Source organism: Hylaeus anthracinus, unplaced genomic scaffold (genome assembly GCF_026225885.1).
Source record: "Hylaeus anthracinus isolate JK02 unplaced genomic scaffold, UHH_iyHylAnth1.0_haploid 12002, whole genome shotgun sequence".
Taxonomy (NCBI): domain Eukaryota; kingdom Metazoa; phylum Arthropoda; class Insecta; order Hymenoptera; family Colletidae; genus Hylaeus; species Hylaeus anthracinus.
In genome coordinates, this window is record NW_026534349.1 from 11,727,588 (window position 1) to 11,797,201 (window position 69,614).

The following is a 69,614-nucleotide window of genomic DNA, read 5'->3' on the forward strand; positions in this document are numbered from 1 at the left end:
GGAGTAAAAATCCGACATTTCCCATCACAATATTGAGCGGGGCAATTTGCAACATTGTTGAACTTGCAACTTTGTTGAATTCTGCGGGGAGCGATTTGCAACATTGTTGAACTTGCAACTTTGTTGAATTCTGCGGGGAGTGATTTGCAACATTGTTGAACTTGCAACTTTGTCGAATTCTGCGGGGAGTGATTTGCAACATTGTTGAACTTGCAACTTTGTTGAATTCTGCGGGGAGTGATTTGCAACATTGTTGAACTTGCAACTTTGTTGAATTCTGCGGGGAGTGATTTGCAACATTGTTGAACTTGCAACTTTGTTGAATTCTACGGAAAGCGATTTGCAACAATGTTGCAAATTTTGGAAAATGCACCGCTCAAAATTACAACAAAGTTGCAGGGATCAAAAGTACAACAAAGTGGCAACTCAGAAGTTCGGAAAAATGTGACAATATCCGAGAAATCGAGTCAACTTTGCAACATTGTTGTACTTTTGAGCGTAGCAATTTGCAACATTGTTAAACCAGGAAATATCACAGATATGAGGCGAAATTAAAGGGAAATATACCAGGAAATGGGGTGGGGAGGATTTAAAGGGAAATGTGTAAGGAAATGAAGGGAAAGTAATAGGAAATATACCAGGAAATGGGGGGAAATTAAAGGGAAGTATACCAGGAAATTGAGGGAAATTAAAGGGAAGTATACCAGGAATGGAGAGAAATTAACGGAGAATATACCAGGAAATGGAGGGAAATTAAAGGGAAATGTGTAAGGAAATGAAGAGAAATTAAAGAGAAATGTGCAAGGAAATGAAGGGAAATTAAAGGGAAGTGTGCCAGGAAATGATGGGAACAACTTATACTTACAGATTTGTCGGGCCGGTTGTCTGCTCGTAGGCGCAAACGTGCCACCTCTTCGCAGATCATGTTCTCCTGATACCAGGAGTAAAATTCGGTATAGATTCAGATACCTACCAGAATTTGATTCGTGCCACCTCCTTGCCTATCATGGGATCCTGATACCAGGAGTAAAATTGCGGAGAGAATTTGATATGTCCCAGATTTTGATTCGCGCCTCTTCGTCATTTCTTGTGTGATCCTGATAACAGGAGTAAAATTCGGGATCGTAGTGTCACCACTGTGGCGAGGCTGACGAGCGTGCCCGGGAACGGACCCGTACTCGAACAACGGAACTGGTAACTGGTGGTGGGGATATTAATGGTATCTGGGTGTTGGGGCTGTTAGGGGATGTCAGCGGCTATCAGGTGCTATTTGTATAATGCAACTTTACGATTATTTGAATGAGGCAACGTAAATACAATTATATGTATGAATATAACGCATCTTGGGTACAATTATATTTAAGTGTTCAATCTTAATTTTGTATAAATAATGTATGTTTTACCTTACATACATATTGTGCAATTCAACTTAGGTATTTTTGAATCTTTTGAACCCCTGGTTTATACCTGTGTATAATTCCTCCTCTGATCCATATACACACTCTGGCGTCCTTCCCGTTGTTATGGAGAAATTATGCGAGTTCTTGGAAATAACACGTCTTCCGCAGGTGGAGTGTTTCACCAGAAAAAATGTGGGATTGGATCACTTTGTATTTACAAAGCTGTTTTATTTAAATCAAAGGTACACGTTCATGCTTGAATATAAATTTTTGTTCAATCTAAGAACAATCCAGCAGGATCTCAATAAACCTACAATTGACATGATTCTTTAAGATGATACTGAAGAGTATCATTCGTTACCATATCATATAAAATATGAATATTTTCCTAATATTTCAGATATTGAAAATGGCTTAATTGTGCTAAAAATCCTATAAAATATAATAAGCTACCGATGATCTAGAATAACGTTAGAAGCATATTTTTTACTTTTCAAACAATATTCTACAACTGCATATATAGTAAGTAATCTTCTATCCATGGCACTTAAATGAGAATCTGTAATTAGATGCTCGACATCGGCCATCATCGACTCATGTGCAACAAGCTTTTCAAGTGCAATACTCAGAGAACCACCGCTAAGCAATTTCAAACGATCCCAAGTAGTTTTGTGAATCCTAAAAGGAAAACATCAGGGTTTGCCATTTTAAACAAAATACTGTTATATTATACTGAAGAGAACCTGAATCATTGGTTGAAACGTTTATTAATAAATTGTACTTGATGATATAAAAATTAGTACTTGCTCATATACGTACATGCAGCATTGATACAATGGAGCTAAAATATCAAAATGATCAACATCAGGATTCCCAAGGCTCTTTCCATTGTCAATCAACAAAACAGCAGGATTATGAAAATTATTCTGTGTCAATTCGTAATGATGACGATCGCCATTGTCCATTAAAAAATCGAAGATTGCAGTGTCTATCAAATCTAAAAGTCTGCTCGACGATTGCGGAGAATACGCCTTAGACTCTTTTACCTGAAAAAATTTTATTTTAATATTAATTTTTGATTGGAAGAATAAAATTGTTACATACACTTGTATAGTGTAAACATACTTTTTCACAGTAATTATCATCTGTCTCCCATGCTGCAAGTTTGTTCTTTTTATAAGTTCTTTGCCATGGATGACGATGCTTCACAAGTTTCAAATATCGCGGTAACCAGGAAATTAGAGCACCCTCCAGAATATCTCCAATCCCACAAACTGGATCTGCTGGAGAACAATAATGACAAACCCCATACAGGCAGGTATCATTACCATCTTGATACATAGTCGCGTAGAGTTCAGGAGTTGCGAATGGCCGAACTTCGTTCCTTAAATCAACTGCAAAAACATTATACTCAAATATAATTATTGTAATTCGTTGGAAGTGGCCAGATATGTAGAATGATCGCATGGAGTAAATGTAGTAGCAATAGATATGCATGTAAGAATAAAAACTCTATACACTAACAAAGAATTAGCTTGAGGTATATTAATATTATATTAGTTATCGCATAGTATAATATAATTACTATGTTATGTTCGCTATATAATATACAATGTCTGTTTGGTACCAATTTTAATACCTAGTTTCTTTGAATAGTATGGTTTCCATATTGAAAATTACATTTATTTCAACTGCTGATAAAATATGCCAATAAGATGTGCCTCGAAGGGATTCAATGTTCTGTTTAAATTTTATATACCTTAGGTACCCTTCAGATTTCATTAGCATACTTCATCACGTATTTTAAAATGTTCTCGATGAAACTAAAATATACAAGTTTTCTTTTGTACCCAGGAATAAAACATACGTTTTCTTACAACGGTAACTGGTACTCTCCTCAAGGCCAGTAAGGAAGATAAATGAAATGCGACCGCTTCAGCATTGTGGCGATCTTTTCCGTGATAAACGGGCCCTCGAATAATTGCATCTCTAGAATACCACTGGGGTTTGAACATTGCTTTCATCCCATGTTCCAGAGTTAACATCAATTTCAATTGTGTACCAAGTGCTGCATTATCCGCACGCGTCACTTTGGATTTACGCAAAGTGTCTAAAATTGTTCCTAATTCGGGCGCTACAGGTGGAATTAACTGATGAGCATCAGGCCACTGAAAAAAAAAGAAAAATACTTGTCAATAAAGAAAAATTCGTTATTACTCTGATTTTTATATTTGGATGAAGTACTAACATTATTATTAGGAATACTCCATATATTTTCACGAACATTAGGCGTTATTCTTAACTCGGTCAACAGTCGTTCCAAGACTATCGAGTAGCTAGCATTTTGCTTAAAATATCTCGACGGTAGTATTCCAATCTCTGCTTTAATTTTTATCGCCATGTCTTTGGCAACCGATTTCTGTGGTATCTGCAAATTTTGTTCTGCGCGCGAGATTAACTGTTCCTGTTCGAGCTTGAATTGCGAAATAGGCATGGCTTTGGAGGAAGTCTTTTGAGATAAGCTCTCGACGATCATTCGAATAAAGTATACATTGACGCTGAGCATGAGAATCAAAAGTCCGCCCAAAGCGACGAGAGCGCAGCGTCGGCCAATCATCTGCGAACAAAATTTTAAGTTTGAATCGATTAAGCGACAGGTAGAGGGCGCTCGATTGTTTTCTTTGAGAAATATAACATTGAAAGATCATAGACACGCTGGTGTAATGTTTGTCCCACTTTTTTTCATTTTTGACGCGTGTTTGTTAAAATGTTATACAATGATTACTTTACTGTGTACTATAACAATGACCTCTGATAAAAGCAGACACTCCACGAAACAAATGTCAACATCGTAAGCATACAACATGGCAGCATAGTGTCACGTTGAAAATTTTTATGTAAATCGTTGAGCGAACTTAAGGAATATCGAAGAATTGTTTTTGTAAAAAGACACATCTATTGCTATCACCTTGAAAAAATTGGCCACGCGGGTACTGTCACCTGGTAACGAATATTTCCTTCATGTTTCGATGAAACTACAGTTCAGCCGCGTCCGACGGTGATCAAACCGGATCAGACGACATGTATCCGTCGCCATTTTTAACTTCAATCCAAAGTACTTGCGCGCCGTATTTGGTTGAATCAGTGCAGCGAATTCTAGCATGGATTAACGAAAGTTTTCGCCAAAATTAAATTAGTATTATAATTCTGAAGAATAGAAAAATATACATGTATAGATATATGTCTGTATAATCACATACACGCATAGAGAATGGTTGCTTTTTATTAAGCAGGAGCACTATAAATTAACATATATTCTTATCACATCCTTTAATTGACTTTGCTTATGGTAATAAAGTCCTATTATAAAGATTATATTTATTTATGATGAAATTCCTTGTGTATACAGAGTAAATAGTAGAACACGATAATTATAATCATGGATTTATTTTATAAAAACATGTAAACTACAAGGTGAATATAGTAGAATTAAATTTAGGCTATCACTTCCAAACGAAGTAAGTTTTCTCTTAAAACGCGGTGGTGTTCGGATGGCTCGGCTCTAAATCGTTTTTATCTCCATAGTTACACTCGTACAAACATTTATATTGATATATACATGTCAGCATACATTTTCATTCTCTTCGTTGTCTCTCTCTTTCCCGTGCAAGCTCTGTGGCGTAGTCATAAGGCGAACTTCTTCTATAATTGACAAAAGTTTAAGAAATTGTTAACAATGTTGGCAAAAATAATGTGTTACCTATCTCGATGACGATCCTTATCACGATAACGATCTCTACTCCGATCTCTGTGTGATCTGTCCCTACTACGACTCCTATATTCTCGCTGCCTACGACTTCGATCGCGACTAGACGACCGTCTCACATGCCTATCCCTTTCTCGATCCCTTTCTCGTGCTCGATCGCGTTCTCTTTCTCTAGTTCGATCCCGTTCACGCTCACGATCCCTGTACTTATCCTTGCGGTCTTCGTCAAATCTAGAAAAAAAATCGTTCGAAGGGAAGTACTGCTGATTTATGAATAATCTTTCGAAAATATAAATCTATGCAAGATGCATAGTACGATGGATTTATGTTTAATGCAAGATACCAAGAAAATTTGTTATAAACGTCACGATATTACACGTTTATATAATTCGTACTAATCGTAACTATCTAACCCTCTATTGTATACTATACTCGATCGATTGAAGAGAAAAAATCTCTGTAAAGTTAACTGAGAAAATTTCAGAAAAACTGTGCAGGAGATTTTTGCATCGAGGACATCAAATGTCTCTGCAAGCTAAATAATCATAGAATACTTCCTTCTTCAGAAATAAAATAAAATGGCAATAGAGAGTTATCAATTACGTACTTCTTGATATCTAATGGATAAAGTTAGAGATCAGTGTACAGTTATCAAAAATATTTAGACGACTTTTCCAAAAATGTAGAACGATTTTTGACCTGTAACTTTATGGCTGCAAAACATTCAATAAATTCGATGCAATTTAAAATAGACAAGAGCAAATCTAAAAGAATATACAAGAGAATTCAAAAAAACCAGTTAAGCTATATCTTTTTTCTTAACGAAGATACAAGAAATTGATACAGAAAAATGTCAAATTTTGCAATGTAAATCTTTTAATAATAATACTTTTTTTTGTGCAATGGTGGAAGTACAATAGCAATATAAAAATATTAGGTTATTAAGAATTATTATATTGAGATATAATATATAATAAAAATTTAATTTCTTTTTGTATCAAATTTTGGTATCTTCGTTTAGAAGAGAGGAATTACTTGTTCCAGTGTCTAGAATCACCCTTGTATATAAAAAGATAGATTTATTGCACTAAGTTTGTAAAGCAAGCAAATAACTGTACAAGAATCAAGTAAGAACATACACGTGTACTAAAGAAAAGTGAACGATGATACACTGAGATCAAGAGTTTCCTGGAGATGGTACGTCTTTAATCTTCACCCCATTTCCCTAACAAGTTCAATGAATATTATTAACCTTATATAAATTAGTAACGTGATTGTACTCATACCACGTAGACGCACCTGGCTCGCCAGTGGCTTGTTCTCTCAGCCTCGCCCCACTGAGCTTCGCTATCTGGGATATGTCGCGGTTGATTTCGTGGCATGACGTTACCATTGTCTTTTCTGTTACTACTGTTACTATATTTTCCATGATTATTTAACGTGATAGGTGGTTTTGCATTTCGAGCATTCATCGATTGCTGAGGAAACCTTTCTGCTAATCGATGTTCGAGTTCTTTTTGTATAGGCACTGGTATTCTTGGAAACAGAGTCGAGAACCACTCTAACTTAGTAAGAAATTGTTTGAGAATATCACCCATTTTCATCACTTGACCTCCTCCTGCTTTTACATCTAATTCTTCTTCATCTTCTAAATAATCGCTATACCAGCTGAATAAATCAGCTGGTGGTTGTGTGTATCTATTAATATCAATAATAATTAGTATAAATTATATCAAATTAAAGAATCTTTTTAGAAACATTGTCGTTATTCTCACCTAATATACATAAACCCTAATGCCCGAATGTATGGTGAATCAGGATGATTGATGAGACCATTCAATTGTTTTCGTGTTAACCTCAATGTGAAGAGTTTATACAGCAGACAATAAGCCGTCGAAACAATTCCTCCAGCACCAACACCACGAACCTGCATGAACCGCTAAATTTACACCCCCCTATGTCAATTATTCATATTCGTATTATATTAAAATATATTGACCGAGAACATGCTACTCTGCAATAAGTAAATATGGTGTTACGCGAGACTGCCTGCTCAGTGTCTGATTCAGACTACCACAGGTTAATAAATTTCTATTCATCTCCGATAGTACGTCACTACAGTCAGACCTCTATACTTCAATCCACTTTAAGTCCAAACTTAATTTATTCCTTCTTATAAATCCTTGATAACTCAAAAGATAAAAAATAACAGAAATTATATGAATTGATTTCTATAATTTAAAACACAATTCACAAATTCTTAACATGTGTACTAACAGTTTGTGGAATTTTAATGATCCAAACATCAATGGACTGCAATCTGTTTCTGTTTCTTTAAATTGTATTACCTTAAACTACAAAGTACATTGCTTTCATTATGAATTGTTACTAATAATCACGTTTATGTAAATGAGATCATTCGAAATTAATTATTGATCCTCTCCAAATCAAAATCTGCATAACTCAAAATATTTTTAATGTCCCTTTAACTCCGATTTATCGAGGTCTGACTGTACTGAAAGTTTATAATGCTTAAAACATTATAAATGTTTAATTTTGTTGAATTTATTTTAAACGATTTCACCTTCTCTATGTTTATTGGCAGTTCTCATTTTGGCAAACTGCCTGGTCCTTTAAAGCTCTAGAAATTTAGAGTCTTTTCTGTGCACATGGTAATAACTCTGCGACCGCCTTACTTTTAAATCAATAAATAAATTAACAGTTAAAAAGTAACAAATGTATTAGAAAACATACTCACGCCTCCACACATGCCCGTTTGACCCGCCGTTTTCCTGCTTCCCTTTTCCCATGGTTCCAGATGAGATACTTTATAATAGATTTCATCGATAACCTCATGGTATGTTTTCAGTTCATATAAATTCACTTTAAAATAATGTGATGACTGTATATTTGTCAAAATTAGTGGGTTTAAATTCATAGTCCTTTCATTTCCCCATAGAGGTAGTATATTTGATTTTTTACCCTCCTTTTGAGCTGGCCGACGCTCTTCTTCGCAACCACTGGAATTGTTCCATGGTGAACCTACGCACAAATATTTAATCTATTGTTATTACGAGTATATATTTATTGTAATTAAATCGTAAACAATTCCTAGAGAGGAATAATATTTTCACTTTGTACACATCCACATCAAATAATCTATCTCTTCTTTTCATATTTTTTTATTAGATGATGCAAAGAATTAAATTTCCTGTATTATAGCAAGTTCAAAAATCAACGACCTCTATTCCATATGCAAATTTGTAAGGAGTTAAAATGTGATATAATTTAATCAACAATTAATAAATTACATATAAAATATCTAATTGATTGGGGAAGACAAACATGTGACTTTGATAGCTATTACCTTAGATAGGTTATTCGCACATGTGAGTAGTCAATCTCTACACTTTTAACTGACAAAGGATTCAATGCAGTGTATTTTATCGAACTCATCTTTTGCCTATTACTTCAATACAGGTCAAAGAATATTTAATAATGTTGTTCCAGTTTTTGTGTATCTGCCTATTCCTTTCAGTCACCAAGACTGACTACTCACATGTATAAGTAATTTTCTTAAAACTTGCACCATTGAAATTGGTATAAACAATGAATAGGGGTTCCAGAAATTGAAATAAGTTGAAATTAATAAATTTACAAGATCCATCCTAGGACATACAAATGTTATGCAAAGTCTGCAGTCAATAGATTACGAGTAATTAATGCAAATAACTATCTAATTGCTACGTAACACCAATCACGTATATGATTGTAGTAGAGGTTAAGTGTGTTACAAAAATTATACTGATTCTACAATGTTTCATCCAATCGACATTATATGATATGAAGATAAAGAATAAAATATGCATAACAAGCAAAATGTACGTTTACCTACCGTCAGCTCCTTCTGCTTCTTGTACTTGCATATTTATGTGTTAAATTCGCGAGTCTCGCGACAGAGTTCAACAGATCAGTCGCTACATACAAGTTACAATATTTCACTATAGATACGTAGTTTCACTAATGTAACACAAAATAATCATATTTATGTATTCAAAATAATTAGATACCAATGTTTAAGAACTCGTGTAACACTTTTTTTTTATATAAGTATATAGAAAAATGACGTCAACGGAAAGTGAAAAAAAGACACAATACGGTTAGTACGCATGCCTATAAAATGTATACATCCGGTTACGTTCACATCTCTACTATTTTCATTTGTGTCTACATTGTACTATGTAAATAAACGCATTATCACAGCTTCTCGTAACGCGTATCGACCGATATTCAACAAATTATGAGAATGATTACGTATAACAAGCCTACGAAATCGTCGGAACGAAAAAAATTAAGCACGCACGTATTATAACTGTAACTGATACTATAGCACCTCGATCCAAACGCGAAATCACACAAATGGATACAGGCAAATTTGTAAACACACTGTTCACAAAAGTAATTTACGATAGCTGTTTATCAGATAGGAAAGCCTAATATACTGCAACGGCTGTACAAATACTCGCATCTTTCGAGTTTCAAGGCTAAATATAAATGTGTAGTACAAGTACAAACGTCGCGTTCTACTACTTCTCAGGTGGAATAACAAAAGCGTCGTACGTTTCCCCTAGGACGATTGAAGGGAAACACATGGTATTACTAGAATGCGGGAAATTAAAAAGAAAGGTACACTTATGAATTTTGGAGTTTGTGCTATGATATGTAGCTTTGTGAAATAGTACTAATCACAAAAATACAGTAATCAGAGCATAATTTCGATAACAACAAAATTATATCACTAGCAAGGTACTATGAACTTGAACGTTACAGAATTAAACGTTCTATACTGAAATGTAATGGAACTAGAAATATAATGTTAGAATAAATAATAAAGTGATGCTGTGATATGCGAATTAAATAATTTCTTATGCTAGTATAGACAAATTTTGCAATTTAACAAGCCTATACACCAACAATGTTTTAAAAAATGATTCCATGTCATAATTTGTTAAAACTTTTGCATATGTATGTGTATAAAAACTAAGATAATAATAGATAATATATTTGAACTAAAGATAACATTGTTATAAAATGCATGTTCCTATTTTGTTATACAACTTTTGAAATTTATATTTTACTAAGCAAAAATTTATAACTACTAATCTTTGTATATACATGCATATTACGATGGCGATCATCGTAATCGAGATCAGGTCGAGAACCTAGGAGGTTTGTAATTTAACATATAACAACAAAACGACGATTAATTAATTAATTATATTTAAATTAAAGGTTTAAATGATCGAATATAAAGGCACAGAATTAATTTTTACACCTAGTAACAATTATATTGTTTGTGCAAATACGCATAGGACTCTTGCAGTGCCTGTACTTGTATTCTAATAAAATCCGGTTGTGTTTGCGACCACGAATCGAGGGTTTCAAACAACTTGTCTGCTTCAATTTGGTTCATACGCGGTTTTTTTTTTAGGACATAATTCGTCATTCTCGCGCTGGAGAAAGTTCTGTAAAAATTCCTGTGCCGTGTTTGCGCACGCACTCTCGTCGTGCAGCTCAAACAAACGGATTCCATGACGACGTTTAAACCTCCATATCAAACCTTTGGAGGCCGTGAATGAGGAAGGACCGCCAAATTCTTTATTCAATTCTGTCGCTTTGTCTTGCAGTGATTGGTCACTGATACTATCATCTATCTATCGTTGTTGTAGGAACCAAGCGTACAACCGAGCATCCAATTCAATCAATAGGGGCGTCTGCAATTTCCTCAGACCTTGGATTTCCGGTATCTGCGATTGCTTCCGTATCTGTGCTTCGTTCAACTTGATACGACGAATAGTTTTTACGTTGGTGTTATATTCTTTGGCCAATTGGGACCATCCAGCACCATTTTCCAATTTCAGTAAAATGTCGAGGCGTTGCTGTAGAGTTAAGTAAACGTATCTTTTGCAGCGTCTGACTGGCATAGTATACTGTATGATGATTCAATTCCACGGCAGCCTCTTGCAGAGGTTGAGCTGTTTCACAAGACTCCATTAATCTAGGACTACTTCGAGACGAAAACGCGAGGGACTCAGAGAGACTGTGGTGAACTTGTTTAGTCCTGCACGCGTTTTTTGTAGATTGATGCTGCAATAAACATGTGTCTTTTGAACTGGTGTAAATTTATTAAATTTAGTTCCGTGATTGAGTTTTTCCTCTTCCGTCTCTAAGAGATGGAGATTCTAGCCCTAACCGTGAACGTAAAAAAAGGTGTTTGAATTGTATGGCGTATCTGAACTCGTTTGTGAAAAATATTGGCGCATGGAATGCCCAAGGTTGGCCACCCCTGCTACACACCATAGCGTTGATACCATGTCCTAGTCTTAATCGATAATGGACGTAACATAGAAATAATAAGAGAATTCGCAAGCCTCCGCCACTGTTCCACGAGTCACGAACTCCCATAAAGTGATAGGTCTATGTTATACCTTGTCTGTGCCTTCGATCCGCGTGTCGCTAAATAGAATCAGCTGCACCGTTTACTTTATACTTGTAATCAGTAATAGTTACTAGATATATCTAGTAACTTCGAAATCAGTGGTCTCGAGCCTACTTTGCGTTCAACAAAGGTAATAGTTATTGAGATTGATAAAGTTAGCAAATCTAGAATACCTCTCCTGTTAGTAGTTCCAATGAATTCCAAGGAAGAGCGCTAGGGTAGGTCGTCCTCACCACCAAGAATTATGAAACCTTAAATAAAATATATTTATTACTACGTTTACATTAGTGATATTTTATGGAAAAATTTCTTTATTAAATTTGATTCCATAATGTTCAGGCTAAGACGTATGCCATCATCATCGCCACAAAAATATCAATTTTCTTTTGCAATATGGAAAACTATTTAAAAATGTTTACATTCATTCAAATCATTCATTTACTATAAAAGTATATAACATGATACATTGTTATAGACATGTTGGTACTCTAGAGAATGTTTTACAGTTAATTAGCTACTAAGTAGTCCAACATTATTAATTTATTCATAAGGGATCATGTTTACGTATCATTTTTCACGCTACTATTTCTAAAAAACAAAACACATCAAGTTCGTACCATAATTGATTCGAATATAACTTTCAAATACATCACCATTCGCCCAGAAAAAAAATATACCGTGGTAACTCGCTTGTTGCTCGGAAACAGAATTGCAATCGCATGCAATAGTCGAGGTTCTTCCAACGAACGAGGTTACCAATCAGTCACGTGAGACCTCCCATCTATAACAAGCTCCCCACTATTGAGTCGACGCAACGATGTTTCTTGTACTGAGACCACTGAGATAATGAGACTAAAGGTCCATGCTTCCCCTTCTACTATCACTCCCTACTAAACTACCATCCCTACCATGCGTTGACGAAATACAACGAACGAGGTTCGCCTTCGAGAACAGGCAATTGACCGAAAGTGCAACGAGCGAGTTACTACTATACAGCGTCCTCCACGAAACCAAAAGAGGTCAAGAACGGGAAAAGTTGAAAGAAGAAAGGAAAGAAGGTTGAAGAAAGGATTGTCCTTTCTAAGGAAGGTTGGTTGATAACCTTAGTTTGGGTCACGGAACAAGTTACAATTCGAAGCAAAACACTGCTGCGCGTGAACCGTCAGACGAAGAAAATAAAAGGGATATCTAGAGTGAGCGAGATAGGGCAAGAGGGACAAGCTTGCATTGACGAGAAAGCAATGCCGAATGCGTATCGGTATATCAATATTAATGCAATGTAATAGTTGATCAATTAAATTATTGATCATTTAAATTGCGTTTTTCCTAATAGAATGATGTATTTGAGAATTATAACAAAATCAGTTATGGTAAGAATTTGGTGTTTCGTATTTTTTAGAAATAATAAGAGTGGAAAATGTTAGGCAAACATTATCTCTTACGAATAAATTAATAAATTCATGTGATTTGATAGCTAGTTTTCCGTAATGGCCTAATATTATTAATTTATTCATAAGAGATTATACCTACTTAGTACTTTCCACATGTATTATTCTTAAAAAATAAAAAGCATGACATTTTTACAATATATATTACACATAGATTTGCAAGCTCTTGGTTAAGTTGAAGTAAAATTAATTTTATAATCACTGTATCTAGATGTGAACGTAAACGGGTTAAATACGATATACATGAATCATTTCTGGAAAATTTTCAATTATGTATAATGCAAAATGATTCAAATAAGGTTTGTCCTTACTTTAATCATCAAAACGTTATCAATTCATTGGTAAAAGCCATATAACGGTACAACGAGAAAAATATAATAGCTTTTCATAGTTACCACATCTCTGGATATTAGTTCCAATCCAAAGCAAACCCAATGCTCAATCCTTAAACGAATAATTACTGCGCCGTGTAATTCTGGCAAATTCTTCATCTCGGTTTCTTTGGATCTATCTGTTTACAGGTGATTGTAACATCGAAATTGAAATTTTCGATACTGGATTCCGCTTGTCGACAGGTGATCGCGCATGATCGACGGGACGTCTGCGCAGACTAAACGAAACAAATGGCGGGGTTTCCTCTGCCATCAGATATCCGGGTACCACTGAAACTCTACTGGCCGATCTCTTCTCGGTTGAATTGTCAACTTGTACGAAGCGTTGAACATTCAGAAACGTACAATGCTTTTCTACAACCCTGTGTGTACTAATTCACAGCAAATCCGTGTACTAGACTGTAAGATCTTTGATTGACAATAGGTCTGTGTGCTACGAACAACTGTCCAAACGTCGTGTAGTGGTGGTAGTGTGTACGTCGTAGTACGATGTTGCCTGGACAGAAAAAAACGCGCGTTTGCTTGTCGCTGCAGCAGCGGGCTGACATCTTGCGGCAATTGGAAGATGGCGTTTCGATGAGCCAATTGATGAAAGACTATGGAATCAGCGATGCAACCGTTCGACGTATCAAGAGCCACGCAGTGCAGATACGGAGACAATCGCACACGCGACGGTTTAAAGATAAAAAGAGGTTTGGAAAGCCTATTCTTGGAGATGTGGATACTCGCCTGTACGAATGGTACCAAGAGCAACAAGCAGCTGATGATTACGTCTCCAACACTATGCTTAAACAGAAGGCGATAGAACTGAACAAAGAGTTTGGCGGACCATCGTCTTTCACGGCATCCCAAGGCTGGCTATGGCGGTTTAAAATCCGCCATGGCATTGGCTGTTACGAATTTACCGATGATGTCGCTGACGTCGACACCAGAGTGACGGAAAATATTACGTATTGCTTTCTACAGCGTCTCAAGGATGAAGGCATAGAGCTACAGAACGTCTACAGCATGGACGAAATGGGCCTGGCGTGGAAGGCTCTTCCCCGAAAAATACTAACCGACCCCCTGGCGAGAAGAGTTTACGGAAAGAGAACTAATAAGAATCGAGTCACCGTGGGATTATGCTCGAATGCCATTGGAACCCACAAGCTTCCTCCGCTCTTTATCCACAGGTGTCACACGCCAATAGCCCTCAAGCATTGCATGAACTATTTGCCAGTTGTTTTCAAGGCAGCCAAAAATGCTTGGATCGACCAGAACGTGTTCGCCGACTGGCTAGAATCGCACTTCAAACCAGCCGTCAAGAAACATCAGTTCGACACTGGTTCACAAGGGAAGGTGCTGCTACTGTTAGACAAGTGCAGAGCTCATACGTTGCCACCGCAAACGCTAATGGAAGACGATAACGTCAAAGTTGCATACCTTCCCAAGGTCTCGTCGTCTATGCATCCAATGCAACAGGGGATAGTGAAGAGTGTAAAGGTGTCCTACCGACTTCGCGTACTTAGACGAATCTTAAACTTTCCAGGCGGAGTGGCGCCATTTTATGCGGATTACGACGTGAAAGATTGCATCGATTTGGTGAACGAATCTTGGACAGACGTTACACAGGCTGACATCTGCAATTCATGGAAAAAATTAGTGGGATCGGGTCCAACGTTGAAAGAAAAGTCGGGAGTAGGTCAGAACAAGGAACACCTTTGCGATAGGTCGGACATTACCGCGATTAAAGACACAATAAAGACCATTGTGAATGAGGCTGTTTCTGACAAGGATGCTGAAAAGTGGCTCTCGCTGTGCGAGAAAGTCGAGCGTGATCCAGATGACGTTCAACTTGAAGAGGAAGAATTCCTAGATGAAAGAACAACTCTGCATCGTGACGAGGATGAAATTGATCGGACGATTGCTAAGTTAACTCTGTGGTCTGAAAGACAGTCTGACATTATTAAATTGCACGCGCGTCTATTGAAAGATTATTTTGATTTGGTACAACGATAACGTGATTACAATATATTAGTACAAATTACTTTTTACTGATAGGAATTGCGATAGAATAAGAACAAGCGAAATGTATGTACACGGTTAGAGTCTTTGACAGTAATACTACAATTAAATTATTTCACGGGTTTTCTTACTTTTATATCTAATTTTCAAGTGAATGTAAACCGTAATATTTCTTCGTTTGGAAATAAATTTATTCTGTAATAAACAGTTTCTATCTCGGTTATTATATTTCCTTAACAAATTTCAGTTGAAAGGTTTATCGTATGTGACCTATCTTTTGTTAAGTATTTTTAACTGTTAATTTCTAAATACTTGCGTCTAATGAAATGGGTAGTCCTTTCATGAATCTAGTGGGAGTTGAATTCTAGATTGTTATCGATAGTTTCGCGGGGGGTCTGAGGGGCACAGTTCCCTATCACGCGTATAGTTTCAGAGCGTATACTTTTTAAATTTTATAAAAGGATTTTGAGTTGAAAGTATACGTCTCGAAACTTTACACACCCGTTATAAGCGTTCATAACAAACGTTCACGTAATCTATGATCGTGTGTTTACAACAGAATGGCATTACCGACCTAATTACTCGCCATATCCACGGTCAAAGCCAATATGGCGTTGGACTAACCAGCTAAATATGTCAAAAATGCTCAACTTTACACACGCGTATATTTTTAACCGTTGGATTCCTAACATTTTAACTTACATTTTCGTAATCTGGGTATTAAAATCTACCGAATGGTACAAAAAAAGTTCATAATTTCTGGTGTCCCAAAGTGAAGTTTAACCTCATTGTCTTTTACTATCCGAAAAATCTCGAAACTGTAGACTTGAGTACTTATAATTATAACAATTGAAATCGAAAACAATTAAAACCCTATTTTTTAAATAAAATTTTTACCAAACATCTTAATATATACGCTGAAGTCTTAGCCAATCCGTTTACGCATCCAATTGAATTTTACCAATCGAAATCGAAGTATGCTTACGCATTTTTTTTCAAGAATTTCATGTAAACTCAATTAATATATATAAACTGTGGTCTGTATTTACCTATGTAGCGCAGCACATCTGATGGACGATAAGAGTTACTAAGTTATTATACATTTTAAATTCTTCTTTGTTGAAACCAGTGTTATTTGACAAATTATCCTTCTTTACGCAAATGCTTCATCATTTAAATAGTTTGATTTAGTGGAAAAGGATATCGTCTGAACCCTTGTATAGCTGCATCTGAAATTATAAAAATAAATTTGTGAAATTAGTAAAGAGCATTAAATAAAATGAAGTAAGGTAGGCATATTTAGGTATTATTTATTGTCTACATAATGTGAGCATGTACACGAATTCTCCAGACTCTTTTTAAATGAAAACGTGTGAATCAATAACAAGTACCATTATTTGTAACAAAACTGGTAGATATTCTACGTAATTCTATGCTGCAAGATTCGAATACGTCACAATGAGCGCCATACATATGCCGTGGTCGAAGTGAGACGAGAGAATGGAAGAGAAAGAATGCGAAGGTAGAGAGGCCTTACTATACCCGGGAGCTCGTTTCTGCTACCGCAGCGCCATTGTTTGGATTGCTACGAGACTTTCTTGCGCTTTCGGTGCAATTTTTTGAATAACTTTATTCGCTGTAATAAAATGGAACTAATTTTACTTAAAGGTGCGCAGGAGCCAGAGCCAAATTCCGAGTTGACTTCAGCGACAGTTGCGGAAAAAATAGGAAACTCCGGGACAAAAACAAAGAGGGCGATACAACAATTGCAGGAGAGACGAGGACAGGGCGATTAGACTAGCATGATTTTTTTCAAAGATATTGAAGCAAAGAAGCAATATTTTTTAATAATTCTGGTTTTAATATATTCGTTACACTTTGGCGGATGCGACTCCAAGGCCTGATTTTGCAATTTCGGCCTTAAAACTTTATAAACAATAAAAGTACGTTTGTTTTTTCTTATAGAAGAAATTTGTTTACATATACTTTTTCCAACATCAGGCCTTGGAATCGCATCCGCCAAAGTGTAACGAATATATTAAAACCAGAATTATTAGAAAATATTGCTTCTTTGCTTCAATACCTTTGAAACAAATCATGCTAGCCTAATCGCCCTGTCCTCGTCTCTCCTGCAATTGTTGTATCGCCCTCTTTGTCCTTGTCCGGGGTTTCCTACTTTTTCCGCAACTGTCGCTGAAGTCAACTCGTAGTTTGGCTCTGGCTCCTGCGCACCCTATAACAATTCGTTTGAGTAGTAATGCGACTCTAAATAACATAATTACAACGATATATATACGAAACAATATTATGAAACGTTATATAATTTATTTAAAATATTTATATAAAGGTTCAAGTAAAGAAGAAAGTAAAATAACTAAACAGAAAAATTTTATACGGCAGAAATTGTATAGCATTTCATTTGTTTGGCTGAAATAGGCCTGAACTAAACTCGTGGTGACCATAACGATGTGCACGACCCTGATGGCGCGCTACACATGCGCAAAAGGGCCCGGTACGTCTAACAATACAGATTCAAATTGTAACGGATCATTTTGTACCAGTTTTTTAGAGAGAAGCAGAAACGTTATTCTCCGTCATTTTCAGTCGTTCTACTGCCAGACTTCGAGGCAGTTCGGTTGCAACTGTTATAAACATAAACATAAACATGAGCATAAACTCTACACGTACTCTAACGAAGAACAAGGGTCAGCATATTCAAGTATTTGTTCGTGTTAGGTGAGTAATTAGCAAGTAATTCGATTTTCTACACCAATTTCTGTTTTTTACTTTGCGTCCTTGCAAAATATGTACTTCAATTAGACAATTTAATGGGGTGCACACTACAGTGCGCAATTTTTCAAATCGGAGCAGAGACGAATAACGCTACCGAAAAGTTTTGATGGCAACTGTCAGATTTGGCGCTAAAAAAATTATCTTCAACGGTATTGTGACCTTTTTAACAGTGCATAAGTTGTTGTTTATGCTGTTGTGTAATAAAATATCAAAGAAAAATGCACGTACATCAATGTACACTGTAGGGTTAATAAACATTATCCTTAGTTAATCAATGACCTACTATAAATACAAATAATTTTTCTTTTACCTGAAGAATAGACAACCATTATTTGTTACTAATATTTTACATCTTTTTTTTTAATTTTTATTTTTCCAATAGACCCATAAATGATTTAGAACAAACTAATAAATCAACAACTATAGTAGAAGTGGCCAATGATAAAGAAATAGTAGTACGTGAACGCCCAAAGGAAAAGTATTCAAAGAAATTTAAATTTGATAATGTATTCGGACCTTCAGCAAAGCAGGTATTAAATTTTGTTCACCAACTAAATACTGTGTACATTAAGCCAATAAATGTTTGCTATGTACATTTTAATTTTAAACGATAGGTGGATGTATATAATGCTGTTGTTAGTCCATTATTGGAACAAGTTTTGGCTGGATATAATTGCACAGTATTTGCATATGGGCAAACTGGTACTGGAAAAACTTTTACAATGGAAGGAATCAATAGAGATCCTACCTTACATTGGCGAAAAGTAAGATATTCATTTATATAAGTTTCCTTATTTAATTTGACAGGAAATACTAAGAAAATTTGTATGCAATTATGCAATATGTAGGATACAACTGCTGGCATGATTCCACGTTCGTTGAGTCATTTATTTGACGAATTACAATTATTACAAGCACAAGAATATACAATAAGAGTTAGTTTCTTGGAACTTTATAACGAGGAATTGTTTGATCTGTTGTCAACCAATGATGATGGGTCTAAAATAAAGTATGTAGTATAAATTATGTAAATTATGTGGTTTCCGAATCTTACTAACTACTTTAATAAATTCATATAAATTATCTTAAAATAAACACTTGTTGGGCAGATTATATGAAGATACATCGAAGAAAGGTGCAGTAATTATTCATGGATTAGAAGAAATAACAATACACAGTAAAAGTGAAGTTCACAAATTTCTTCAAATGGGATTAGAAAGAAGACAAACTGCTACAACATTGATGAATGCTTCTTCTAGGTCATTATTTCAATCTTTTATTACTAAATTTAATTTTTATTCATTTATCATTTGTTGCCATAGTTTGTGTATGCTACTATTATTAATACTAACTCATCAAGTTTGTGGAAATATTTATAGTCGATCTCATACAGTGTTTTCCATTACTGTACACATGAAAGAAAATACACCCGAGGGAGAAGAAGTTTTAAAAACAGGAAAACTAAATTTGGTAGATCTAGCAGGTAGTGAAAATGTTGGAAGGTCTGGATCTATCGATAGAAGAGCAAGAGAAGCTGGTTGTGTCAATCAGTCTTTATTAACACTTGGTAGAGTTATAACAGCTCTTGTGGAAGGTGCACCACACATACCTTACAGGTAACAGAAATGAGTATTCTATTCTTAGGTCGTAGAAAAAATAGTACAATTACTTTTCTATTTCCTATACCATACAGAGAATCCAAGCTTACCAGATTGTTACAAGAATCATTGGGTGGTCGTACGAAAACATCAATCATTGCAACTATATCTCCTGCTAGTATCAACCTTGAAGAAACTCTGTCAACGTTAGATTATGCACATCGTGCCAAAAATATTACAAACCGTCCAGAAATAAACCTAAAACTGTCAAAGAAAGAATTTCTAAAGAAATACACAGCAGAAATTGAAAGATTGCGGCGAGATTTAATAGCAACGCGTGATAAGACTGGTATTTATGTTCCAAACGACGATTACAACGAAATGCAAGCCTTACTTTCTCAGCAGAGTAAAGAACTAGAAGAAAAAAATAATCAAATAAAGGCTCTGGAAAAAATGATGGATGATAAAGAGGTAACTTTCTTATTAACTATTCGCTGATATAACTGTATACCTTTTTGGTATCTTCATTACAGGAAATATACAATGAACTTAAATTACAAACTCTTACTCAAATGGAAATATTACATGAAGTAAAAGCCAAATTGGACAATACTACGGATGCTCTAAAATCCACGCATGATCGCTTAAAAGTTACAGTCCAAGAACGAGATGAACAAAAATATTTGGTAGAAACCCATGTTAATACAGAAAAAGCTTTGCTCTTGCAAGGTCAGTCTTTGTTGAATGTCGCAGATACAGCAACTGAAGATTCTCAGAAATTACATGAAAAAATTGATCGTAAAACGTAAGTGAATTATGAGCAGACTAACATTAAATAATGAAACGCATGATTTATCAAATTAATTTGTCCGTGGCATCACAAATTCTTGAAGTTCAATATGTCCTTTTATTTTAAATATGTGCTTCATTTGTTAGAAAAGCAGAACGTGAATTTGAGATTCGCGGTGAAGAGTTTAGAAAGAATATTTGCAAATCTGCACAAGACGTTGAAAAATATATTCGTGAATATGAAGAAAATTCAAATCAATTTTGCACAACTATGAAAAATGATATTGGTAAATAAAAATCCTAATGTTAGCTATGATTATTTACAAATATTAGCTTGATTATCTTCTTTATCAGGTACGGAAATTGTTACAAAATGTAGAAGTATTAATACAGAGATGCAGCAAAGTACAGTGAACCTCACAGATCAGCATTTAACAACTACCAATAATTTAACAACAAATATCAATGAATTTGTAAGTATTTTATAAATATCATTGAAACGCTATTTTCATTTTTGCATATACACCTTGAAGTATTCATAATATTTTTTAATATTATAGTCCTTAAATTATCAGAATTGGATAAAAAATGAAATGCAAGGTGCAGTTAACATGATAGACCATGAAAATGAATTCTTGAATACAGTTGTTATGGAATTGACAGAAAATATTGATGGCACAATTGAAAGTGAGGTTGCTGACAAATTACAACTTCTAAAGGATAGTTTATTAGAAAAAATAAATAAAACCAAGATTTACTTAAATGAAATGATAGATGACATGATTAAACGTGAACTGAAAGCTTATGAGTGTACAACAAAAAATATTACGGACATTATGAAAGAAGCAGACAACGTTTGTAAAATGCTTGAATTTACAGAAACGCAACGTTCATTTGCAAAGGTATAAGAAATTATCGCGTACAAATTTGATATTTTTCATTAATTCAATTTCAAAAGTATTAAGAGCATATTGTGTATTAGATGATGGAAGATGTATCAAACCAGTTTAATTTTCTATGTAAAAGTCAAGCAGAACATTATGACCTTATAACTGATAAATGTGGTTATATTAGCGAAATATGCAACAAAGTTAATGATAACTCAATTGAGGCTTGTAATACCAGTGTAAAAATGACAAACAGTTTAAAACAACAGATACAACATCAATTGGAACGTATTGAATCTGACGCTGTTATTGAAGCAGAGAAGGTAATTTTCATATATAATGCAACATTAACTTTTGTAAATCAATTATTTTTGGTAATATCAAAAAGTAAATATTTATAATGCACAAAATGTGCACATTTGTTGTTTTAACGTTTTATACTTTGCTTCATGGTAGAATGTAAAATTGGCAAACAGTACTACAGAACAAGGGAAATGTATGGTAAATGAATTGAAATCAGATTTAAATATAAGCAACAATGTACTGAAGCAATATAAGAATCTTGTTGAACACAATACCGAGGAAGTACAACAAAAAATGAACGAGGATAAAAATGAAACTCTCTCATTATTAAAGGTAAATTCCAAGAAGATTCAGACATAATCTGTAAGAAAGATATATAGTATCAATATTTTACATTTCCAGGATATGAATAATATAGTCTTGGCTGCAAATAAAAACCATATAGACGGCTTAAAAGATGAAGAAAGTAAAGTTTCTAATAGTTATCAAGACATATCCTGTAAATTAGATAATCTAATTGTAGAATCAAGTACGTGTTTTGGTAGAAATATTGAACAATTACATACGGTAGTAGACGAAATTAACAAATTTTTTGATGTTGAGATACAACATTATGTTCCAACAGGTATAAAATTATACGCAAACTAGAAAGTAGGAAGAATAGAATTGTATGATTCTTTTTACTGATTTTTTAGGAACAACACCTGCCAAGAAAGAATTTTCTTATCCTCGTCAATTTACGATAACATCACCGCATGAACGAATCCTTCAAAGATTTAGGGAAACTAGAAAACTTGTTGAAAGTGCAGAAAATGACGTAAGTAATCGTAATACATACTATTAATGATGACTAAGTATTTTGTTAATTTTCTTATATATATGCACAGGATAGCACATTTATGGATGCTGATATAAATATGACACAAATTGCAAATTCGACTGCTTTATCTGATGTTACTTTGATCAATAATAATGAATGTGCTACATCCACTTTGAGCAATGATCATCTGAGAAGTACATCAACATTGTATACTTCTTCAACGTCTAGTCTATCTCGTATTTCACTCGACTCCAGAGATTCGCATGATGGTATGAATTTATACAAAAATTTTAGGATCTAATTTAATACTTGATTTAATCATATAAGGTATGGCTTAAATACCTCTGCCACAAATCGATTATAAAAATCATTTACAATATTTAACAAATCTGTGGTTATTACAGTATATTAATGTATTTTATTCTTTACACATTTTTTTTTATTATTAAGTTTAATATAGACTTACAAATATAAGAGGTAGATTCTAATAGACTTTACGAGTTAGACATTATTGTAATTAATAATACCCAAATTATTATAGTTAAAGCGTGATTACAAGTTGAATAAAAGATTATTTTTGCAGAATTCTACCGTACATGCCTTTACACGGATAGTACTGACAAACCTGAATTACAAAACGAAGATTAGTTATGATTGATCCAATGAATAAAACTGTAGTAATCACAATATTGAACTTCACACTAAACTTCCAATAGAATTTTGTAAATAAAAAATGATAGAGAATACGATATACTATTATGTAAATTTTATCTAAAAAAGATGTAAAAGATAAACAAAAATGTAAAATAATAAAAAAGCTGAAATATGTTTAATTTGATATTTACCAACCAAATTTACTCTTTCCTGACCTGAGATCACAGATGAAACAAATTTTTACCTAGATAAAAAGCTTAAACAATAAATAAAAAATAATCAATATATTATATCATGTTAAATGAATACAAATTTGCTTGAAGGTTAAGTAAACAAAACCAAATAATGAAATGAAGTTCTACAAGTTACTATTTATAGTAACTTTAATATTCAGATAATTTTTACTTCATCCTTTATCACAGACAAGGTTATAAAAATAACAAAATAAGAAGTACAAAGTATCTTAATATTAAATTTACTCATTGTATACTAATTACTGTTAGTACAAAAAATATATAAAAATCTCAAATGAAGTAATATAAATAAGAACATATTTCAGGAACATAAAATAACAATTTACGATTCACTGTTAGGTAAAAATGTTAACAGGTTACTGTGGTTATATCGTAATCACGTGATTTTTGTTTACTCTACTTTGTTTGAATAACCTCGTAACCTCTATAAACCTCGACCGTGATATAAACAGAGAATTTCGCGCGTCAAATTAAATCTTTGATAGACAAAATGACGGCTCCACAAACTCATCAAACAGAATTAATAACACTGGCAGAATTAGCAGGAATTTCGGCAATTCCAGGAGTTTATCGGTAATAATTTACAAAACTAATAAACATAACCTTTACAACTCGTTTTGACAACTTCAATACTAAAATGTTTTGACATTTTGCGACGGGTGTTATCTTGAAAGTATTTGTAAAGTTATAAAATTGTAAGACACCTAGTATACATTAATAAATTTACGAATCATGACAATAGTTACAAATACCTAATTTATCGTTATACTTTTAGTATTATACTGGAACTTTTAGCACTTAAAATATCACCAGAGGACATATACATTCTTTTGAAACAAATATGTCCACAATCATCAGACAAACAACAAGGTATTAACAATGTTGAAGAAGCACCTGATGTATTAGCCACACATTAAAATGTATCTTTCTATATTTGATTGTTTAAATTAATTTGTATCTTTCTTTTACATAATTACATCATTGTTAAAGAAAATCATTAATTATAAATGAATTATAAATAAAGTATACAAAATATAAATAATATTTCTTACGTGATATCTTCAATATTTCAAACAACCTGCTCTTGCCAATTTGTCAGCCATTTCATTACCATGAATTCCCACATGACCATTAACATGTACCTAAAACATATTGTTAAATAAACATTAGATATAAAATATGAAATTAAAGTCTCAAATATTGATAAATTAATTTTACAGGATACCAAGATGTAATAGTAGCAGGTAGGAAGTGATTTCTTGTCAAAAATTAATCTAAACCTTAATATTATACATTTCTTTAACTTGTACGTACATACTACGTCTTTTACAGTTTATGTTTGTAAACATCGATGGTATGTTCTCTATCACTCCTAATATTCAACGGATTTCATAGAATATACTGTATATTACTCTTACCCATTTCACAGTTAAGGACTTGAGAGCCTCCTCCATTTCTAACAATTCAATCTTATTTATAACAGATTTATTGGCTAAAGTTTTCCATCCATTAAATTTCCACTTTGGCATCCAATTGTTTATACACTTAATGAGGAACTGTAAGTCTGTGTGAATTTTTAATTTTTTAATGCCAGCTTCTTTTGTTTTCCCTGAATTTCTGCCATATTGTTAGTAGCCCTACCAAGAACTGGTTGCGATACATTCCTGTAACCACAAACCTCTTTAAATACATAATAATATTAGCTTAATAATACAATGTAACAAAATCATAATGAAACAAACATGGGATGATCATCGCCAAACCAAACACCTATACCTGCTTTGCCATTTCCATGGCCATTTGAACTACAAGCACCATCTGTATATATGCTCACATAACCTCCATCATCCATATCATAATCTGACAATTTCTAAAACATTAAAGAATCTAATGAATGCAGTTAGTCTAATAGAGCGCACCAATAATGTGATCATCTTAATCATTTCTGATATAAATTAAACCAATTCAAATTATTTTTACAAAAGAAATTGAAATGGATTACTATCCGTTATGAAATAATATTCAATTCGAAACAAATACAATGTTTTTTAACATTTTTAGTTTTGGAAAGCTTACAAGTTGGTTATAGTACATAAAAATACTTACTTTTCTTTGATTGCATCCAGAATTTGGAATACTTTGGATGTTTATTAGTTTACATCTTTTTAAAGATGGTCATGTGTTCACAACTTCTGGAGGTTTTCTTTTCAATTCTGGTCTAAAATGGTTTTGAAATAAAAGTTCTTACTATTATATATATTGTACAATCATTATTATACTTTTTCTCTACTAGGGGTGTACTGTTGTTGCTATTACTTCCTCCACTTGAACTGCTATTTTCTTTAATAAATTTTTCAGCCTCTGCTTGTGCATTAAACTTTTTATACACAGGACCAGAATACTGATAAATCTGTGCCTTACAATCGTCCCTTATTTAAAACATACAATGGCATAAAATAGATTAAAGATAATATAGTAAAAAATTAAAACAAAATATCTTTACCAAGTATTGTAAATTTCGGGTTTGCTGCCTTTGGCCACTGCATAAAATGATGGTGCCATATTTCTCAGTGTCTTAAATAAAATGCGAGTTACATCCATATGTTATCCTACAACAATTAAAATACAAAATATAAATATATTTGTCCACTGTTTATTTACAGAAATTGACACGTAGACATTGGTTAACCTCATCGAATACGTACATATATTATTAAAATACGAAATTTACATAATGCTGCACAGGTACAGAGAATGTAAAATCGTAGTCTTCATCTAGCAAGAATAAAAGATTTGTAAACAAATCAAGCGTATTGCAGATGTAGTGTTACCAGTAAACCTGGCATTACTGATGCATTGGTCAACTCAGCTGAACTCAGCAGTGACATGTCTATATACCCCCTTAACCAAATGTCAGCTGATTTTCGACAACAAAAAATACTTTTCAAGTGATATATTTTATTATGAATTAAAGTTTCATATTAGCATCGTGACATGGATCATTCGAAGGTGTGTCTACAAAATTTTTAGTTTGATATTTTGTGACATAAATATTTTATATATTTTAATATATGTTTTGACATTAACACATTACATATTATTTTGGTTCCTATTGAAAATTAACGTTGTTATGTATAATGTTGTATATTGGTAATATGTAAATATTCAATTTGAATAAACTATTTTTCATTAAATAAAATTTTTGTTTGTATTGTGTTCAGAAAAATAGTAGTTGGCTGATGCCATCGTTTGACTCTACACCTATGAAGAAATCATCAGCAATGAAACGTACTACATCGCAAGTATTAGGAAGTAGTATTATTTCCAATATTTCAAGTACCTATGTCATACCTCTTAAGAGAAGAAACACTAGCAGTTTGTCTGCTTTACTGGAAGCTTGCGAACCACGGAAGCCTTCTGAATTAGTAGTCAGTAGACAGAAACAACAAGATATTTTAGCTTGGCTGCAACATAAAGTTAGGAAGGGTCAACCTTGTGCATTAATTTTGTATGGTCCATCTGGCTGTGGGAAAACTGCAGCTTTAAGAGTACTTGCCAAGGAAAATGGTTTTAATGTTACAGAATGGATTACTCCTGTTGACCAAGCCATGGATGAAAACAGTAAGTGTTTTTTTGTGTTAAACAAATTTTGTTTTATTAAAAAAGTACAAAAGAAATATTTATTTGACATATAACAAAGTTTTGAATGGTAAATTTTGACCCTTTAAGTTTAAGGTTTCAATGAAAGCACATTAATCACTAATTATTTTGTAGATAGGGTAATGAGACAAGGAGATAGATTTGAGGATTTTTTAATTAGGGTTACTCGATATAGCTCAGTTCTAAGTAATAGCTCCAGTCGTCTTCTTTTGGTAAAGGATTTCCCAAATGTTTACTTTCAAGATACAGATAGCTTTTTCTCGGTTTTGGAGTAAGCAAAATTATTGTATTTATTTTGATGCATTCAATATATACTTATAATTTATTTATATTTGTAGAAAATATTTTGAAATGGGAAAAGAACCTATAGTTTTTATATGCTCAGAAACTGGAAATTCAAAATTGTTGCAAATGTTATTTCCTCCTAATGTAAAAGAAAAGTTTGGTATAGACTCAATTAAGTAAGTTATTAAAAGAAGTAAAGTTCACAGTATTTTAATTCACCTTACTGTATATATGCATTTATTAAATTTTGTATGGTGTAGCATAAATCCTGTCACGCAAACTGCAATGAAGAATGCATTAAAACGAATAGGCGATATTTTAAATTTAACTGCTGGGCAGATGATACATGTTTCTCAGCCTAAAATTGATGAAATATTATCTAATAATATAGGAGATATTAGAAATGCTGTGTTAAATCTTATTTTCATTTCGTTAAAAGGTAAGTAAAATTAACGACAAAAATATATTTTACTTCTAAATTCAATATTATAATGTTGCTATTAGTACCTGAACAACTTGAAAACGTATGTAGTTCTCGAGTAGAGAGTTTGGGTCTTCTGCATGGTGTTGGTCGAGTAATAAATCCCAAAAGTAAGTACAAAAAGATACTATGTTATGAAACAGAAAGATGTAGTGAATTAAACTTTTCATATCAATTTCCTTGCTATTATTAATTTAATTACTTTTATGTATGTCAATAACAAGGTGAATATATATTACCCTTATAATTCGTTAACTGATGAATTATTATAGTTGATAAAGCGGTATGTAATTACAGGAACTCAAAATGGAAATTCATGGAAATTTGTTCACGATCCTGACGAAATTGCAGCTTTCTTTCAATCGCAGGCGACAGTATATCTAAAATTTATTCAGGAAAATTATTTAAATACTATAAGAGGAATAGAGGAAGCGAACGCCTGTGCAAACATCTTAAGTTTAGGAGACGTTTTAAATTCTGAATGGCGTGTACGTCATTTGTTTTTATTACACATAATTGCAGAAGTATTTCGTTTCACAAAAAATTACGTGAAGACAAATATTATATGAGTCACATAAAAAAGATTCAAAAATTTAAGCTTTCCGTTTTTATGTTAACAATTTTAGGATATCAATTTAACTAAAGTTACTTTGTCATTCTGCACTCGAGGTCTAATGGTGATGAATGAAAAACCAGTGTCTGGATGGAATCCTGTAAGGAAACCACAAAATGACAAAATTGACATGTTAGTACATGAATTCTACAATTGTGTATTTAGTATATAATAATAGTACTTTGTAATTTCAAACGACAGTAATGTTAATAATTTCACTTTTGACGTATGTGTACATTATTACATATACAGGCAAAGGTGTTTGGAAAGCGCAGAGATTCGATGGTACGAGTCTATAATTAAATCAAACTCCAAACGTACAGAGGAATTGCCTGATTTTGATACCGAATCAATTATCGAGTGAAATTCATGGAAACACGTTATGAAGGAAGGAAGTGAATTATGTATTTATTTAAAATTTATTTTTTACTAGTATTACGTAGATATCAAATATAATATCAGTAGAAAACGAACGGCGCGAAGAATATAGATACGAATCATTTTTCGAATATCTTTGATTATTTAACAGTTCTTGAACAGTTTGTATATATTGTTAAATAATGGTTTTCACATTATTATTGTTCGATATTTGCAATAGTATTTTATTCCATACACTAATTACTTTTCACGCAGAAAATAGATACTCATGCGAATTATGTTGATAATTACAACAAAGATAACAAGAGATTCGCCATTAAATAGAATTGTATACAGTTTATTCGGTTTAAAAGAAATATCCTTTATTACGAATACTTTTCTTCAGGATTTAATTTATGGCAGTTACAGAAGAAAATAATTTAATATAAAGATACGAATGTTTAACTTTTAAATCAATTATTTCTGAGCGAGTATTTCGTTTAAAAAAAACGCGTACATCTTATAATCTAATTGTTCTTCATAAATAATTCTTAAACGGTTACATTCAATTAACTATATTTGTACATTAATAATAAACTTTTTACACATACTAAATATGTTGCGGAGTATCGTTTATGGGATTCTCTCAATTAAAAAAGTTTATAGAAAAAAATGCAGTAATAAGCAGTCTTCTGCTTTGAATACCTTATATGTCAGTGTGTTCGTCAAATCGTATCAAGTTATTTCAAAGTATTTTAAATAATTTGTATATCAATTACAGTCTCTTACTTTGAATTCACGAGGAAAATGAAAAAGGCATAGATATTTGAAAAGCATTGACTCGATGATACAGCGTCGATGAAATTGTCAGTATTACAAAGTCTTAGGTACACTAAAAATCGTGTTTAAAAAAACAACTGTTTGTAAAATGAATAAAGGTACTTTTTTAAGCGAAAATCGAATATTCCTTCACTAATTTAAAAATATAAATAAAGATGTATGACTTTAGAAGTTATTACGATGAGGCCAGGGAAGGATTATTTATAATCGACAAAGGCTACGCTGCCTTCGAAATGGCAGCTTCTTCTATTGTCGAAATCAGAATATCAAGACCAAATAGAAATCCTTCTTCATGGTTGCCTTGTTCCCACGGCTTTCTATGTGTCACTCTTTGTCCATTCGGTAATTCTTGCGTCTTAGTGAAGTCGATCAACCACGCGCCAACTTTGTCGTCATCATAGATCATGAAGACACTACTACCAATTATCTGTAAAATAAATTATTGCACATATTATTTATTTCAAACAAGGATTAATAATAAAGAAAGTCACGTATGTTATGCATATGAGGCCGTTATTCTCCTTTCTTTAATATCTTTTGCGGAATGTCGAAATTCGTTGGATTAGTCACAGCTTCAGCTATTGTTCAAATTAGATTATTACTGTGTTCCATTGTACAATTAATTTACTCTTTTTCATTAAGCTTTTTGTGCATTCAGATGAAAAATCTTCTTGATTCAAAACTAAGTTTTCTATTTATCATGAATATTAGATTACAGAAAATCTCGAGCAGTAGTCAGGCTCGTCTTAACAACATTATAGGTCCCTAACCCCTTCTCCCTCGGCGTGTCTATACACTAATATGGTCCTGTTAGTAGCTCTGTTTTGAACGTTAATCGATTAGTAAAATGATAATGCGTACTTCGTGAGTCTTGAAGTACTCGGACGCTTCGATTTTCGAGCGAAGATTCTTCAGTCGTACGAGCAGCTTCTCGCGCGTTGCCTCGCGAGTTCCTAGGAATAGCTTCATGGTATCGAGGACTTCCTGGTGGGACTTCACTTTCTTCAGATCGGTGATCGGCGGCGCTCCGGGTAATTTCATAGCCTCGATTCGAAATCCGTGGCTACGAGTCGAGCTCTGTTGCTCACGGAACTGCATGTACCGTAATTTGGTCACGGCGCGTTGCTCGTGTTCTTGCTTCGTTGGGGCGTTGGGATCGACGGCGATCATCTTCTGATAGAGATCCGGTCTCGCGGTCGTCTTCGACACCTCGGACTCGAGGAACGTCCTCGTCCCCATCTTGATGTCCATTACGTGAGGATCGTTGAACCCGAAAAGCAGATCCTGCAGCTCGATGAACGTGTCGCCTTTGTACTCTACTTCTCGGTAGTATCTACGGAAATAGAAACAAAAATAAAGTTAAAATTGTAATAGGATTGTCTGAATCAGGAAGTTAAATAAAAAGTACAAGTTGTTCGATAAGAATTTAGAAATTATGTAACACACACATATATATATATAACACTGTACTTACTATACAGAGCATTTGATTTAAGGTAGTTGTAAATAAATCGATGAAATGAAGTAAATTCAAGTTATACTCTAAGTCATATTGTAAAATAACCGTGTATGTACTATACAATTTGTAATGCATATGCTATATAAACCTTGTGGGGTTTAAAGCAATAAATAAATAAATAAATAAATAAATAAACAAAAAGTGCAAGTAGTCAGGGATTGTAATTTAGAATAATATAAGTTTCGTTTCTTGGTTTAGGTATACAATTCTTTGGTATACACGATAAAGGTATTCCCAGGGCTTTAGAATTTTATTTTCTAATAAGACGAATGGTATGGAATGTTTTTACAAAAAATGATAAAAACTCAATTTACACTTCGTATGCGAAATTTAATGCTTCATTTTTCAAAGGTTTGAGAACCGCTGGAGTGGAACGATTGAATAACGAAAACCATTTAGATAACGGAGGTTTCACTGGAATTAGGTTTTTCGCGGTGATTAGGTAAATCGAGCTTGCGTTTACCTCGGTATGCAATCTCGCAATTCTTTGTCTTTGCTGAGCGCCTCGTAAACGATCCTCTCTGTATTCTCTGATCCTCCTGTTTTTCTTTTCCAAACTGTGCCGGGTCCGGCTGGCGCGAAGCCATCCGGGTGGCCGGATAACTGGAACCAGGACTTCAATCTATTCTTCAACAGAACGTCACTGGCTGGTGCCGTTAGATCTAAAGCGTTCTATAAAACAAAAACAAATAAATGTATGTTAATCTCACGAAATAAATTTACATTTAGTCTTGGACATTTAGGTTGAAGAAACGTAACAGTTGAGACTAATATTGGGTTGTCTGGAATATTAATATATCGGAATGGTTGAAAACAAATAACATATGGACGTCCCTTAAAAGGTGGAAAAATTGTGGAACAAAATGGTACATATATAATTCAATAAATATATATCGAAATTCGAGTCTTTGAATGTTTCTTAAAAATTGCCACGAACTTTCTGGACAACCCAATATGTATAGTAGCTTCGTTACAATGGAAAATCAGGTTGAGAACTCGGAAGGTTGGTGTAATTTAGAGAATACTATATTTTTACTTGAACTACATATATAAAAGATTGAATACGAAGGCACGTAATTAATGTCTACAACTAATAACTTGCGCAGCGAAAAGATCAATACCAGTGCCAGAAACTTCAACGAGAGGTCCTCTTCAGGCGTGGTGGCATCGGAGAGAACCATAGGGAATTGTTCCATCTTCTGAATCGTCGCTGGATCATTGGGAATCTTGGCGAGAGCCCTGGTCGAGCTGGATCCAACGCTGTTGGACCGATTCGAGCCCATAGAGGTGCTCCTTCGCCATTGACGAAAAGCGCTGTAAGTACTGCTCGACGAAGCATCCTTCTGCCTTCGATGATCTTTCTGGTTGGAGTTATGGTTCACATGCGTTTGCTCTTTCTTCGATGGCTGGAACCAAAGAAATCTACTAAGAATTTAATCCAGTCGACATCAAGTGCGATTTCGTGTCGATTGATACCTGTTCACATGAAAACGTAACGTCACTTTTACGCATATCATACAAGTCGACATTATTGCAACATAATGTAATAATTACGAACAAGTCACAATATAGAGTGTTCTCTGTGCGACAACCATTGTTGTTATTGAATTGTAATAAATGTTTTGGAATAACAAATTCCGCGATATCTTTAATTTGCACGTTACATTTTTTTAAAGTACAATCGAATTTGATTACAACTTATAAATGTTAGATGTAGAAAGTAATTCTATGCATGTACATTCTATTCTTTATAACCCTAGTCTAACCAGATATACTTACTTGTAATTTTAATACATTAAAGTGCCAATCTTCTAAGTGATCAACCCGATCTCTATTACAATGTATCTATCCTATACATTTACAATTTTACACATAATCTAAGTCTCAACCTGATGGACATAACATGTAGCGTAATATTTTCTTTATTGTTATTCTTCTACAAACATTAGAGTTACTTGTTATATTCGTTATCTGTTAGAATAATAATGATAATAAATAGCAAAATTGTATGGTTATTGAACTTCTACACATACATGTAGAATAAATTGTAATGACTAGACTGCGGATCTTTATGCAAAACAAAATCTTTGTAAACGTACCTACAAAAACTGAACCTAAGTAGGAATTTATTTTACTCTCCAAGGATTATAATACCAACTTTACGTTTTATATTTTTTATATTATTGGCTACTATGTAAATTCTATAGTTTCTTGCACGTTCAGATTTTCTATAAATGTATAAAAATCCGCAGTCTAGTAATGACCATTAGGTTGAGACTTAGGTTGTCAATTGAAAACTTAGAAAGTTGGTACTTTAACGTAACAAAATGAACAATAAATAAATAATAAATGATTGAATATAGAGGCAAAGAATTAATTTCTACACCTAATACATTCACCGAGTACGCAAATAATTCGAACAAGCATTATTATTTTTAACGATAGACGTTCCAACTTTTGGTATACAAAAATATGTATAAATCTAAAAGAAATTATACATTACAATGATTTATATTTGATTGTCGAAAATAAAAACTTGAGCAAATTATTAAAATTTATGTGAATTTATGCGAATTTTCATGACAGGGATTTTCCGTGTACAGAACTACATTCCCTTAGCAGCAAAAGGTTTAATTGAGTTTAGCGAGTTACATATTTAGTCGCGTGCTGGCTTCTGCTAATTAGCGCGTCGGAGTTGCCACTTGATCCAATTATAATGCGTTACGTCTTCTTCTGTGCATTAAGAGAACGATTTGATCAATTGAACGGTTGACGCATAGCTGTTCAGACAACTGTGAATAAGATCAGGCACATGATTCGTTCACGATATTGAAGGAACAAAAAGAACCAACAACGTTATTACAGAACGGTCTCGGACAACGTATAAAATTCTCTCGCTTTTAATAGTAGAAATTTTTAACCACTGATATCAAGCAGTAATTAAATCAATTAATTTGTTGGTAGAATAAACATGTTCTGTCTTGGATTTTTCTATGAAAATTTCCTAGGAACAGTTATTCCAGAATATTTATTAGAAATTGTTCCACGAAGTAAATATTAGGTGTAAAAATTAATTCCTTGCCTTTATATTCAATCATTTAATTTATTTTTTTTTTTGTTTTTTTTTTGTAAAACTAGTTTAAGTAGGAACAGTTTTAGATCTTGATAACCTAGGTCTCAACCTGATGGCCATTACAATTTATCTATATATAAGAAATTCGATAGCCATACAATTTTGTTTGTTATTCTTCTTCTAACAGATTACAAGTATAACAAGTAATTATAATAATTGTAGAGGAATAACAATAAGCAAAATATCACGTTGAATGTAATGTCCATCAGGTTGAGGACTCAGAAGGTTTGGTACTTTAATGTACGAAAATGATATAAAAGTGTACATATATACATATATTTGAATTAGAATGATAAATGATTGAATATGGATCCACGAAATTAATGTCTACACCTAATAGTTTTATAAATTGTATTATTTTTTTCTCAGCTTTATTTCTCACGTTTTTTATGGAATTGAACTACTGCTACTTTCAAGAACTTTCATTTATTTATTCTTAACGAAACTTGTAACGTGAAAACACTTTTGTTATAAACAAATTTCATTTTAGCTGTTTGAACAGAACCTACCGAAGAAGTTCCATAACTGTTTCGATCCCTGACTCTGTCTATCCAACCACAAATAAACAGAAGATGGCACGTTCTGACTTCCGATTGGTGGAAATAGATTGACGATGCGCACTTAATCAATCACAAGTCGGAACACGCTTAGAGCTTACCGCGCATTCACGATAGTATGACCAGAATTGTTCGAGGTGAGTGTACTGCACGGTTACATCCACGATTGAATTATATAATAAACAAGAAAATTTGTACCTTTTTCGTTTAAACGGTTTCGTTACATATCTTCAGCTGGCGGAAAAATACAGAATATTTAAGAATTTTTTTCTATTGGTTATTGTAATAAGTTCATTATGCCAATGTTATATACATTTTATTTCGATCATTAATTACGTAAAAATAATTTTAGGTAATAATTTTTGATTAATATTCTTAAAATTATGTAAGGCTTCGCAATCTTCGCAAAATTGTAACTTCGGGAGCCAGGGGTCTACGAACCAGCTTACATACATGGCTTTCCACGTACAATTTTGTATTGGAAAATATTATTTGTTATCACCGAATATCCAATAAAATCAATAGGTTAGTCATTCAACAATATTTAAACGCTTAAATATTCAAATATTATTCGAAGCGTTCGAATACGAAATTATTTTTGCAAACGAAAATATTTGCAAATTAAGAAGCCCAATTTATTGATATGCGTTTGTTTCGATGGTTTTGCTGGATTTTGCTGGATCTTGCCTCCACTCGTCGAAATGCAAAACAACAACAAATGGAACAGTATATTGCTAGTATATTTATAAAACCGAATCAATTGCTCTTTTGAAACCAGGCGATTTAGCTAAAATTGAGACCCATTATCAAACAGGTAGTGCATAAAATAAAGTCACAGTATGTTACTTTATCAAAAGCGGCCTGATTGAGATCCCAGTCTTCCCTAATCGCTCGACATCTATGAATGGTTTATTGGACTTCCTTGGCGACGAAGGTTGATTATTATTATTCTTATTGGCACGTTATTATCGCGGGGAGCGTGCCTCGACGTCGATATATCGAAAGCAGGTGGTTCGACAGCGTGGTTTTCGATTTCGCGATACGTCATTCATTTTAATCTACTTGACAAGGTTCGAACGTGAGGACATCGCAAAATCGAGTACTCGCAATTTCTCGACTGGTGCTTTCGGTTGTGTATTTATCATAACCTTGTGATTCGTATCGTTCGTATTACAGGTGAACAAGGTCGTCGTAGTACTAAGCAGGTGCGTAAATACCCTATAGCGAAAGTAGGTGTCGTTCTACGCCATATCGATTAAATCATACTTCGGGAATTTGGATGGTATTGAAACATATGTATATCAAATTATTTGCTTCATACTAACACTTTATAGACTGGTAGACGTCGAACATGTAATTAAATGTAGTAATAATCTTTATTTTTATAATATTATTTAGCATTGTAGAATATTTACTTTATCTGTTAGAATCGTTTTCAGATTAATATTTGTGTAATGTTTCGTAATTCGTATAACAATGGGATTCGATTAATAGGCTACCGGTTGGTAAATTGTTAATAAACCATTGTAATATGTTATAGTCTATATAAAACTAGGTAGGGTTTAAGTCATCATCATTCTGATTTCGTAATTGTTTCAAAAATATAAGCCCTCGAAAAATTGCCTTGGCAAGCGAATGAAAGAAAGCGATAAAACAACAGAAAAATCAATATAACTATAAGTTTTGCTTATTAAATAAAATTCACTAGCAGATCAGTTTTTTATTTGTCGGCTTTAAATGATGGTGCCTTGCAAAATGGTGTTTTAAAGTTCAATTTTATTTGTATCATGACAAGTCATTTAGTTTTTATTTGAACAAAATTGAAGCTTCAGAAATTCATTTTGCCGAAGGACTCAAACCGATTAGGTGTTAAATGGAAGGTAAAGTGCTTGGATTACGACTGTCAAATAATTGTTAATAAAATTGTTACAAGTTTCTGCGAAACCCGCAACTCAAGCTCATCATTAAATCATATAATTACTGAATATCCTAGAAATGCACTCGAGAAAGAAAAAATACATCAAGGACACCTCACCGATGTGCTCGACTGCATATCAGGAAAAATAATTAATTCCTGCGGCCATGTCAATATTTGTTCATAAGCTTCATACTTATACTCGTGCATGTATTACTTTAGTAAACAACGTTGCTAAAATTTAAATTACAAATTATGTAACTATTTCTGCTCTGTACAGAATCTACTCTGTACAAATCTAACAGAAAAAACCAAATCAATTCTATTCTAGAATGTTGAACTCTAAAAGGTATAGAAAATTTGAATGAAGAAGTATGAAACCATTTAAATTATATTTAAATTGTTAAAACAGAGAACCATTCTAAACAAAATTTAATGTAATTTATTTTTGTGCTTTCATATTTTTTATGTTAGCTTTATCATCCAACGTATTCTACTACACAAATATGTATAATCTTTTATTTTCTATTTATATTATACTATTTATAGTATTATTGATTTTGTTACTATTTCTTTTAACACGTTTGCGAGTTTTCAAAGGATTCTACGTTTAAGAATAATTTGCAATTAATAAACTGGAGAGAGAAGACAATTGTTAACGAAATCTGTGATTCTTGACGAGTCTATCGAAGTGTTTGCGTCCACACGTGAACATTTGCATTCTGCGCGAGATCCCGATCGCTCGAACATAGGTAATCATAGCACGATCAGGGTAAAATATGCGAGGAATGTGTAACGAGTCGTCTTCGATGAAAATGTTGACGCATAACCGGCAGAACAGCTCTCGAGGAACGGTTATCAAAGAAGGATCGAAAGATGAGCGGAAAATTCGCAGGGTGTTCGAAATTTTGTTTCGTTAAGTCTTCGCACTCCAAACGTTATTGTAAAACAATTTAAACAGGAATAATTACGATATATTAGGTGTAGAAACGAATTCTGTGCCTTTCGAAAATAAACTTACCACTTAATTACGTAGGATTTTATTTGATAATGCCCATGGATGGTATTATTAGTTAAATTATTATTATTAAACTAGAATAACGGTGTTAGTCGTCGACGCAGTTTGACACTGATTGTCGCTGATCTGTTCGCTTCGCTCTCTCAATTAAAACTAAAACTCTATTATACATCCAGGCGTGTCTTCCAGGCGCCCAAATTTGTTAAATAAGCTATCGTCCGTGGAAATTGTGCACCGAGCGTGTCGAATAGCAGCCTTTCGGACCGTCACAAGCTATGTCTAGTGCCAAACGTGACAATTTTCTCTTTAAGTTTCCTATAGTTTCGTTTATACAACGAATTTTCTCGTTCCCGCTTCGACAGAATCAACAAAAATGAAAACACGATTTGGAAAACAGACTTTGCTGCAAAGATAAGTCACACACCTTAGCCTTTGTTTACTTGAAGACAGAACACAGGGAAAAAGAAGCTTGTAACTTGTGCTCATTGTGTAAGTAGAGCCGTGTTTTACGGAGCATTGACGTCACCGGTGTATTCAGATTGCATTGTTCCAGATAAGTTTCAATCGAGCACCATTCCAGTTTTAACGTTTAACAACGGGAGAGTCCTGAGATAACGCAGACTCGTTGTATCCAGTTTGATAAGAAATTTCACAGAGGAAAAATGTACTCGATTTCCATTTCCATTTTCATCGCGTGTTTGGGCAACATAATAAACTCCATTACTCTAAAATTAATGTTTCATTACCACTGATTATTAATTGTAGACATTAAATCTGTGCCTTTATATCCAATCACTTATAACTTTATTTTAAGTAGAAATATTTAATCATCATTTTGTTATTACATGTTAAATTATCAACCCTCTAGGTTAGTAGGTTTGTTGTTTTCAAATAAATGTTTCGTTATGATCATACATATATACGATATTATACACTAGCTGTGCGATTTCACCCACGTGGAATATTATTCTTATTCTATAAATATCCCCGCTCCAGCGCTGGCTATTAAAAATGTACATAATTAATTTCTACCCCTAATGTACAATTTGCTTCTTGTATAAATGAAGAACGTATTGCATGTTTATTGAACGTATTGCATGTTGAAATGACCCCCGTCGAGAAGGAAATTATTTCAGCGATCCCAGCTGCGGGTCAAGAAAAACGTTCGTCACAAAAACGTAGAATAACGAGAAAGAAAAGTCCAGACACGTGCGTAAAAAGCTGTTGTGGTTTTGCAATATTTTCACCTTGGGGAAAAAGAGAAACAGGGAAAAAGAATGCGTTATGTTCTCAATAAACTGAATGACAGAATTTTCAACCGTACTAAAAATCCCATCGTCCAACGACAATGACCTCGAGTTGCGTGCGTCAATGCGCCAGCGAAACCGATTTGATAAAAATGCAATCGTGTCTTGTCTCCTCTGCGAGAGCGACGCGAATCGTTATCCAGCCAAAGGATATCTCCATCGGCAACGTGGAGACACACCTCCAGTCATGGCTAAAATTCTTACCTAAATAACAATTTCGAATAACGAATAAAATACAAACTGTTTATTCCGCGTTAAATGAAAATTAGAATTTTAATTACAGAATTAAATATTCCACGATGAATAAATAAAAATTGTTGGATAAAATGAAAGTGATGAATAAATTAATATGTATTAGTTTTATTCGTTATCTATTATTCGAATGAAATTTTGTCCATCTCTGATCTCTAGTAATGTTAGCCGATTTCTAATCCCTCTTTCAGTGCTATTCTTTAATCATTTTTCTTAATCTTTAAGTCAATCATATTTTTCTCAAGTATAAATTATTTGAACCATTCTAAAAATCTTTAATTAAATGTGATTGAAAATAGATCGGATAAGATTAAGTTTAGATTTAATAGTTTTATATATTCAATATACATATGTGTATATACATATATTATCATAATTTTATAATTTCAGAAATATATTGATAATTATTAAACTGTGGATTTCCTGCGTTTATGACATTTGAATATAGCAAACACATGTTCCAAACGTATCCATAATGAATGCTTTTATGCAAAATTAAAATTGATATTATTATAATAATGTATTAAACGTATTCTACACAATATGTTTTGCATATGTTTGCCATACTAATGTAATAGTATATAAATAGTATACATATATTGCATTCAAATATAGTGTGTATAGTCCATAAATAAGTGAGTAAATAAATATATATTCGTAATACAGAATACATTCTATAAACGTAGTAAGCATATGCTAAACACATTGCATAGAATATAATGTACGAATTACTATTATAATATAACATTTGCTTCGCATAAAATCACGAGTCTATCAATTATATTATTATTTTTATAGTAGGAATGATAACTTCAAATGAAACGATCGAGATCATTTACGACAATTTTTCACCGTCCGCGAACCAACAAGATAAGCGATTCCTGTTCAATGTATCGACAAATCTTTAGGTGAATTGAATAAAGTCGATCGAACAAGGTTTCACAATGAATTTGTATGCTAAGAGCGACGGAAAATACACGGACGTCTTGCATAGCTAAAATGAAATTTGATTTCGTACTACGCATTTCAGCACGTTCCAGGGTCGTGCGAAACGAAAGGCTCCAGAGAGAGAGAGAGAGAGAGAGAGAGAGAGAGAGAGAGAGAGAGAGAGATGGGCGAGCGAATTCTACATTAAAAATTGAAATTCTTTTTGTATCGGTATTTTTATCGTGAGCATTAACCATGATGGAAGAGGGGTTGATGTGTACTTGGCGAAAATATCTCCACATATGACACTATTTGAATTATTATTAATTCAATTATGGGTCTCTAGACCAACATCAGCTAAGAGAACACGACGGAATGTTTACATGGTTTCTTTAAAAAACGATTTGACGTACTTGGCGAAAATACCTCCACATATGACACTATTTGAATAATTATTATTAATTCAATTATGGGTCTCTAGACCAATGGTATACAATTTCTATTATACCGACGCGACACAAAGTCATTGTTTTGATGTCATAAAACACTAACAGAAAAGGACTCGTCTGAATAACAAATGTTTCTTAAATGTACACACAAGTGCCGCTGGCTCGGTGATTTTCAGTAATATTTCTTCAAAGTATTAATGAAATCACGGTGCAACGCTAAAGGCGGGAAAAAAGCGACCAAAACATTATTGTGTCGTTAAAGAATGATGTAACATACTGAAAAAAAAAGAAGAAAATAAACGGTAAGTGTGGAACGATACACTGTGCGTCATTTCCTTGATGGAATTAATTGCTTTATGCGATGACTGCGACTAAAAACGAACGCCACTTCAAAGAACAAATATAGCCGAATCTATGACTAACGATAATGCTTCTACCTGTCTGTGTGCAATAAGAATGTATATTTAAGCGGCCAGATGTTTGTAATCCATGTTAACTTAACGTCGTTACAAAGTGAAAGAAGTGCTGCTCCCTTTGCTTGCGTCTATTAACTGTTCGTTTTCTATTTAATTTAACTAATTCAATACTTTGTGTTTGAAATTCATTTATCCAATCTTATCGTATGATGGAATATGATCTTCAACGTCACATATAATTTAATTCATATATTTTGTAATCTTTAGAAAATGAACAGACCAGGGCTGAGCATCAAGACAGTCAAACTAGTGATGCCATTTGTTTGTGTGCTCGCCGTGCTCTGAATAACGTGGTCGTAATACTGTATTTTTGATCGTGTTTATTAACTGTGTTCCATATTTAATTTAACTAAAAAATTAAAGAAAATTCATTGCTTCATGTTTGAAATTAACTTGGTGAATCTTGTACGATAAAATGTAATCTTGAAGGTAACCTATCATTTTATTCATACATATTATAATCTCTAAAAAGTGCTAACCAAATATACAGATCAGAACTAGGCTCGGTTTAAGTACAGACCATTAAATATTATTTTGCAAATGTATCATGTAGTACATGTGCTGTTTTTCTCTTCTTTGTCGATGTAGGGTGATGTGAAATTTATAATGCAACCTATACGGAGGTAAAAAGTATTGTGATTTTGAGAAAATTCTGAAAATTTACAAGTTATTATACGTGTCTATCAGGTTATTATTTCCAGCTCCTGTTTGTGGTGGTGTTTGTAAACATTGATGACGGTAGTTTTCCGTCAATGTTATTATCTTCTATCTAATCACAACTGTTTACATCAGCTAAGAGAACACGACGGAATGATTACATGGTTTCTCTAAAAAACGATTTAACGGATTACCTTCTACATACGATTTTTATTTGTTCTCGTGTACTGACATCACTCTATACATTATGATTGCTACATATATGAAATATTTATTATATATACCGCATGCTCTAGAAAATTTGCAGTATCAACCGAAATGTAGAACTTTGTTTATTATATACAAGATGGGCCGAAAGTCAGTACTCTCGATGCCAGAATAAGTCCAAAATGTAGAGTAAATTCATTTTTTGTTCCAAGCTTTATTTTCCGATGGAATCATGCATATTGCAAATTTTTAACGTCAGGTTGTAACAGTTTTAACAATTCGATAATAGATTAAGTAGAAAATTACTAAAGTGGATGATAAACGCGTTACCGGTGAGAAGAGGTGTCGGACAGACTCTTTTCCTTAAATAAAGACACACGGAAATTAAATGCCAGAACGACGTCAATGGTATGATGAATACGTGCATACATATGCAATACTCACTAACTTGTTGTCGCTTTAAGCAAACGGGGGCTCTAAAATGTCGACAAACGATCCCCTGCAAACGTGACCCCCCACAGGAAAAAAACAATTTATGAAGCTTGTCTTTAATTTATGTCACCGTCGATGGACGCGATAGCAACACGTGATTATCTTTCTTTCGCCAATAATACTGATAAACGAGTGACTGGTTAACAAACTGTAGCATTCGACTGGTTACATACAAATTTTGCTTAAAAAATAAAAGAGATAACATTTTCCTAAATTAATTACTGCAAGTATGAAATCACCCTTGAATGACTTAGGAAGCTTAACGTCTGTAATTATATAAAAAGGTCTATTTATATAGTTTTTACATAATCATAATTATACACTTTTTTTTTTTAATCAAAACAATTGGTTTTCTAGTGTTGTGTGAGTATAACATATATGTATAAACAATAAAAAGTCGATAATTGGACTGAAATGGCTCTGAAAATCCCTACAAGTGTCGAGGCAACCAATCCAATACAAGGAAGCCCCACTTAGTACCTAAAACGATTAGACGAAACAAATATTCTGTTAAACAGGAACATTTCAATCGAATACTCTCGATCATTTTCAGATGTAAGCAAGTATAAATTTAAATTTACTGCAAATTAAAGATACGTTTTATACCGATTGAGGAGTTTGAAGTAAGAGAGAATTATTATTGAATTATCATTACTGTAAATATAATACATTTTTAATACGATTGAAGAGACTCAAAAGAAAATTGTTATTGAATAATTATTATCATATATACGTACCTATATCTATATATTATAAAATACATGTATACATTTATATACAATAATAAACCAGTAATAACCAGTAATAATTCTCTCTTCAGGCTCCTCAATAAAATAAAACATTTTATCATTTAATCATCATATAAAATAATTATATGGACCTCTATTATAAAGTGATATTAAAATTACAATTAAGATATATCACAAGAAAATGTCCAATACTAAACTTGTCCTACAAATCTTGTAAATGAGATACTTTATTTTTCAACATTTGCATTATTTCGTAAATAAAATTATTTGTTTTATAAATAAATAAAATCTAATTTTATTTATGCTCCACTTATACAATAAACCTGACCGAATAGAAAGTAACTGATAAAATTGAGTAGATATCTGTATATAGTCAAGTGCTTGTGGACTTGTTTATAAACAAAGAAATGATCCTTCAAGTATCAGCAGATAAAATAAATAACAAATGTTTGACAATGTTTGCAGCGTATCACGTAAACAGAACTCTCGTTAATGCAGATACAGACCTGTAGATAAAAAAAGCAAGTCATATAATACTAATAGATTTGATAAGTTAAAATTAATATGAATGAAATACTTTTCAGTTATCTGTTTGTCGAGTGGAAGTTTTATTGAGGATAAAGATCGTCTCATTGTGATCTGATGTAAACACTTCTACCGTCGCGTGACTTTCATGTCACGTTTTCAACCTCATTAGAGAACGTAACAATTTTAAGTATGATTTTAACGTTCATTTGTTATAAACTAATTTTAAGACTGAATAAATGAATTTGTAATTTGAATACTCGCATATCTTTATGTTACATATACTGCAAGTGCTATCTCCAAAATAAAACGTTAATTATAGAGTTCATTTCAGGTATAATTAATATTTTTTTTAACTACAACACTTACGTATTTTTATTACTACCTAGTCTCTAATCACAATCTTTGAGATACAAATTCATTAAACTAAGATTTCGAATTTCTGATAATTTTGTTTCAAAGTGAACAATGATTCGTTATTGTTTCAACGATGTCACTATTTATTTATTAAAAGTCCATTCATAATTTCATGTATAAATGTTTCTAATAAAAAGACAATATTTGTCATCATCTAAGTGTTGACAATTATTGTACTCTTTTGCATTGTATTGATTAACCTTTTGTGTGGTTCAATGACAATTATCTTTAAAATACAAATTTGTATAAAAATTACAAACATTACAAAGCATTAACCAGTTCACACACGAGGGTTCATTATTTATGAAAATATACCATGGAACAACTCTTCAGCTCTCGACTCGATAAATGCACAAGTGGAATCCTTGCTACCATTTGTGTTTGTAAACAGTGGAATCAGCAAACGGTAAAACGAAGGTCGTTCTAAAAATATTCGACGATACACGCGTCTCTATGTATCTAATTAACGACTGTTTACCATAAATAGTTTCGTGGGACAAACGTGAGTGCAGTTATCTGGAATGCTTGGGAAAACAAACGTATTTTTCCACTTTGTTTTGCATCGATGGCGAACTTATTCTTCGCCAAGAACCGATGTCAGTTTTTGCTACGTGTTTGGGTACAGAATCCACGTCATACTATGTATTTCATTTCGACTACTGAAAAGAACCATTCGAGATTTACGAAAGGATACTTCCAACTCGTGCTATTCTATTTTACTGCCTGTTCGAGTAACCGGTATGTCTTTATGCGAGGTCAGTTTTTTAATAGTCTACTGTTGTCCCGGAGATCATTGGACCCAAAGATGAGCAAAATTTTATTGGAATAACAGATGACGAATAAAACTAACATATAGCAATTTATTTACCACGAACAGTTCAATTTACATTGATTTATCGTCAAATATTTAATTCTATTAAGTTGTCCCAAAAGTTTCTTTCGCTTTATTAATAAGTAATACACGCACAATATTTTGTTTTATGTTACATTACTGAATTGTGCACGATTCAGTTTGCTCCATTACTGTTACAACATGAATATCTATGAAATTAGATTGTCTATTTATATAAACACGACCATATAAAATAATTGAGTGCAACTCGCGAAAGAAACTTTCGCGACAACCTAATATTTGAGAAACATATTCGTTTCTATTAAATAATAGCTTCTAAAATAGTTTCATTTATTATTTAGTATGTAAATCATTTTGGTGATTAAAACTTTCTATTTACCTGTTAACTGCGTCTAGTTTTATTCAAATTTTATAAAACTTTTGCATAGTTACATACATACATACGTATTTCAACAAACGTTATGCAAATTTGCACAACATGTGCTTTATAAATATGCGCGTAAACATTCGTTAATGCTCGAACTACGAACGCGCGATGCACGTATTTACTACGAACAACAGGGTAAAAGCCCACCCAATCCATAGTACATGAAACGTTACAATCGGATATCTACACTAATTGTCTTTTTATACATGCGTTATAGAGAAATATAAATTTCGTGTTAGTACAGTTACGTGCATATATCTGAGGTTATGTTTGGTCTAATTTTTGATTCAAAGAACCTCACTAATCCTTTAAAATTACATAAAAATCTTATAAATATGAATGATAAGAATATGTATACAAAACGATTATCAAAATAGTTTGTTTGCACGTACTGCAAGAATTGCTCTATCTTACTCAATATCTCTCTCTTTCTCCGTTTCTAAAAATGTTATGAATATGAATGATAAGAATATATGAAAACATTATAAAAAATTGTTTTTTTGCACGTACTGCAAGAATTGCTCTATGCTATAGGGAACAGCTGATATCTTAAAAATGTTTGTTTGAAACGTATTGAAAAAATTACCAAATATACAATACTTTAAAACATACTCAGAATATTCTCAAAGTTAAAAGAAAATTAAGAAAATACATGAAGATGAAGGTGAAAAGTTCATGAAGAACTTACAATTAATATTTGGCCTTCTAATGTGGTTTCTTCTATTAACGATAGAGTCCGCGCGTTGAACGCCTAAAGGCGTCCGACGCGTACGTTTAGTAAACCTAATTACTGGATTTGGAATTAAATCTCAAGACCGAGAGGGTCAACGCAAATGCGTCAGAGACTTCGCGAGTGAACTAATAAATCTGTCGCAAGGTAATTCTTTTTCACGACGACGACTTTCATACGCAAAGGACTGAATTCACGGATTCGTTTACGGTTGCAGACTTACTTTCCGTCGGTAGACCGGTTGACACTAACGTGCCCATACCCGTGCACGTAAATATGGTATCAAATAATTGCAATGAGAGGTCGAACCGGCCAGGTACGTAACAACAGAATAAATTTGAAGCGACGAGACACATGCATTAATATAATTAAATAATTAATCTTTCGGGATTTTTAATTAACTCTCCAGATTTTCTAATATCACAAGGGAAATTCGGCAATTAATGCACGCCGAAAAATTTGAATTTTTGAAGAAATAAACTGAACACAGTGCCCCTTTTCTATTTCGGCAAAAATTCCACTACAGAACAAAATTCCTAGAGAAAAGAAGAAAAATTGTTTGAAAAACGTGATCCTTTGAAGAAATATGTTAAACAAAAGTTGCACATGTCGATGAGATATGAAATTGTTGTCAAATATATTTTTTCTTTAGGAATATTTTTCTCATAAATAATAGCAGTTGTGCCTGTATGTTAAAATAAAAATCCTTTAAAATATTTATAATGCCTGTTATTTAATACGTGTCAACGTCATCGTATAATTTTTAATTGTATTAGAAGATACGAAACTGTATTGTACTATATAGTACTGTATTAATAATTGATCCATTATTTTCATATTTTACATTTTATTTATAATAACATCGATCACGTTGTTTTGTTATTTTATTGCAAATCTATGAACAAATCAGACAACAAACAAGTTCTCTTCAAGAACAAATTATTTTGAATAAAATATATAAATATTCGAACTGATATCGACTTTTGACATCCGCAAACTTTCTGTCTATATTGCATTATTTAGAAATTTTATTGCGAATATTTCATCACAAACGTAGTAGTTACTTTCCTTTATACGATAATTAAAACATCATAAGAACGATATGTACACGTATTAGTATACGTATGTACATGCCAGTGCTCGCGAGGAAGTTAATTATACGATAATCGAGGCGCTAGCAATTTTTTCATACATACTTGTTGATTGTTGGTTTTTATTTAAATAACCATAAACACAATATTGTAAGTTTTTATTCATTAATTATTTAGCGAAATTAATTTGTACTCTCGAATTATGTTGATTAAAAATATTTTCAAATAAACTTTTGATCGATTATTTAACATTTTATATTTCATGATATTCTGTTCTCCCATTGGTAATAAATTGGTCCTGATTCAGCATGAAATTACTGTCTAACATGTTGTTTATGAACCACTCGTATTGTTTATGCAAAAGTTTTCAGCTTCGTAGAAGCACATATAATCAACCAGACATTTTTATCTCTGAATTTCTTGATATATATATGTTAATAAATCGTACTTATTACGAGTTCAATTTTTTTATGAAACTTATCAACAGAATCTCATTCTGATTGGAGATGAAGAAACATGAAAATTTCCCAGTAATCGTTCGGTAATCGCGATCGATACATATAGATAATGATTTATTTACTACATTTATTCGATCCAACAGTTATTCGGATAAGCACTCATTCATTCAACAAATATATGAAATATAATTTTATTTTATAACTCAAGTTGCAATTTTTACCGAATAAATAACAGATTTTACACCTTCAATCTAGACAAAAATTTTAAATAAATTTACCTAATGGTTATTTCCTTCCTAAAATTGTAAATTGACAGAGGTATTTAAAAAAAAAAAAGGGAACAATTTTGCCTACTTTTGTCCAATAGAAGACGTTACAAAAGCAACCGGAATTTCTTTCGAGATCCAATAGAAAGTCAAGGCTAGGAAGTTATAAATATTTTGTTCGTTTTTGCTCGAAACTAGTAATCTTTCTCGCGTCCAATCGAATAACACGAACGTCGCGAGAAAATCAAGGTGCATACTCTTACTACGTAACTGACGACGTCAATCAAGGAGAATGTAGTAATTGCAATAACCGCATAGGCTACGGATCGCCACATTCTTCTAAATATTCTACGCGTTACTCAAAGTCTCGTACTCAACTTGCCCCATTTCGAGCCATTAGTTCGTTTAATAAAGTTAAATGAATCAGCAAAATTATTTTGTAAGTACTACGTCAGTTGTTTGACCCGGAACACTGTTCAGAGAATTATACGTAGGTATGTAGATAAATTCTGTTTCTCAACTTGCGGAAATGCATTTTGTTTTTACCTACACCTCTACTTTTTTAAACCCAGGCATACAAAATAAAAAGAAAAAAAATTACACGATTCAGTAAATCTATCATTGAAGTACCATAACATTTAGTCTACCTGGACTACTCTTACAACTGTTGAGTTACAACTGCAGGTAAATACTGTTACGAAAGAAAAAAATTCTTTGACAGTGAAAGCAGAAGTATATGACGCGCCTATGACCTTCGTCAAATATTAACCATGATGTAACATACAATAAATTATTAATGATCTTCGTCTATTTTTTTAGTCTATTGATAGAAGAAAATTTCTTTAGCAGCGAGAAATAATTTATTTAACTCTTTGGGGCACAGTGGGATTAAAAGTGTCATTTTTAATCCCACCTGGAAATTTTGCAATAGCTGCATCTGTATAGGTTTATATTTCGTCTTCTTTACGTAAAGCAGTTGGTAATATATTCATCCAATGTTACAAATGTATGCACGCAAATGTTGGCAACTTTCAACATGCTAATACCGGTATAAAAATTAGTTCTATATAAACAAGTGAAGTGCCCCTGTACTTAAGGCAAAATATGTACTTTAATAAGTACCCTTCGTGAACCTATGTGGCACGGTGGGATTATTTGAGTCCCGCCCTCTAACAACAAATTCGATTAAATAATTATTATTTTGTTATTTTATGTTATTATTATTATGTTATTTCTAGTTATGTAATTTTATATTATTTTGTTATTATATTTATTCTGTTACGTTACGTGATACCTTTATTAATAAAAATATAACAATTTTGTTTGATTTCAAACGCAATAAAATTCCTGTGCAACATGGGTCTATTTTATGACCTGAATTCCTGTGCCGCAAAGAGTTAATGCTATCGTTATAAAAGTAAATTCCCCTTTTCCACCAAGAGACTATAAGGGGTTCATAAATAAAATCAATAATTTATTATTAGTAGAAATTACTTCTACTTTTTCCTTCATCGTGCCCTGGCGCAACACTTTCTTTCCTTTTTTTTTATTTCGAATCGCAGAGTATGTATGGCCAGGTCGATGCTTCATGTCTAAATCGAGTGTCAAAAGTTATTACGTTGTTTTTTGTTTAAAATTATTTATAGATCGGTTTAATAATACTACCAGCGTCGAGATTCGTGAGTGCTCCACGTGGAATACAAACGTTACGATTATTAATATCAAAATGTTCGGAACGAACTCGCCGATACTAGCCGAGCCCATTTGAAGTCGAACCACGCAACGAACAATTGAATTTTTTTTTCTGAGCACTGATCGCTTCAATGGATATAAATTACTTCCTGGCCGAGCGTAATCAATTTCACGGTGTAAAAATACGCGATGATAGATGAAAATGATATTCTATTTCGTAAACGCGTACTTTAAAAGCGTTAACGACGTAATTTGTTTTTAATTACCGTGGATTAATGGACATCTTTCTAAGATCGATATTATCGCGTCACTGCATCCTGATACAAGCCCGAGAAATAGCTACAGGCGCGCTGTGACACAGTTTTCAGTGGAGAGATACACTTGCCGTCGGCGTTGGTGTTTATGGGACGCAACGTGGGTATACAAAAATATAGAAGTACGTGCACAAATTCATAGATATACAGGGTGTCCCAGCCTTAGTGATACAGCGCTCTAACTCCAAAACTATCGGTCGAATGCGAAATTTCAAATATGGAAATTTCTTCTCGCTGAAACATGAGCCCCACTTTACCATGAAATTTTCATGTTTGAAATTTTGCATTCGGCCGATAGTTTTGGAGTTAAGGCGCTGTATCACTAAGGCTGGGACACCCTGTATAAAATATGAAAAATTAAAAGACACAGATCATTTAAAGAATGGTTTATCAGATCAGATTTTCGATGAATAGAAAAAATGAATTACTGAGAAAAGTAATTAAGCAGAAACTGAATCGTCAATGAGATGATAAAATATGCAAGTTTTGTCAATATTCAGACGTTCCGATTCTCGTAAACAATATTTATGAACTGTATGAAGGTCGTTCTCAGTTTTTAGTCAATACAAAAGAAAAAATGGCTTTAAAACGTTTATGAGGTGAATTCGACTTGCTAAATAATCCGAGCTGATTGATCATTATCTCAAGTATCAATATTTTTGCCAACACTGCAGTAGTGTGAATGGATCCACGGATTAATTTATACTAGAGCTGGTTAAGATGGATATTATACTCGATATAATATTTATTGTTAGAGATTTTTAAATTCTTCCAATATAATTTTGATAGCTGTGATTTATTATGACCATAACATTATTTTAAAAGGGATTAAGACATTGTTATTGTGTATTGTTAAACAATTTTAAACTGTTTACTGTACATTCTCCATTATTTTTAATTTAACGTCAATTATTGTTGCTACCCTTTACATTGAACTTTAGAACTACAGTATAAACCCGATAATACATTTTTCTTACTAAATGAGATTATATTAAGACTATATTCATGAAACGAATAAATAAAACTTCAATGACACGAGTTGTTTGGACATTCAATATAGCAATATATGGTATCCTCTTTCCACGCACCTATCGCGAAAAATAAATTGTACGAGGTGAATGGCTCAACGCGTTTCCTGCTCCAGATACAAGTGATCCTTGAATGTGTCATCGAGTACAGCCTTGAATACATTCATTCATCTGCCTCTGTCGAAGGTCAGACTTGTTCAAATTTCAAAAGGCTCCTTATAAATTTTTTTGTTCAACCAGGTCATCAATGGTAAATGGTAATCGAGTGCAATGACATGTAGATTACATCTATATTACATATAATTAATAATAAGGTCATTGCTCGTAACTGCGTCAAAAGACACGATTTATATGTATGTGACAACTGTTTGCACGGCTTAATGTTTACGTTAACCGATGTATAATTTCTCTACGCGAATGCAAACACGTATTTAGAATAATTTAATTTCAAATTAAATAGATTGATTAATTTAAAAAAAAAAACTAATACATTTATCGTCTTGATACGACAGAATACTCGTTTTATTCGTATAACTGCAGCTCATTCACTATACAGTGACGTAACGGTTCATCCATATAAAACACTCAATTAACTTCGTTTTAAGATAGGGTAAAAACATGAACGGTTTTACAACCCGAATATATACATATTTTTAAATATGGCGTCTCGTGGGAAAACTGTATTAGCTATAGGCACGTTAATCTTTGAAAAAAAAAAAAAAACCTCGGTTGCTCTGACAAAACAGTCCAACTCGATTTAGTGCAGAAATAGGTAAAATTCCTATTTAAATACAAATACGCTATCAGTTCAGCAGAATTGAAATTGTAAAACGAAATATTCCACCGTGTGCCAATAAAAATTTTACTTTTCAATCAAATAAACGTCACACGTAAATTCCTATGGAATCAATTCTTCTCGCCATCTATTATTCGAATAGAATATTGCCTATCTCTGCGGCCCTCGGAGTTGGATACATTTTCTTTCCAAATACTGATTATAAATTTCAGGTTTATTACAGTTCTTAGTATCGTTACGTGTCGAAATCAGAAAATCTGTACCGTAAAGGGTTAAAATCTCGAAGACTCGATTCGTCGAATCTTTAAGGCTCGTTCTCACATCACGCATTCGTAAACTAGCTTTCGTTGACGACTTCGTCTCCATGGATGTCAATTTAACAAAATTCGTAGATGTATTCTAACTTGCGAATGAAACGGAAGCTAGTTTACGAATGGCTCTGTAATTTGTATTCGTTTAAATTTGACCTCTCTTAAGCTGGGAGGACCAAATCACCAGAATCATATCGGACTTTCTGGAATATTTAGTACTTATTTTCTACTAATTTGTACCACCAACGATAATTTTGTACCTCGTGCCGTTTTCCAAAAACTCATAGCGCTGCTAGTTTAACGTTAAGCTAATGGCTGACAATGTTAAAAATTAATATAAATGAAATAATCAAAACGGATACATTTAGTACTCAATTTTTACTAATTCGTACCACCAAAAGAAATTTTGTAACTGTTATCGTTTACAAGAAAATCGTGGCGCTGCTAGTTTAACGTTAAGCTAATGGCTGACAATGTTAAAAATTAATATAAATGAAATAATCAAAACGGATACATTTAGTACTGCATTTGTACTAATTCGTACCACTAAAAGAAATTTGGTACCTGTTACCGTTTTCAAGAAAATCGTAATATTAATATTAAGCTGGCAGCGCCACGATTTTTTCGTAAACGGTAACAGGTACAAAATTGCTTTTGATGGTACAAATTAGTACAAATTCAGCGCTAAATGTATCCACTTTAATTTGTTCATTTTTATTGATTTTGACATTTAGTCCTGCTAGCTTAATATTAAGCTTAATATAAGCTAGCAGCGCCACGATTTTTTCGAAAACGGCACGAGGTACAAAATTATCGTTGGTGGTGCAAATTAGTAGAAAATAAGTACTAAATATTCCAGAAAGTCCGATATGATTCTGCCGATTTGGTCCTGCTAGTTTAAGAGAGGTTTTAATTTGCTTAACTCTGACCTAGAGTGTTAGGTAGTTTTCGATAGACATACCTTGTTGAAGCGAGCTTGCAGAAGCCGCTCATATTGGTCAGCAGCACGAAGACAGAGCCGCGTGGTGAACGCTTCCATTCGTGCTGGAAGGGGCGCGTGGCAAACACTGCTTGACATTATTCTTCCCTTCGGGCTGACACCGGAATACGCACGCAAGTACGTACAATGTGTACAAATAAAATCGTCACTCCGCTACGCACCAACGTACGCACTTAAATTGCGATTATCTTTTGGACGCGAGCTAACCTCAATCGACGCTTACGAGCTCGACGCGTCGTCTAGGCGTGTCCTCTAATATCCTATTCGACGATAATATCAAACACGGATACAGATCGGATCACTTTCACACGTGTAGAGCTTTTACTGTTACCCCTTTCGTTCAATTGATCCCGCGACCGTTTACAGATGCCACGAATAGATGCTTTCGAATAACGCTGCTTTCACACCATAGAAATCGAAGCCACTTCACGCAGTACGTACGAGCAAAAGTTGCACGCGAGAGTTCTGTAGTCGATAGTCCTTCAATCCATTTTCTTCCACTGTTATTCGATTCGTATCTCCATACAGCTGCGAAAAACGAGCACTTTACACGACGACGATGAAATTTCAAATGTTACTTCGTGATTACAGAAGTCGGATTTCGTAGCGAAGAGTCGATAACTTTGAAATGGAAGAAACGAGAAAACGTTGACGAGAACGCACACGCGTTGCGTTGACTGAAATACCCTACAGAGGGTGTCTCGACGTTCTTCGTGATTGGTGGGGATGTTTGTTAATAGATTATTAACAATTTTTCTTCGTTATTGCTTCCGTGCGAACCAATTTTACATGTCGCAGCAAGTTACTCTCTCGACGTCTCAATGTGTACTGGTTAGCAGAGAGAGAGCGCCGTGTAGTTTTATCGTCACGACAATCCCCCCCACCCCACCCCACAATTCCGTGTCGACGTCCGATTCTCGTTCTCGATTATGCATGCGTATACAATATCTAAAGCCGGAGGCTCGAGCGGGACTATTATTCGGATCGCAGACCCTTTTCGCAAATAGTGTTAGACGTGAACGGGTCAATTGTCCATTATCAAATCGAACGAAATTAGTAAAAAGCAGATTGAACAAATTTAAATTTGAAAATTTGTATATGTATATTAATATATTATATATATTATATATATTATGTATGTATGCATAGTATATTGATATATATGAATATATAATATATATATTCATAAGTATATACTATGTATAATAATATCTTTTAATAAAATTTGCAAAGTCCTTTTGTTATTTGATTTTATGTTTGTAAAAAATTCTATTAATAGGTGACCTACATAGAATATGATACGTTGGAATATAATTATAAATATTGCCTGGTGAAAATAGATTAATCAATAATGTCATGTAGATAATTTTTACTAATAATGAAAGTTTCGATCACACTAGCCTCTAGTCTTCTTTAACGATACAGAGACCATTTATTTTATGATACATATAATGAAGAAATGTGTGATAAGCAATATTACACAGTTTTATAATAATTTTACCAAGCAAATCGCTGAAGAAGATCAAAATTGATCTCGTCGAAACGTTCATTGTTAATACAAAATAAACGATACATTTGTATCTACATTATTTAATATAAGTAATATAAAGTGACTAAATAATAATATTAATGACATTAAATAAAATATAAATAATATTAAATAATGATGTACATCCACAGTATACATTTTATACATATGAAATATGATTAAAAGTAATTATTAATACTAGGAAGACGCTTGTAATAATTAACTTTTTATCGTGTCTCTTTGTAAATGAGTATTTAGAAGGTAATTACATGATTATAGCGTAAAAAAATATATATTAAAATGATGTAATACATATTTAGTTAGAGATAGTTAAGTTTAGTTACATAATTTGTCATAAATTATATGTTTCCGTACCCCATGTTGTAAAGTTGTATTTTTTTTTTTTCACTACTAGTAAATCTGCTTTAAAAGTATATTAATAAAGTAATGAGTTCTTAGATTGTCTTGTCTTCATGAATGAAGTGATATTATGTGTCCAATTAGAAAACTATTTTTTTTCCGGTGACCTTAAGGTTCTTTATCTTCACTCTATCTGCTCGGAAACGTGGATATTCACGCGGTCACATGCTCAAATTTACGTAAATACGATTTAAATTAGACGCATGCGTTGATAACTGGTATCATCGCGCATTTAGATTGCACTGAAATGACCGCCGGTTAGTCCTCTTGCTTTATTAACCTTTTCAACCATCGAAATTTCTGCTCCAATTGGTATTTTACAATCGTTGAATAGTTATTCAACGATTTCATTGTCAATATTCAAATGTAACATATTAAAAAACATATTATACTCCTCTTGAAACGAGTATGACTTTATCTCTAGCGTCATTTACATTTTGCAAATTGAACAATTGAAAACTGTTGTTCACCTTTCTCTAAATGAGATGGCGAACGATAATTACTGTTATTTTACTTTATCGCAAAAACGGTTACTGATTTCAGACTTATTTCTCAATTATTCCGGCTTTCAACGTTTTAGAATTCATTCTCTTTCCGATTTCTCTCTGTCTGGAAATTACGATGTTCAATCGAACGTATAATCTATGCACACGACAAACACTCTACGACGCATAAAAGAAAGAAAATAAATAAAGTCAGATGGGCAATTCACGTAAATATGGTAATTAATCCTTATTACGTTATGAATACACAATAGTACGGGCTAGCTAAAAATAGCAGTCCGCTAGAAACAAGAAACGGTACTTCTCGACGTTTCTCGTCGAAGTTCTTACAATCTTTTGCATTGCATAATAACCGAGTTATGCATTTTCCCCCGTGTCTTCAGGGTCTAGGATCGACCGGGGAAATTTATGAATCATCCATTTACATGTGTCTTGCGTTGAATCGAGCGGACATTAATTAAATTAAAATAGACGTATCGCAATAAATACGTGAAAAAAATTCGAGTAACATCGGGTCGCTTAGTATCGATTTGTAACGTTAAATTATTTATGTCCCATTAATATCCGAAAATAATTCGCACGAAAGAGTCGACGCGTCGTCATCTACGATATCGCTATTAGGCAAACGCACGTTTGTTATGTAAATACGTTAATTGATTTATTTATGACATAATCTTGAAATTGCCTTCGCCTCGAGCGATACCACTCGGCGATATCAATTACAATTTAAACACTGGAATTAACTTAACACGTACACGTATCGTGGACAGTCTTTCATTCACGTGACGCTTCATTTTAATACATACGAGCTTTACACAGCGTTTAATCTTCCGCACGCTGTACGTTCCATCATCGGTTTCGTCTCGATAACTTCATTTTCCACTGTTCTCGAACATCAGACACGGCCTGGAGGGACATTCTGCTGACGCAAAACGCCTTATTGCGGTGAAAGTCGGTGGAGCGCGACAGTTACTTTTACGATTCACGTGGGAGATTTGGGAAACTAGAAACGGCTCGCGATGGGAGAAACTCGTGATACCTACGTTTTCTTTTTTAAATAGAACAATGTCTCGTCCCATTTAACCCCATCTCCTTCTGTAACGAAATATATCGCGAACGCAATCGAACAGGATCGAACTGGAATGCATAATATTTTGTTGTCCCACTTTTAGATTTCCGTTCCGTGCCGCGTTAGATGACTTACATAATGATCTTCGAATCAGACATCTACGTGAAATAATTGGAAGATCCGCAACGTTTCACTAATGTACACTAAACGAGTATCTGAATGCACAAATTAACGCTCTCGCCGATAACGGAGAAGTCAGGCGAATATTAGAATTCGCCACTATGCTAGTGGCTGAATTATCAAAAATATCGTAATTATTCTAAAGGAATACCGATGAGTAAAATCAAATCTTCGGAGGAAAAAGGAGACCTCGTTGCAAGAGAAGCGACAACCATGACTACAAATAATGAAATAGAAATCTCATACCAAGACTTGATTACAAGAATACAACACACATCGAAAGAAGAATGGAATAAAATATGGAACAACAAAAGAACAAAAACTCACAATATAACGCACGACTTTTACCAAACAGTATCCCAACACTCCATGACCAGGAGAGAAAAAATAATAATGACTAGATTGAGAACTGGATATTCAAAAATCACACATGAATACGTATTAAAGAAAACGGACCCTCCCCGCTGCGACTCCTGCAATAAGGAAATCACAACTGACCACCTACTATACGAATGCAGCAAATTCGATCAACAAAGAAGGAAGTATAACCACAAGAAACAGCTCTAACATCCCAGGAACATATGCAAAATACCATCAACTGCCTCAAGGACACCAAACTCTACAGTAGTATATAATACCACCAGAAACCCAATCAAATTCGTCGCTAATTACCATGCAGTAGTACGACGTAAAATAAATCCATATAAAAAAAAAATATCTTCGGGAACGTGCCTACAAAAATTGAACCTAAATACGAATTTATTTTGTTCTGCTAATATTACAACATGAACTTTACTTTCGATCTTTTTTATATTTTTGCATATTGTTTGCATTTTGTAGTTTCTTGCACATTCAAATTTCCTATAAATGCATAAAGATCCGCAGTCTACTGATGAGTGTTGTTTTCACGCATACTAACTAACATACATCAAATTTGCTAGTCAGCTTTATACAGACCAGTTGTAAACAAAAGAAACTTTTGGATATAGTGACGTTTTTCAAGCGAAAGGAATTGTTATTGCTCTTATCTATCGCAAAGTTGGTATTGTATCGTGTCACCTTCAGATTTAATGACGTTTCAAATGATCTAACATGACATTAACTGTTTCGTACAATTTACGGTCTTAGTAAACCAAATATCCTTAAGGCTTAGCTTTAATATTTGTTGACTACATACAAGAGAACCTGTAGATATGAGCAAAGTTGCCACCTCCAGATCGTGAGAAGCCGTGAGAAATAAAATAAATAAGTTACTTTAAAATAGAATTTAATGTTCAATGTATATTCATTTGTACCTTTTCTTGGACGATTTTAAACGACCTTTGGCCTCTCATTTTTTCCTCCCTGCATTAAATTATCAACTTGTATTGTCGTGTGAAAACGGAAACTTCTGCTATTGATTATTGCTTCACGCTTGGTATTCCAGAAGTTAACTTAGTTTTTGGCGATCTTTTAGATTAATATAAATGAGAAATTAAATATATGAACCAAAAATATGAAAAACGATAAACGAGAGACGTAACATGTTCAAGGTATACCAAGTCATCTACAGTAAATATATGTTATAAAATATAAGAAATAAAAAGAAACACGTTACACCATTAAGAAGACAAGACATACTTTAGTTTACATTTTTTTTCTCTATTTGTGTATATAAGAATACAAATTTGCATAAACATACTCAGTCTACTGATTATAATCTTATTATTTTATAAGAAAAATCATTTCAAACGTAAAATTATGCAAACTTAATCTTCCTTGTAGTATTAGGTTGTCCCAAAAGTTTCTTTCGCTTTATTAATAAGTAATACATGCACAATAGTTTACGTTTTCTGTTACATTACTGAATTGTGCAAGATTCATTTTGCTCCATTACTGTTACAACATGAATAAGTATAAAATTAGATTGTCTATTTATAGAAACACGATCACATAAAATAATTGAGTGCAACTCGCGAAAGAAACTTTCGGGACAACCTAATACTTAAATTTATTTAATGAGTTATTACATAAATTAATTTAGTAAATGATAATAGTGAGGGTATGATAAAATTGATAAATATCTTGAAAAATTAAAAGAAATCTACATAAACGAAATTCAAATCTGGTAAATGAAAATGAACAAAAAATTTCAATATAGAATAATTGTAATCTACATAAGTTGTAAATTACTCGTCAGCTGCTAGAGCTCGTGTAATTCAAAAAACGTTAGTTCTCCTGATTAGATTAAGAGCCGTTATTTCATTGAGAAGACGAAATATTTTTACTTTAATCTAAGAAGGCCAAGACATTTCATAGACCCTAATAGTTGCATCAGCCTATTCCATATATGGGTCGATGCTGTGGAACGATTCTTATTGAGTCAATAGATTGTAAAAAGACTTCTGCCGCACATAGGTTAAACACAAATAAATTGTAGTTGATCATTTGATAAAAATAGTATTTTCAAAGTTACCACCATTCTCCTTTTCACTCTTGCAGATTAACAAATTTTCTGATTTCGATACACTTTTGTCGATCTCCATCCGACATAGGATTCCAAAGTATTAAAAGTAATTTTTGAATGATAAAATAATGCTCGAACAACAAAAAGTATTTCGACGACATCCTCGAACCACGTGGACATCACGTAAAAACGTTTCGCAATAAATAATTTGGCGTGTTAATACAATGTTTGCAAATACTACCAAAAACAGACTGATAACGAAAATTGACGTCATTCCAAGTAGTTACACGTTCCACTTACGATACACTGCCAATTTCGAATCTGTTATTTGACGCAAGTGATGACACGCGGAAAGAAAATCATTTGAATGAAAACATCCTACTCGATGCGTGTTCAGTGGCACGTACCGCCCTTTTCACCTCTTTCGTTATTTTTGTTCTATATAACGTGTAGGTTTTATTTTTTCTGAAGAATTGAAGTAAAAAAGAGATAAAGACATGAATTAGTCCTATTATTGCGACAAAATTACCCTTCTTTTGTGGTACAGAACTCGAAGTTTTTAAATTTGCGCTTCTATTAAATTATTCCATATAGGAGCTTTAATAAACAATTATTTTTCCACAGAATCGAAAAGAACAATTAAAAGTAATGTGATTCTAGGTTTCGATTTCCAATTGTGGTTTCTCGTCAAATATTTGCATGCTTATTAATTGATATATTCAGGTCGAAAGGATATAATAAATTTTTGTACAGTGGAATGCAAAGAAAAACGTTATATAAAAATCAATAACGCATTCTGAAAATAACTCGTTCAAATTACTATTAAATTGTTATACCGGTACTTTCTTCTTACGCACGAGGATGAATCATTCGTCGCGTTAAAATTCATTCTATTCCAGAATTTTCACCATTAATAAAATCAACTTTCGGAATATGTAGATTAACATTCGATATTCGTATTAACTATTCGTCTGCATTGTTTGCTAATGTTCTAATTACCATACAAGTTGTTCCCCGCCTAGAAATGATCGCGCGATAACAGTTTCTCGGAAGATGCCATTCACCGATTAGCAAATGTGCATCAATTAGGTCCCACGGGTGTTTTAAACTGATCTATCGTTTGTTAGACTTTTCAAACAAACGATGCCCTCGAATTCCTCACACGGATGGTATGCGCGTTTGTTTCAGGAATGCACACTGGAGGCAATATTCCCGGATGTTGATGCATGACATAGGCATTCCGATTAAAAAGTTGAACGAAGAACGACGGGATTTCTAAGAAATGCTCATGTCCAGAAACAGTGTTTTATTTTAATATGTGTTCCAAATTTATGGTCATCAAATCTGTAAACGATTCATCCCTCGTTATATTTGGAAATGTTTACATTTCCATTCGAAATTGTATTAATATTGATTCGGCCACATTTACCCTTCTGTTTTTCGAATGTTATATGTAAAATTCGAAGGTCAGCTACCGAACAAATTGTATGAAATACGTATAATGTATCGCCAATGTCGCCAATGACGGATATCTCATCAAATTTTTATCCGATTCACTTGATTCAACGCTTAAATTGAAGGTAATTAAGTTTATATGCTTATGAACCTCGACTCTTAATGAATTATTATTATAGCATAAAGTTACTGCAAAATAACGGCCGACATGTATCGTTCATTTTCATGTTTTTTGCCACCATTTTTGCAAGTAACAATCTTTTTTTGCAAATTGAGGTTCATACGCATTTTACGTACCTACTAAAGGAAAAAAATTTTCTGATTTTATCTATCAGATGTTTTCCCAGGGCTTCGCGTGTCCCACAGTTTTGACCGAATCCTTTCCTTGCGACTACTATATCTATATGTATATATATACATTCAAATTAAATCTACACTGTCAAATTTTCTTCTTTAAACGTCACTTTATATGTAAAAAAAGTTTCAATAACAAAAATTAATTATATCTGGAAATGATATGCATTAGAAAAATACATTAGCTGGACCAGATTCCCCCCTTAAGGTCGACCGCTTGTTCTAGAAACAAAACTTCGAAGATGTATTGGAACCAGAGATGGGCAAAACCCTAGGCTTCGAATAAATCTGATGTTTGCCGATGTGTTTGTCTTGTTTCTTTCTCTGGAAAATGTTCTAAAGAGGAAACGAGACAAACATATCGGCAAATTTCAAATTTATTCGAAACCTAGAGTTTTGCCCATCCAATTTGGAACGCCTCTACTACTAACCAGTTACTGGCCAGTTACCCTAAAATTTCGACCAATCAACAGAGCATTTTTGTGTGACAAAAATAGTAATAGCAAACCAATTGTGGAGTTACATAAAAGGAGATGCATAGATTAATAGATATATGTTTTTCACTCTCAACTCTGTTCCGTTTTCTTGTTATTTACAATTTAATATTAAAAAATCGTGATTTTTGTCATTTTTTGCTTATAAATTTTAAACTAATGCAGCAATACCAATGCTCCAATGAGATAAAATGTAGGTGATGAAAATACCTACAGAATGAGACCTCGAACGTCTCGATCGGATAATGAGGAACATCGGTGCGTCTTTCTCGCGTGTGAGTGTCGTCCATGTGCGACCGCGACTGTAAATTTCAACCGCTTATATCTCAACAACGAAACCTCAGATTGCAAAATTGTTAAAGACTTTTCGATTCGTACTGGTATAAAGACTTGATCCTGAAAAAATGTCCCACAGATTTGTTAACACCCTGTATAGATTGAATAACCATTGCAGATTATTCACATGATACGCTCTGTCGAGAAAAGTACGTGTTGATAAACAGATCGTATCGAAGATTGTGGTCGTTGTACACATCGGCGACATAGAAGGCCGTTCAAGATTGTTTTCGGTGTAAAGTCCTTGGAAACTGTTTCGGTTACTTTACACTAACCTAGCTGAAACGTAAATTCCTTGCGTCGCTAGAAATCGAAAAGATCTTTACCACTTTGTAATGTGAGACTTCGTTACCGAGGCAAGACCAGTCATAACTTATTAGAAGTCTGTCTTCCGAGACGCTTCAAGCATGTTTATTATGTAATCATGCAAAACATGATTCATGTCATGCAATTTCAACTTGAAAATTACACGTTTTCCCACGTACCGGTGAAGTGTAATATTTGCGCACAATACAGTATGAATATTTTGCATTGTCTTTGTAAAGTTAACCTCTCCAAGGACGCTGAACATTTATACGTATGTTTCGTCTCTCGGTTATTTTAAATATAGTAACACGGACATAACCAATAAAACTGTGAATAAATATTCGTAATTAAATTTCTTAATATCACGGTGACATCGTTGCAACAATGATGAATGTCACGGATTAGTCAGTTTCAATTTTTGTTTATTTTAAGCAGAATAATTCATGTCACGAGAGGTTAACCTATAATTTATTCAATTTATTCCCTTGTTTCTTCAATGATCAGAAGTAATTTCATGTAAACGAATTTTTAAAACACTAACCTTTCAATTATTGAATCTCAATCTTGAAGCAACGGTAATGGGTTGCAGGAAACATTCTTCGAGATTATCTCGTTTTCACTGATGAAAAAAACTCACTCTTTCACTTAGTACTTGAACAGTTGCCCTCTGAAAAACTTTCATAGAACTTTATTGACAGTCTCAAAATTGGCAAGATAAGTTAAAAAGTTAAGAAACACGGAAATTCGATTAGTCGTTTGATCAATTGTACAGGGTGTCCCAAAAATGTTGTAATATCTTGAAAGGGGCGGTTCAGGAGGTGATTTCAAACAACTTTTTCCTTAGCGAAAATGTTGTCCGAGGTTTCGTTAAGGAGATATTAAGCGAAAACCCCGGCCAATCAGAGCGCGAGTATGCCGGTTGAGCATAGGCTACGCGATAAGCAGCCGCGCTCATACGCTACCGCGAGCGCTCCATCGGCATCTTCGCGCTCTGATTGGTCAGTGTTTTCCGTTAATATCTCTTCAACAAAACCTCTGACAACATTTTCATTAGGGAAAAATTGTTTCAAATCACCTCCCGAACCACCTCTTTCAAGGTGTTACAACATTTTTCGGACACCCTGTATTTAAGATTTATAGGTGTAAGGCCACAATTTGATTTATCAAGTCTGTTAATTTAGTCTTTGTCACGGGATAACTGCACAATAGATCCAGTGATCTGTAAGCATGTGAAAAAGTAGACAGTCAAGCAACAATGGCACTAGCGGAGCGTCACTTATAATTCTTTTTAAATCTTACACGCATTTAATCAAAATCTTGCAGTTTCTATGATTGGCTGCCCTCTCGCGTTTCTTAGCTACTTTAACTACACATAGAAACTGTACAATTTCGAGATTCCCTATCTACTATCCTTCTATAGTCAAACAGAACTTTTTGAAGTCAGTATTGTTTCAGCGGCAAGAGTGCAAAGACTTAAGCCAAAGAACAACAACTTTATTCGAATGACTAATAATAATTAAGAACAGCGTGAAGTGATCTATTTGTGACGTTTGTTGATTAATTAGTTACGTAGACAACTTTTTATTCGCTCAACGTAAAATATAATTTTATTCTGACACAAATTTTCATTTTTATTCATTAAGTGACGGTTGAACTATTTATTTCTTATACATTATTTAAAATTTGTATCTAGAAAGGAATTCTGTCTATCTTTATACGAGAGATTGTTTCTTATTGTACGCTACTGCTAAATCTAAATTAAAATCAAAGCTTGGGTGAAACGTTCGTGAAAAATGTGATTTATGCGAATGTATAGTGAGTCTTTAAAAATACTAAAAATACAAGGAGCGTGTGGTTTCAGTATGTAATAGATTGTTAACCTTTTCATGTCAATGGGATCATATTTTATACAAACCGATTTCAATCAATTTTTATTGGCTACAGAGTATCACATGCCTGTTTCCTTGTCAAAGGTTATACGAATGTGTAAGTGTATACAAATTTTAAATATCGAGTACCATAGTCGAAAGTAAACGAATATTAATGACAAAAGATGGCACTGCTATGTAGAAAATTCAGTAGGGGCGTTCGTAAAATAGTGCATGGCAACAGTGACAGTGACGTTAAACTTGGGTCTGAAATTCGATATATCGATCGAATCGATGATTTCTTCCCTCCTTTTTCGAAGTAATGGCGGTCCTGCAGCAAGTGCGTTTCGGTGCAAACATGAAGCGGTTAATATCAGTGGAAAAAAGTGTACTAAAGACATATTTAAGCAATCTATCAACGATATATGAATCGATGTTCGCGTTTCTTGTATTTTTTTTAGGAGTGCGGTTGTATATGTGTGAAATATGAGCCGACGTTCAACTGCCAATTTCAACAGCGTCCACCCCCCCGCCAGCCAGATGCCTTCAACCGATTACATCTACAATGGGAAGCCGCGGAATTCTTTTGAAGACGTTCTTCGTTATCTCGGTACGTAGAATTCATTCCGAATAATTCCGAATAACGTCACACATTTCTTTAAACCTTTTTATATGGTGATCTCTCGAAGACAGAGGTTAAGATTATAAACTAATTTTTGGAAAAAGAATACAGTGACGGGCAAAATCCTAGGCATCGAATAAATCTGAAGTTTGCCGACATGTTTGTCTCGTTTCCTCGTTTGAACATTTTCCAAAGAAAGAAACGAGACAAACACATCGGCAAACTCCAGGTTTATTCGAAGCCTAGGGTTTTGCCCATCTCTGAAAAAATATAACCGACTTCGAAAAACATTAAAACTGCACCAAAAAGAGTACGAAACAATTTCTAGTTACTTTATATGAATACTCACCAGCTCTACAGGGTGTCTACGTATAAGTTCGGACATACGCAGGCTGTCAATTCTACAACAAATTTCCAACAAAAATTTACTCTTACACATTTTCTTTGTGTCGCTTTATTTTCGAGAATATTGATCGAGAAAAGTTGACTTTCAAAAGTGAAAATTCTCGAGAATAAGGCGACACAAAGAAAATGTCTTAAGAGTAATTTTTTGTTGGAAATTTGTTGTAGAATTGACACCCTGCGTACTTATACGTAGACACCCTGTAGATATAATTGTTTAAGAGTATGAGAAAATGCACTGAAAAGGATATTATGCTCGCTCTGCCTAAACCTCCCCTCCGCCTAAGCCACCCAGTAGATGGATAATTTGTCGCAACATCTTTCGCATTGTGCATGAAAAAAAGAAGAAATTTCTTTCGACAGTTTCATCTTTTCGTTTTTTTAAAAGGAAAATTACATGCTGACAATCAATAATCGTTTGCGCTTCCATAAGACAAATCGCGCGAGTTGTTCAAACAAAGTATGTATGCAATTAAACTTGAAACTTTACATTAATCTTCGTGCTTTACGTTTTGTCGACTGAATGCTGATATGTGACGTTAACCGTATGCAAACACGAGAATCGTTCTTACCTGAATCCAAGGCTAGGCGCCACGGGTTCTTTCAACTCGTGGCGAATATGGAAATCAATGGCGCCACAATGAGCGATCGAGTTGCGATAGTGGCGCCATTAGCTTGCGTGTTCCTCGTACGCTGAAACGATCGTGGTCTAGGTCTGCTTTTTATCGTTTTGGATTAGAAAAATAAGTTAGGATGTCTTGTTAGCTTTCTCTGCACTCTATAGTGCGAGTTTGTAGTCGTTTCTATCATCTCTTTTGAAATGTTCTATCATCTTTTTTAAAAATTTGTAATAAATTAAGTTTGAGGTCCCTTAAAGTTCCTACGTGGTGCCTTATCAAAAAAATGTCTTGAATATATCAGTACTACAATGTTCGTTGATTAGTCGATCTGTATTCGTATTTTATTCGTTTACGCTTTTTTTCGGTGAATATTTTCGTTCGCAGGTCTTCTGTCTGTCGTTCCACGACCCTTGCAACGATCGGGTCAGCGATTGATTATTTCCGCTCTATTTCTGTCTGGCGCACTTTGATTGTGATTGTCCAAGGTTGACGATCGCAATCGTGACTATTATTTTCGATATACATATATTCGCAGCATGAGAATGACTCACGTGTCGTCGAAAAACGAAACGTGACGTTATTGTACGATTAGGTATTGTAAACCACATTGAGAGGTCAAATATTAAGTGATTTTTTTTATAAAGAAAACTGTAATTAATTTCTTTTTAACTTTGAGAATATCTTAGGCATGTTGTAAAGTACGTTTGGTAATTTTTTCGATTCATTTCAGCGTTAATTCACATTCGACTATGGTGATAGAGCGATTTTTGTTAAGTAATCTTAATCGTCCTGTTTTATTTTTACCCTAACATCTGAATCTCTTGAGTGGAAAATTGACTATACAGTAAAACTCAAATAATAGTACAGATTTTACCTTTGTATCTACAAGTGAAATGGAATCATTTATGTTTGTTTCGCTTGAGCGACCGTTGACTCGAGCCGTCGGCACTTGTGAAAACAAAACTCACAATCAGCTGACTGAACTTCAAAGCGGAACAGCACGCGTATAGAAGAGGTAGCTACCGAATACTTTTACATTTCTTGTTGTATTGTTTTGTAAATGTTACGAATGACTGACTAAATGTGGATTTTTTTAAATTATACGTTGTGGAACGTTTTCCAGAAACTATTCATGTGAATTCTAATTGAGAAAATATTTGATCTACTTCTAGATTCTAAAGTATAATATTAAAAAATGAATAATAAATAAGTTTGTTTATTTACACATGTTTATCCGCATTTATAAGGAAAAAATAAATTTTGCGAACATTTATATTCAGTAGATATTGTATGTATAGACATTATGTAAAAACAGTTGGTGAGCTTTTACTTGAATTTTAAATGTCCCACATTCACTGATAAAGGTGAAATAGTAGCGAGTGAAAATATTCAAATAAAAATAGTATACTTTGGCAAGCGAGACTTATCTGAAATTGCATTCAGTAAAAGGTGACTTGCTTTTATGTAGGTTTGCACACATAATAGTTCATGTAAATTTTCACGAAAGTTTTTTTTTTTACTTCAAAGTGTAGATACAAGTGCAAATTAAAAAGAATTTTTTTTTGTTTAAATCTCTTTTTTCTTTTATTTAGAAATGAAGAGCTATCGTGTCGAGTTAGGTTGGAACTTTATTAAGGATTGCCTCTCAAATATATTTCCACATAAGTTAATCAGCAAATTAATGTTTAGATGTTAATACCGTTGATCTATACAAAAACTGTATAAATATTCATTACTTAGACGTATTATAAATTACACTGATGCGTTTTAAACAAATGCGATTAATTGTTTTAGTCAAATTGCTAATTCACTTAACCTTACTTAAATTACTGTTTTATTTAAAGTCTCCTCGATGGACATTTCATTTTTCTTTATTTTTCATGATCAGACATATAGTTACTTAACGTACCATCTTTTTCTTTTTTCTACCAATATTTATTCCAGGTAGGAGGTGCAACTGTTGATCATGCGAAAGATTCAGTTATAATAAGAAAAACAAATCCCTCTATATTTATATTTATTCTCTGTGGACAAGCTCGGTACAAGAGTTAATTTACAGTTTTACTGTTTTACATGATGCCTGTCTATCAATGTTTTCATCCTGTCATGTGATTACATGTGCAATTAGTAACGGACGTTGTATGGTCTTGATTCTCAATATAATCCAATACGACAGTTAATAACGCTCGGTAGACAAGATAATTGGTTTACATGAGATTTATTAGGTACATTTACTTTGAAAGTAGACTAGATCGATAGACAGATAGATAGATAATTTATTCCTTGTAATTTTTAGGCAGAACTTTTGTTTGCATCATATCATAAAAAAGTAATAAAAAGAAAAATAACTGGAAATCTAAATGTGCACAGTGAGGTCAAATAGCAAAATTGTGGTCAAAAATCAAAATTTCATTACTAATATCAATATATTGCTATTTATTCACAAAAAAAAAATTAAAATTAACCATAAACATTAATAAAATCACAGCAAGATTAACAAATTTAACAAAAAATTAACAAACCCCGATTTTGATGAAACTTTGTATACTTGTTTGTGGGACCTTCTTATGAATTACACCATCCTCAGTACGTGCGACTTTTGCGTTTTGAGGGAGAAATTAACCCTTTTATCCGAGCCGCTCCTTTTACTTTTGCTCGGGAACGATTAGAGATTTTTAAAAAATGTTCAAACAAATATTACACTGTTTTTAGAGGCCTATAAACCAATACCAACAAATTTAAAAAAAAAACAAATTTTTTTTTTAAATTACTCCCCTCCTCGAAATTTTTGAAAATTTTGATTTATTTCTAGATCAGTAAAAGCGTTTTTTTTTTATTCTGAATCCAACAGTATGTATGAGTTTATGATTATCATACAGGAAAGTGATGTAATATTGTAAAATTGTTGCTTTAGTAGTCCATATTTCGAATTCTTTTCTCATGAATTTTTTTCTCATAAATAATAGAAGTTGCTCCTATATGTTATTTAACAAAATATGCTTCGTTTTGACCAAGGATGTGAAAAATAATTTTTACAGGAATCCATAAATCAATTAAATTAGAATTTTTAACTTCCAATTGCTACCCCGCACCAACAGTACGGCTCCTTATTAAAAATGATGAAAAACCGAACGTTGCAAGTATTTGCAAGAAAACTTGTAAGTTTCTTAAAATATAACAAATAATGTATCCAAATATGTTGAGAACACAGGATATTTTTTGCCGTTTTGTCTGTATGTTCGTTTAAAGATAAAGATTGTATTATGGATACAAATGATTGATACATAATTATTTATAATAATTTCCACGCTGACACACATTTTCTACGATAGAAATCTGCCTCACATTGTGATATATACTAATATTGAATTTTGTCCACTTATTCCGCACTGTGTGTCGCAGCAAACCGAATCGGATGCAGATTGCGTAGTTCCGACAGAAGACACACTATCACCATGGAACCAATTTATCTTCTTTCCTGTCTCTACTTCCTGCTGCGTTATCGAAAAACGTCAGCGACAGAAGTACGTCACAAAAGTGGTGTGATGCTTAGCGAAATATTATGATTATTCCTATGATAGAATTTTTCTTGGCTTCAAATG

At 33.3% G+C, this 69,614-nt stretch overlaps 8 protein-coding genes across 18 annotated transcripts; 4 read left to right on the plus strand and 4 right to left on the minus strand.

The window, feature by feature from the left end:
- Positions 1 to 1,603: 1,603 nt before the first annotated feature.
- LOC128891862 (glycosaminoglycan xylosylkinase) lies at positions 1,604 to 4,696 on the minus strand. The gene is made up of 6 exons (XM_054151768.1): positions 4,369 to 4,696; positions 3,649 to 4,017; positions 3,268 to 3,568; positions 2,526 to 2,794; positions 2,220 to 2,446; positions 1,604 to 2,078 (listed from the first exon to the last, which is right to left on the minus strand). The coding sequence occupies exons 2-6, from the start codon at positions 4,015 to 4,017 to the stop codon at positions 1,850 to 1,852; spliced, it is 1,395 nt and encodes a 464-aa protein (XP_054007743.1). The 5' UTR covers positions 4,369 to 4,696; the 3' UTR covers positions 1,604 to 1,849.
- A 135-nt stretch (positions 4,697 to 4,831) lies between these two features.
- LOC128891869 (pre-mRNA-splicing factor 38B) lies at positions 4,832 to 26,450 on the minus strand. Of its 7 annotated transcripts, none has more exons than XM_054151782.1 (12): positions 26,313 to 26,450; positions 26,111 to 26,216; positions 25,924 to 26,036; positions 25,714 to 25,825; positions 24,660 to 24,749; positions 16,559 to 16,738; positions 11,839 to 11,916; positions 7,925 to 8,208; positions 6,942 to 7,105; positions 6,466 to 6,864; positions 5,161 to 5,397; positions 4,832 to 5,102 (listed from the first exon to the last, which is right to left on the minus strand). In XM_054151782.1, the coding sequence occupies exons 8-12, from the start codon at positions 8,102 to 8,104 to the stop codon at positions 5,036 to 5,038; spliced, it is 1,047 nt and encodes a 348-aa protein (XP_054007757.1). In that variant the 5' UTR covers positions 8,105 to 8,208; positions 11,839 to 11,916; positions 16,559 to 16,738; positions 24,660 to 24,749; positions 25,714 to 25,825; positions 25,924 to 26,036; positions 26,111 to 26,216; positions 26,313 to 26,450; the 3' UTR covers positions 4,832 to 5,035. The 7 variants fall into 7 exon arrangements, with proteins under 7 accessions (XP_054007757.1, XP_054007755.1, XP_054007759.1 ...); XM_054151780.1 differs by having other exon boundaries at positions 25,887 to 26,036; XM_054151784.1 differs by lacking the exons at positions 16,559 to 16,738; positions 24,660 to 24,749; positions 25,714 to 25,825; ... (1 more) ...; positions 26,111 to 26,216; positions 26,313 to 26,450 and adding an exon at positions 12,343 to 12,478.
- LOC128891860 (jerky protein homolog) lies at positions 9,732 to 15,716 on the plus strand. Of its 3 annotated transcripts, XM_054151766.1 has the most exons (3): positions 12,553 to 12,754; positions 13,635 to 13,846; positions 13,930 to 15,716. In XM_054151766.1, exon 3 carries the CDS (start codon positions 13,995 to 13,997, stop codon positions 15,501 to 15,503), a length of 1,509 nt encoding a protein of 502 aa, XP_054007741.1. In that variant the 5' UTR covers positions 12,553 to 12,754; positions 13,635 to 13,846; positions 13,930 to 13,994; the 3' UTR covers positions 15,504 to 15,716. The 3 variants fall into 3 exon arrangements, with proteins under 3 accessions (XP_054007740.1, XP_054007741.1, XP_054007739.1); XM_054151765.1 differs by lacking the exon at positions 12,553 to 12,754 and adding an exon at positions 9,732 to 9,852 and having other exon boundaries at positions 13,635 to 15,716; XM_054151764.1 differs by having other exon boundaries at positions 12,558 to 12,754; positions 13,635 to 15,716.
- LOC128891849 (kinesin-like protein Klp61F) lies at positions 17,990 to 23,609 on the plus strand. Of its 2 annotated transcripts, none has more exons than XM_054151735.1 (18): positions 17,990 to 18,021; positions 18,114 to 18,245; positions 18,685 to 18,832; positions 18,917 to 19,066; positions 19,151 to 19,311; positions 19,412 to 19,561; positions 19,682 to 19,918; positions 19,996 to 20,371; positions 20,434 to 20,705; positions 20,837 to 20,976; positions 21,044 to 21,162; positions 21,250 to 21,591; positions 21,672 to 21,899; positions 22,033 to 22,212; positions 22,282 to 22,504; positions 22,575 to 22,696; positions 22,767 to 22,968; positions 23,283 to 23,609. In XM_054151735.1, exons 1-18 carry the CDS (start codon positions 18,005 to 18,007, stop codon positions 23,345 to 23,347), a joined length of 3,264 nt encoding a protein of 1,087 aa, XP_054007710.1. In that variant the 5' UTR covers positions 17,990 to 18,004; the 3' UTR covers positions 23,348 to 23,609. The 2 variants fall into 2 exon arrangements, with proteins under 2 accessions (XP_054007710.1, XP_054007711.1); XM_054151736.1 differs by having other exon boundaries at positions 22,282 to 22,408.
- On the plus strand, positions 23,650 to 24,646 carry LOC128891886 (uncharacterized). Its single transcript, XM_054151808.1, has 2 exons — positions 23,650 to 24,180; positions 24,383 to 24,646. The coding sequence occupies exons 1-2, from the start codon at positions 24,098 to 24,100 to the stop codon at positions 24,522 to 24,524; spliced, it is 225 nt and encodes a 74-aa protein (XP_054007783.1). The 5' UTR covers positions 23,650 to 24,097; the 3' UTR covers positions 24,525 to 24,646.
- On the minus strand, positions 24,669 to 26,169 carry LOC128892474 (ribonuclease H1-like). The gene is given in 7 exon segments (XM_054152915.1): positions 24,669 to 24,749; positions 25,026 to 25,216; positions 25,219 to 25,271; positions 25,350 to 25,477; positions 25,714 to 25,768; positions 25,887 to 26,036; positions 26,111 to 26,169. Coding segments are annotated over 7 exon segments (717 nt in total).
- Positions 26,451 to 26,478: 28 nt separating the features above from the next.
- On the plus strand, positions 26,479 to 29,214 carry LOC128891863 (cell cycle checkpoint protein RAD17). Its single transcript, XM_054151770.1, has 9 exons — positions 26,479 to 26,616; positions 26,829 to 27,228; positions 27,382 to 27,538; positions 27,606 to 27,728; positions 27,813 to 27,991; positions 28,057 to 28,143; positions 28,331 to 28,521; positions 28,660 to 28,778; positions 28,899 to 29,214. Exons 1-9 carry the CDS (start codon positions 26,602 to 26,604, stop codon positions 29,008 to 29,010), a joined length of 1,383 nt encoding a protein of 460 aa, XP_054007745.1. The 5' UTR covers positions 26,479 to 26,601; the 3' UTR covers positions 29,011 to 29,214.
- A 182-nt stretch (positions 29,215 to 29,396) lies between these two features.
- LOC128891866 (inositol-trisphosphate 3-kinase homolog) lies at positions 29,397 to 54,442 on the minus strand. Of its 2 annotated transcripts, none has more exons than XM_054151775.1 (5): positions 53,371 to 54,442; positions 32,484 to 32,784; positions 31,826 to 32,034; positions 30,705 to 31,176; positions 29,397 to 30,270 (listed from the first exon to the last, which is right to left on the minus strand). In XM_054151775.1, exons 1-5 carry the CDS (start codon positions 53,400 to 53,402, stop codon positions 30,061 to 30,063), a joined length of 1,224 nt encoding a protein of 407 aa, XP_054007750.1. In that variant the 5' UTR covers positions 53,403 to 54,442; the 3' UTR covers positions 29,397 to 30,060. The 2 variants fall into 2 exon arrangements, with proteins under 2 accessions (XP_054007750.1, XP_054007749.1); XM_054151774.1 differs by having other exon boundaries at positions 32,484 to 32,768; positions 53,371 to 54,437.
- Positions 54,443 to 69,614: the final 15,172 nt, after the last annotated feature.

Excerpts from the sequence above, each read along its gene's own strand:
- LOC128891860 (XM_054151765.1), top strand. The coding sequence starts at position 13,995 with ATGTTGCCTGGACAGAAAAAAACGCGCGTTTGCTTGTCGCTGCAGCAG.
- LOC128891862 (XM_054151768.1), bottom strand. The coding sequence starts at position 4,017 with ATGATTGGCCGACGCTGCGCTCTCGTCGCTTTGGGCGGACTTTTGATT. Across the intron at positions 3,569-3,648 it reads GGAGTATTCCTAATAATAAT|TGGCCTGATGCTCATCAGTT; the intron begins GTTAGTACTTCA and ends TTTTTTTTTCAG. Across the intron at positions 2,447-2,525 it reads ATGATAATTACTGTGAAAAA|GTAAAAGAGTCTAAGGCGTA; the intron begins GTATGTTTACAC and ends AAATTTTTTCAG.
- LOC128891863 (XM_054151770.1), top strand. Across the intron at positions 27,729-27,812 it reads TTTGGTATAGACTCAATTAA|CATAAATCCTGTCACGCAAA; the intron begins GTAAGTTATTAA and ends TGTATGGTGTAG. Across the intron at positions 28,779-28,898 it reads CAAAATGACAAAATTGACAT|GCAAAGGTGTTTGGAAAGCG; the intron begins GTTAGTACATGA and ends TTACATATACAG.
- LOC128891849 (XM_054151735.1), top strand. Across the intron at positions 18,246-18,684 it reads CAAGTATTTGTTCGTGTTAG|ACCCATAAATGATTTAGAAC; the intron begins GTGAGTAATTAG and ends TTTTTCCAATAG. Across the intron at positions 21,900-22,032 it reads CTGTTATTGAAGCAGAGAAG|AATGTAAAATTGGCAAACAG; the intron begins GTAATTTTCATA and ends GCTTCATGGTAG.
- LOC128891886 (XM_054151808.1), top strand. The coding sequence starts at position 24,098 with ATGACGGCTCCACAAACTCATCAAACAGAATTAATAACACTGGCAGAA. Across the intron at positions 24,181-24,382 it reads GCAATTCCAGGAGTTTATCG|TATTATACTGGAACTTTTAG; the intron begins GTAATAATTTAC and ends TTATACTTTTAG.
- LOC128891869 (XM_054151777.1), bottom strand. The coding sequence starts at position 9,092 with ATGCAAGTACAAGAAGCAGAAGGAGCTGACG. Across the intron at positions 8,209-9,061 it reads AGAAGCAGAAGGAGCTGACG|GTTCACCATGGAACAATTCC; the intron begins GTAGGTAAACGT and ends ATTTGTGCGTAG. Across the intron at positions 6,865-6,941 it reads TTAGGGTTTATGTATATTAG|ATACACACAACCACCAGCTG; the intron begins GTGAGAATAACG and ends TGATATTAATAG.
- LOC128891866 (XM_054151774.1), bottom strand. The coding sequence starts at position 53,487 with ATGTCAAGCAGTGTTTGCCACGCGCCCCTTCCAGCACGAATGGAAGCG. Across the intron at positions 32,769-53,370 it reads TGCAAGCTCGCTTCAACAAG|CCATCGAAGAAAGAGCAAAC; the intron begins GTATGTCTATCG and ends CTTTGGTTCCAG. Across the intron at positions 31,177-31,825 it reads TTGCGAGATTGCATACCGAG|ATACTACCGAGAAGTAGAGT; the intron begins GTAAACGCAAGC and ends CTATTTCCGTAG.